The 72089-nt window shown below is 48.9% G+C and overlaps 1 protein-coding gene across 1 annotated transcript; it reads left to right on the forward strand.

Moving 5' to 3' along the window:
• The first annotated feature begins 2889 nt into the window (after positions 1–2889).
• LOC142260420 (uncharacterized) lies at positions 2890–38961 on the forward strand. Its single transcript, XM_075331927.1, has 12 exons — positions 2890–2967; positions 3361–3537; positions 3611–3734; positions 3816–3883; positions 4085–4156; positions 10381–10396; positions 20339–20578; positions 24069–24318; positions 24400–25233; positions 37409–37938; positions 38110–38632; positions 38907–38961. The coding sequence occupies exons 1-12, from the start codon at positions 2890–2892 to the stop codon at positions 38959–38961; spliced, it is 2967 nt and encodes a 988-aa protein (XP_075188042.1).
• The last annotated feature ends 33128 nt before the right edge of the window (positions 38962–72089 follow it).

A 72089-nucleotide genomic window follows, 5' to 3' on the forward strand; every position in this document is an offset into this window, starting at 1 on the left:
GTCTAATACAACACTACAGGATTTAACTCCCCCCTTAAGTACTTATTGTATTTATTAAAAATAACTTTATCATTTATAGGGGCTATTAGAATTGGCGTTATTACTTTCATTAGGGCACATTATCTTATTTTAAAATTAGCACATAACTAAAAAACAATTGCTACAGATTGTCTATGGTTCTTCTTTCCGGATATGAAACAAAAAGGAGTATGCTTGGTCAGTGCTAGTCCACTTAGGGCCACTTCGTGAACCTGGATGATCTGTTCTTGATTAAAAAAACAAAACATGATGAGGCTTCATGTAAACAGTTTGTGGCGCTGACTTGTAAAAAAAACCTTCTGGAATAATGGGTAAAATAGCAGCCGCTTTCAGCTTCGGTTGTTTCAGGACCGTTGGTTTCTGAGATGTGACGTTAACTCGCGTGTCACTGCCAGTGCTCAGCAGACTAGGCCGGGGACACATCAGCCTGATGGGATAGGCTCTTCCAAAACTTTTCCCGAAATGAAAGAGTCCATAGCTAGCATTTTGTATTAAGGAAAATCACTGAATATATTCATATGAGTTAGTAGGAGACAAAAACATTTATAAATTGTTAGGTTACATTAACCAAACCACATTTTTGGGTCTATGAAATGGCTGAATTAAGTATTTTAGATTACTCAATTCGTACCCTCAACAGTCCCCCCTTGACTCACTTCTGCCATTTCCAAATACCAAGGGTACCATGTTCCCTTAGGAAAAGAGGAAGAAAGATCTGTTGGGAAATCGTGCCTGATTGAACGTTGAGGCATGGGTGGAGAGGGGAAAGGGGTTTCTTCACCGGTTTGAGACCAAGGACCCCTAGGCGAGTCCTTACCCTTTGTAGTTGGACTTTCCCATGTCTCAAGGCTCTCTAGAGGGGGCTTTACACGCTACGATATCGTTAATGTTTTATCATCGGGGTCACCCCGTTAGTGACGCACATCCGGCGTCATTAACGATATCGCAGCGTGTGACACTTTTGTGCGACCTAAAACGATCGCATAAGTGGCACAAATTGTTTGCCCTGGAGAGGTCGTCCTAAAACCAAAAATCGGTCACCTCTCATTAGCGATATTGTTCCTTGTTTCTGCGGCAGCACACATTGCTGTGTGTGACACCGCAGGAGCGAGGAACATCTCCTTACCTGCGTCCACCGCCAATGAGGAAGGAAGGAGGTGGGCGGGATGTTTACGTCCCGCTCATCTCCGACCCTCCGCTTCTATTGGACGGCTGCTGTGTGACGTCACTGTGACGCCGCACGAACCGCCCCCTTAGAAAGGAGGCGGATCGCTGGCCATAGCGACGTCGCAGCGCAGGTAAGCCGTGTGACGGGGGGAGCACGATTTTGTGCGCGACGGGCAGCGATATGCCCATGTCGTACAAACGAGGGCCGGTACGCACGATAGCGATATCGTTACAGATATCGCTACCGTGTAAAGCCCCCTTAAGTCCTCTTTTCTAACTGTTTTGACAATCATGGTTTGAGACTGTACAGGTCTTTTTGAAAAGGATAAATATAAGCAGGACGCTCAGTGCAGCTCCGATGGATTGACCCTTCTGCAATGCGGGGCGTGAATCCATGTTGTCCTGCCGTTGAGCTTTATCGAAATTTAGGATTATATTATGGGTCTATGCGATGGCTACATAGACAGACAGATAATTATGCAACTACATCTATATTTGATTATTTACATACACAGATATTCTTACGTTTAAACAAACAAGCTATAGATTAGGCCACCTCCACAATACCACTTACCCTTAATACTCCCAACATTCACATGTAAGAGATGGATCATAGAGACCTATTAGTAGGTATTGACACTACCTCAAGTTTATAAGAATTACCCCTGGTTTGTTGGAGACAAAAAACCTCCAAAAATTACAGCATCACAGAGGTGAAAAGAAAAACCTTTCATAAAATCCCAATAGTAACATCTGCCAAAAAGTCTCCCCCATCAATGTAGATTCATATGGTCGGGTCATTCACATTGGAGCCACAGCGGCAAATCAATATCAGGTGTAGATTACCCTGCAATATAACTAGACCTGACCCTGTGTGCCCCAGACTCCTGCCCTAACCAGGGCAGCACCCCGCACTACACATGGGGGAGAGAGCGACAGACCCCGCACTACACATGGGGGATAGAGAGCGACAGATCCCGCACTACACATGGAGGAGAGAGAACGACAGACCCCGCACTACACATGGAGGAGAGAGAACGACAGACCCCGCACTACACATGGGGGGAGAGAACGACAGACCCCGCACTACACATGGGAAAGAGAGAGCGACAGACCCCACACTACACATGAGGGAGAGAGAGCGACAGACCCTGCACTATACATGGAGGAGAGAGAGCGACAGACCCCACACTACACATGGGGGGAGAGAGAGCGACAGATCCCGCACTTCACATGGGGAAGAGAGAGCGACAGACCCCGCACTACATATGAGGGAGAGAGAGCGACAGACCCCGCACTACACATGGGGAAGAGAGAGCGACAGACCCCGCACTACACATGGGGGAGAGAGAGCGACAGACCCCACACTACACATGGGGGAGAGAGCGACACACGGTTTATGAGTAACTCCTCTAAAAACTGGACAATTTTATGACCAAGAATAAAGTGTTGGAGTCGCCCGATCTCCTGCACAGTCTCCTCAGATTGGATTCAGTTGGCTCCGACAGTAAAAAAAGGGAAGACGACATCTGCACTGTTTTATCTTTTCAAATAATTTCCCCTTATTATCTTCAGTTATTTTTTTTTGTGTTTTTAGTTGATTTTTCTCATAATTATCTCATCCTCTTTACAATAAAAGATCTTTTGTTGTTTTCTTTTGATATTTCCTGATTGACATAAAAGATGAATAAGGACAAAGACCAAATTATGGAGAAGATATTAAACCTGAGCCTGGAGATAATCTTCCATCTTACTGGGGAGGTGAGAGGCTCTGATGTCATCACATTACATCATTATCTATGGGGATAACAGAGGATATGACCGGGTAGGTGAGAGGCTGTGATGTCATCTCATTACATCATTATCTATGGGAATAACAGAGGATATGACCGGGGAGGTGAGAAGCTCTGATGTCATCACATTACATCAGTATCTATGGGAATAACAGAGGATATGACCGGGGAGGTGAGAGGTTCTGATGTCATCACATTACATCATTATCTATGGGAATAACAGAGGATATGACCGAGGAGGTGAGAGGTTCTGATGTCATCATATTACATCATTATCTATGGGAATAACAGAGGATATGACCGGGGAGGTGATGGAATCTGGAAATGTCTGTAGTGATATTATTAATGTCTCCACACTCAGGATTACACATTAGTGAAGACCTCTAGTGATCACTGTCAGGCCCCTGTATCTGAAGGACGTGGAGGAACCCTGAGACCAATCCCGGGGCCTCCACCTCACCCCTGGAAACATGAGGACATCAATGACCAGAAGATCCTAGAACTCACCAACAAGATGCTTGAGCTGCTGACTGGAGAGGTGACACTGCTGAGACATTATACAGGACGGCACTGGAGGATTCTGGGTGATGATGGTATGATTGTGTTGTCAGGTTCCTATAAGGTGTCAGGATGTCACCGTCTATTTCTCCACGGAGGAGTGGGAGTATCTAGAAGGACACAAGGAGCGGTACAAGGAGGTGATGATGGAGGAGCACCAGCCACGCACATCACCAGGTAATAGACAGGACTGAATACACCCGGCCTATAATTATCTGTATGTAATAATGATGTCCGTCCTGTCTGTGTCTCCTGCAGGTCTCTCCAGTACGAGGACGACCCCAGAGAGATGTCCCGCTCCTCCTCCTCCTCCACAGGATCCTCAGGTAGATGGAGATCTCCCCTATGAGGTGTAGACGGCTGTGACCTCCTTGTGTTCAGTCTTGTCTTCTCCTCCAGTATTAGATGTTTTATACTTGTGTAATGAGAGCGGTGGAGACAGCAGGATCACAGCTGACCACAGACCGCACATGTCCGGATCTTATTTCCATTATTTACGGAGACTTTTACAATATTTTGTTTTGCAGCTTTTGGATCCTTATAAAGATCTGAGCAATATTAATTCTCTAGAGAGAAATGTGAGGGGCGATCAGCGGAGTAACGAGGAGATTCCTACAGATCACCGCCACGGTGAGTACAGACCACCCAATAACACACACAAGTCACACATTCCTATTTTCCCCGCTCTTTGCTGTGTCAGTTTCTCCAGCGGTATATTAACCCTTCATGTAAAATACACATGAAATGTGAATGAATCTGTGATCCCGGTGCAGGTGATAACACAGGATGTGCAGTTATGTTATAGAGGAGAAATACAGCTGGACATGAATTCTGCCAATGTGAGCGAGGACGAGTTTTAGCTCTTTCCTATTATCCGCTGTCAGGGCTGATGAGGGGTTTCTCCAGTTTAGGGACTAAGAATCCATTATCTCCCATTACACTCATGTCAGTGTGTGAGAGATACAGAACATGGAGCCATAAAATTAGGGGCCAGTGTGTTTTAAAAAAGAATTTAGTGGGGCATGACCTGGCTATGGAGGAGTGAGGACATGCGGTGTCTGAGCTTCTGCCTTCGGACCAAATATCAGCATATCCACGCAGCCTACAGAGCCAGAAAGCAGACTATGAGAATGGGCAGAATGCAAGGGTGCAACACCGGGTACTTTCAGCACTTTTTCCCCAGGCTTGGACTCCCAGAAGCCTCCAAAGGACTCCTAAAATGGCCTTGGCTCATACCTGTGCACCAGCAGCTGCGGTTACATAGGGGGAGCTTCCTGCACAGCTGACACCGAGCAGCCAGACTCTGCTCAGATGTATGTTATATCCAGGCATGGGGATCCAATTGCCAGCCGGCGGTGCAGAAGGTCTGTGGTTGGTGCAGCATGGACAGGGGCCTTGGACCCCAAGGCCTTTCGGTACAAGGCGGATCCCTCTTCTCCAACGCGGTCAGATGGTCGCACAGTGGCCCTGGATGGCGACTCTCACATGGTCTCAGAGGGCCAGAGCCTACATAATAGGGGGATCCTTTCTGATGGGAGACAGAGCTTGGGGCACGGGACCCCAGATAGTGATGTTCCCGGGAATGCTGGGCCAATAGTGCACTGCGTGGGCCCACAGGGGTACTGGTTAAACTTAATGAGTTGCACACACGCTTAACTGCCATTCCCACCAGGGAGGATATGGAGGCCTATATTGCTGGGTTAGAACTGGCATACTGCACAGAACTGTGTGCCATGAGGGGGGATGTGGAGAGGGTCGATGCCTGGAGTCAGCTGCACGCAGTGAAAATCCAGTGCCTTGAAGACTCCTCCAAGCCCAGTCATATTGGAGCAACATTCCCGCCAATTACAGTACATGGTGGAAGCTATGTGTGGCGCCCCTGGGCTTCAGGCGCCACAGGGTATTACACCACTTTTCTTTTTCGCTCCTAATTGGGAGACCCAGACAGTGGGTGTATAGCTACTGCCTCTTGAGGCCGCACAAAGAACTACACTTAAAAGTGTAAGGCCCCTCCCCTTCTGGCTATACACCCTCCCGTAGGAGTACGGGTTCCTCAGTTTTAGCTTTGTGCGCAGGAGGTCAGACACGCACGCATTGCTCCATTGTTTTTAGTCAGCAGCAGCTGCTGACTATGTCGGATGGAAGAAAAGAGGGTCTATACAGACTCCCAGCATGCTCCCTTCTCACCCCACTGTATGTCGGAGGTGTTTGTAAGGTTGAGGTACCCATTGCGGGTACGGCGGCAGGAGCCCACATGCTGATTCCTTCCCCATCCCTTTTTACAGGGCTCTGGGTGAAGTGGGATTTACCGGTCTCCAGGCACTGAGACCGTGCTCCATCTACAGCCCCTGGAGAAGATGCTGGATGGAGCAGAGTACATCAGGGACATGGCCCTGCTTCCTCAAGGTACTCTGTGTCCCCGTGTATTTGGCGCTCACACCGCAGCATGCTGGGTGTTGTAGTGCGCCGGGGGACATCAGCGCTGCGGCGCTTGTGCCATGGCCTCATTCAGCTTCGCTGAAGCAGGCACACTTATTGGAATCGGTCGCGCCGGCCGCTGGGACTGCGGCGCGGCTGGCACTTGTAGTGCGCCGGGGACTTCAGCGCGGCCTGCGCTTTTACGGCGGCCGCGCTGATAACTAGAGTCCCCGGCTTTTGCGGCCTGCTTCCGTTCGTTCCCGCCCCCAGACCTGCCAGTCAGGAGAGGGGCGGGACGCGGGCCACTTCTAGTAATCGGTCGCGCCGGCCGCTGGGACAGCGGCGCAGCTGGCACTTGTGGTGCGCCGGGGACTTCGGCGCGGCCCGCGCTTTTACGGCGGCCGCGCTGATAACTCGAGTCCCCGGCTTTTGCGGCCTGCTTCCGTTCGTTCCCGCCCCCAGACCTGCCAGTCAGGAGAGGGGCGGGACGCTGGCCAAGGCATCAGCGCTGAGGGCTGGAGTCGTTTTTACATACTCCAGCCCTCACAGTCGGCACAAAGGGGACACTTTCCCGCACTTTTGTTTGGTAACTCCCACGGACCGCCCCTCTCCACAGACGCCGGCAGCCATTCCTACTGAACACGCTGGGCTGCAGAGGGGAGCCGGGGAGACCCAGACAAGGATTTTTGCGCCTCTTACCCGCTATTCAGCGGGCGGTAAGCAGCCCTCAGGGCTCACCCCCCCTTGTGCCAGTAGTAGTCTTAGTATTTTGTTATACAAATACTTGGTATTACATAGCGCTGGTCGCCCTTTGGCTATAGACTCTCTCACATTGCAGAGAGCCAGCAGCATGTCGTCCGTAAAACGCAAGGGTGCCAAAGCACAGACATTATATGCTTCCTGCACCGCATGTGGGACTTTTCTACCGGCAGGCTCCACGGACCCCCATTGTGTGCAGTGCTCGGCCCCTGCGGCGCTTGCACAGTCGGGACCTCTGCTGGACGTGACCCAGGGTGTACCACCTGTGAATGCTGTCCAGGTGACAGGAACTGAGTTTGCAGCTTTTGCTGACAGAATGTCTCTCACTATGTCACAAATTCTTGACACATTGCGAGCTAGGCCTGTACTTCAGGCCACGGACACTGTGCAATCATTGCCCCCTGGTCCCCCTCAGCTCAATTACCTCCAAGCTCCGGGACGGGCATCTACACCTCAGGGTGAAGACTCTGACTCGGACGATGGCCCCGGGCAGCCTAAGCGGGCTCGCTATGACGGGCCTTCACATTCATCTCAATGGTCAGGATCCCAGCGAGATGAATCTATGGGTGATGAGGCGGACGTAACTGATCAGGATTCTGATCCTGGGACCGCTCTCAATCTAGATGCACCAGATGGCGATGCCATAGTTAATGATCTTATATTTAACATCAATAAGATGTTAAATATTTCCCCACCAGCTCCTCTTGTAGAGGAGTCAGCTTCGCAGCACGAGAGAATCCATTTCAGATACCCTAAGCGTACATTAAGCACTTTTCTGGACCACGCTGACTTCAGAGACGCAATCCAGAAACCCCACGCTTATCCTGAAAGGCGTTTTCCTAAACGGCTTAAAGATACACGCTACCCTTTTCCCACTGAAGTGGTCAAGGGTTGGACCCAGTGTCCAAAAGTGGATCCTCCAATTTCCAGGCTTGCAGCTAGATCCTTGGTTGCAGTTGAAGATGGAGCGGCACTTAAAGATGCCACTGACAGGCAGATGGAGCTCTGGCTGAAATCCATCTATGAAGCGATTGGAGCGTCATTAGCGCCTTCTTTTGCGGCCGTATGGGCACTCCAAGCTATCACGGCCGGGCTTGCGCGAGTCGACTCAGTCACACGTGCATTTGCCCCGCAGGTAGCACCATTGACCTCGCAAATGGCGGCATTCGCGTCGTACGCGATTAATGCTGTTCTTGACGCTACAAGCCGCACGGCAGTGGCGTCAGCCAACTCCGTTGTTTTGCGTAGGGCCCTGTGGTTGAGACATTGGAAAGCAGATTCTCATTCCAAGAAGTGCTTAACCAATTTGCCTTTATCTCGTGACCGATTGTTTGGAGAGCGTTTGGATGAAATCATCAAACACTCCAAGGGTAAGGACTCTTCCTTACCGCAACACAGACAAAACAAACCCCAACAGAGGAGGGGTCAGTCTGGTTATCGGTCCTTTCGAGGACCGGGCAGGTCCCAATTCGCCTCGTCAAAAAAGACTCAAAAGGACCAGAGACGCTCAGATTCTTGGAGGTCTCAGTCACGCCCAAAAAGACCAGCCGGAGGAACCGTTGCCAAGACGGCGTCCTCCTGACTTGCGGTCTCCGATTCCCACACCCGCGGTCGGTGGGAGGCTGTCCCACTTTGGCGACATTTGGCTGGCAAGCGTCAAAGACCGTTGGGTGAGAGATATTCTGTCTCACGGGTACAGGATAGAGTTCATTTCTCGTCCGCCAACTCGTTTCTTCAGAACTTCTCCACCACCAGACCGAGCCGATGCTCTGTTGCAGGCGGTGGCCGCTCTAAAGGCGGAAGGGGTGGTGACCTCCGTCCCTCTTCAGGAACAAGGTCACGGTTTTTACTCCAATCTGTTTGTGGTCCCAAAAAAGGACGGATCGTATCGACCCGTCCTGGATCTAAAGTTGCTCAACAGACACGTAAAAGTCAGGAGGTTCCGGATGGAATCCCTACGCTCCGTCATAGCCTCAATGTCTCAAGGAGATTTTCTAGCATCAATAGATATCAAGGATGCGTATCTCCACGTGCCGATTGCACCAGAGCATCAGCGTTTCCTACGCTTCGTCATACACGACGAGCACCTACAGTTCGTAGCGTTACCTTTCGGTCTGGCAACAGCCCCCCGGGTCTTCACCAAAGTCATGGCAGCAGTAGTAGCTGTTCTGCACTCGCAGGGTCACTCGGTCATCCCGTATCTAGACGACCTGCTTATAAAGGCACCCTCTCAAGAGGCATGCCAACACAGTCTGAAGGTGGCGCTAGACACTCTCCAGACTTTCGGGTGGATTATCAACTTTCCAAAGTCTCATCTAACCCCGACCCAATCTCTGACTTATCTTGGCATGGAGTTTCATACTCTATCAGCGATAGTGAGGCTTCCACTGGACAAGCAGTGCTCGCTACGGACTGGAGTGCAATCTCTCTTTCAGAGCCAGTCGCACTCACTGAGGCGCCTCATGCATTTCCTAGGAAAGATGGTAGCAGCAATGGAGGCAGTCCCGTTCGCGCAGTTTCATCTGCGCCCTCTCCAATGGGACATTCTACGCCAATGGGATGGGAAATCGACGTCCCTCGACAGGACTGTCTCCCTCTCTCAGACTGCCAAGGACTCTCTACGTTGGTGGCTTCTCCCCAACTCATTGTCACAGGGAAAGTCGTTCCTTCCCCCGTCCTGGGCAGTGGTCACGACGGATGCGAGCCTTTCAGGGTGGGGAGCGGTGTTTCTCCACCACAGGGCTCAGGGGACGTGGACTCAGGAAGAGTCCACCCTGCAGATCAATGTTCTGGAAATCAGAGCAATCTATCTTGCCCTGCGAGCCTTCCAACAATGGCTGGAAGGCAAGCAGATTCGGATTCAGTCGGACAATTCCACGGCGGTGGCGTACATCAACCACCAAGGGGGAACACGCAGTCGCCAAGCTTTTCAAGAAGTCCAGCGGATTTTGACGTGGGTGGAAAGCAGAGCGTCCACCATATCCGCAGTTCACATCCCAGGCGTGGAAAACTGGGAAGCAGACTTTCTCAGTCGCCAGGGCATGGACGCAGGAGAATGGTCCCTTCACCCGGACGTGTTTCAACAGATCTGTTGGCGCTGGGGGACGCCGGACGTCGATCTGATGGCGTCACGGCACAACAACAAGGTCCCAGTTTTCATGGCACGGTCTCACGATCACCGAGCGCTGGCGGCAGACGCCTTGGTTCAGGATTGGTCGCAATTCCGACTCCCCTATGTGTTCCCACCTCTAGCATTGTTACCCAGAGTTCTCCGGAAAATCAAGTCCGACTGCCATCGAGCCATACTCGTCGCTCCAGATTGGCCAAGAAGGTCGTGGTACCCGGATCTGTGGCATCTCACGGTAGGCCAACCGTGGACACTACCAAACCGTCCAGATTTGCTGTCTCAAGGGCCGTTTTTCCATCTGAATTCTGCGGCCCTGAACCTGACTGTGTGGCCATTGAGTCCTGGATCCTAGCGGCCTCTGGTTTATCTCAGGGAGTTGTTGCCACAATGAGACAGGCTAGAAAACCATCCTCAGCTAAGATCTATCACAGGACGTGGAAGATATTCTTAGCGTGGTGCTTGGCTCAAGGGTTTTCTCCCTGGCCATTTGCATTGCCAATTTTTCTTTCATTCCTGCAGTCTGGGCTGGAAAAAGGTTTGTCCCTTAGCTCGCTTAAGGGTCAAGTCTCCGCACTATCCGTATTCTTTCAGAAGCGCTTGGCACAGCTTTCTAAAGTACGCACGTTTCTCCAAGGAGTTTGTCATATCGTTCCTCCTTACAGACGGCCATTGGAACCCTGGGATTTGAACAAGGTTCTCCTTGCTCTCCAGAAGCCGCCTTTCGAGCCTTTGAAAGAGGTTCCCCTTTCTCGGCTTTCACAAAAGGTAGTTTTTCTTGTGGCGGTCACGTCTCTTCGAAGAGTGTCCGAGCTAGCAGCGTTATCTTGCAAATCTCCCTTCCTGGTGTTTCACCAAGACAAGGTAGTACTGCGTCCAATTCCAGAGTTTTCTCCCAAGGTGGTTTCTTCCTTTCATCTCAATCAGGATATCACTTTGCCATCTTTGTGTCCGCATCCAGTTCACCAATTTGAAAAAGGTTTACATCTGTTGGACCTGGTGAGAGCACTCAGGATTTACATTGCTCGCACGGCGCCTCTACGCCGTTCTGATGCGCTCTTTGTCCTAGTCGCTGGTCAGCATAAGGGATCGCAAGCTTCCAAATCCACCCTGGCGCGGTGGATCAAGGAACCAATTCTTCACACATACCGTTCTGCTGGGCTTCCGATTCCATCTGGACTGAAGGCCCATTCTACCAGAGCCGTTGGTGCGTCCTGGGCATTGCGGCATCAGGCTACGGCTCAGCAAGTGTGCCAGGCGGCTACCTGGTCGAGTCTGCACACGTTTACCAAACACTATCAAGTGCATACCTACGCTTCGGCAGATGCCAGCCTAGGTAGACAGGTCCTTCAGGCGGCGGTGGCCCACCTGTAGGAAGAGGCTGTCTAACAGCCCGTTCATGTGGTATCTTTTTACCCACCCAGGGACTGCTTTTGGACGTCCCACTGTCTGGGTCTCCCAATTAGGAGCGAAAAAGAAGAAGGGAATTTTGTTTACTTACCGTAAATTCCTTTTCTTCTAGCTCCAATTGGGAGACCCAGCACCCGCCCTATTTGTTCTTAGGGTTTCGTTTTTCGGGTGCACATGTTGTTCATGTTGTTTCTTAAGTTCTCCGATCTTGTTATCGGATTGAATTTGTTTTTGAAACTGTTATTGGCTTTCCTCCTTCTTGCTTTGGTACTAAAACTGAGGAACCCGTACTCCTACGGGAGGGTGTATAGCCAGAAGGGGAGGGGCCTTACACTTTTAAGTGTAGTTCTTTGTGCGGCCTCCAGAGGCAGTAGCTATACACCCACTGTCTGGGTCTCCCAATTGGAGCTAGAAGAAAAGGAATTTACGGTAAGTAAACAAAATTCCCTTCTTATGGGGTAATATCTATCCCGGGTCAGGAGGGGGTTAACTGCCGGTGTCTTCACAAAACATACACACAAAACAATAAAGTTGCTTTCCACTGGGGGGTGGACTAGGGCAGACAGGTTAGTTAGCCATCACGAAGCATGGGACTTTCCCAGTCGCAAGGACAACCACTGGGGGCGGGCACCACATGGGGTAGAAATAGGCACAACAAATACACTAAAATAGAACCTTCCTGGGCACAGCTTGGGTAACACCTAGCACTGACAACTGGAGTTTGTGTTTCTCTCTCTTCATGGGCCCGTGGCTTGGAGCAGGAGGCTCGACCCGGGTTACGGATAGCAACTGAGAGACACTTTACTAACAGACTTTCACGGGCACCAGCGGTGACCGCCGACTATCCGGGATCGGCTGGAGCTCATCGTGGCAGTGGACGGCACTCTGGGGCAGCGCCCGAAGAACTTGTGAGTAAAAGACCTGGAACCGCAGCCCCTGCCTCTGCCTCTCATTTACCGACGCCCAGCGTTGCGGTGCCAACGGAGACTACCACCACCCCCGTCCTCCATCATCCTCCCCGGGGTAATCCCGCTCCGCCTGTGGGGAGCGACACCATGTTGGCTGCACCCAACATCTGCCCCGGTGAGAGATCCAGCTGCGGCGGCCGCATACCTGGCCGTGTATCACAGGTGGCATCATGATCATCTAATAGACTTTTCCTGTCACCCCCATCCTGCAACTACCGCCTCCATCCTTCCTACCACCCTTCACCATCCCTTCCTGTATGCCTCGGGGTAACGGGACTGGGCCAAACCACCCCGTGACAGTACAGAGGATCTGCACCCCCGACCCAGCGATGAGTAGGTGAAAAACACCTGCCCCGTGGGGTGCTACATATGGATGATACTGAAAATAGGAGCTGCAGAAAAACTATTAGGGTACGTGTCTTGCCAGAATCTGTTAAATCCAAAGACCTTCCTTGTACACTATAAACCATCTTTAACGAGATCCTGGGCGAACCCTCTAGCAAGATTTTGGAACTAGATAGAGCTCTTAGGGCCCTGGTCCCTAAACCTGTGGAAAATGACTGCCCGAGAGATGTGATATGTAGAGTGCACCGCTATGTTCTGAAGGACCCTATTATGCTCAAGATCCGCAGTGGGGCCTTAGCTTTATTTGAAGATGGACAAATCCAAATTGTGCCTGATCTGTCCTGTTTCACTGTGCAAAGGCGGAAGTCCCTGTAACCACTATTGGACATGCTATGCTCCTACGACATCCTGTACAATTGGGGCTTCCCATTCCGCCTTCAGGTTCGCTACACAGGACGCATGCAAATCCTTTGATCCCCCTCTGACATGCCTTCCTTCTCTGCGGCCCTGGACATCCCCTTGATTGCCATTGAGGACTGGCCAGACTTTACGATGGGACCGAGGGGTGCCGTGCCCTCAAGTAATCGGCAGCGCACTCTCCGCCGGGGTGGAGGGGGGCAAACAGTTTCTCACCTCCCTTGATGGGTCGTGGTCTACTCCACATGGCATTGCTGGACTGCCCCATCACCAGATCCATTTGACGGAATCAAATTCATATCCTACTATTGCATGAGATGCACTTCGAGAATGGCCATCTCTGCTGCTTCAAGGATAGGTACTATACCAAGTGGATACACCGCTATAATCCAGAATCAAAATCAAAAGGGGTATCAATAGGTAGCCACGAGGTTTTAGGTACGAAGGTCGACTAATAGGGGTGGTTTATTTTTTTGAATATAAGTGTCAATTCTTCCCTTTTCACCATTGATAATTGGTATTTGCTTAATAGAGACCCGGTGACAACTTGCTCCTGGTGGTGACCTGAACTTCACTGTTGACCCTAAGGGCTCATTCACATGACTGTTCCGTTTGTCCTGCTCATTTCCTGTTTTTTTGCGGACCTACTGACAGGACCATCTTTTCAATGTCTTTTGTGTAGGATCGGATGGCACATAGGAGCACTTCCGTGTGCATCCGATCCTACAAAAAAACACATCGGATGCCGTATGTCCGTTCCTTTATTATGGAACATGTCCTCTTCTGCAGTGCAAGCAGCTGTGGGGATGATGAGTGTTGTCGTCACGAGGTCAGTAAAGTTCATTACCTGCGGTATCTTCACCTCTCGCGGGCGGCCCAGACTGTGACTAGCGGTGACGTCACGGGCCGCTCGCGAGAGGTGATCTGAGAATGCGGCAGTTATTTAACTCAGTGACCAGCGCTGATATCAGGAGTGCAGCGGTTTCCATCACCGCATTTACTGCACCTAGCTAACCTCCTGAAGTCAGCGCTGGTCATGCCCTGCAGTGTACAATGTACAGGACCTTGTAACTTTTCCTCTAACCGTCCCAGCACCAAGGGACGGCTGTGCAGGAGACTCTGACAAGCAGGGGGAAGTTGCCGAAGATGGTGAAGGTGTAGATAGGTGACCGTACCAGTGTCCTCTCTGATTCCTCAGTGCCATATAACTATTGGGTGTCCAAGCTGTATACGTGCCACAAACTCTCCTTGTATACCTTGGAGGTGCTATGCCGCACTGCCCCCAGCGTCCTGTCTGAGCTGATTTTTAGTGGCGTCGGGGTCATCACAGCAGATAGACACAGCCGCCTGTCACAGGAAAATGCAGACAGGCTGACTTATACAGTTGAACAAGGGATTGATTTACCCACACTTTATCACACCACTAGATGACGCTTAAGTGACCGAAAATGTAAAGTTTTATAAGTTGTATTAACGTACGTCCCTTCCAATCCAAACAGGGGTATATGGGTTTTTTCTCATCCTACTCCTCCTCTTTCTCCACCATGTCTTGATGCTTATGATCCATGTATACCCCGTCCCCTGGGGAAATTTTTGTTTTACATAGGGCATTGGCTCTACCACTCTAGGAGTGTCACTCCTTACCAATAGTAACCAATGACATTACCAATGACGCAGGTTACACTCGTTCATGACTAGCCATGAAAGAGGAGCTTGCTTTCCATTACTTATTTTTAAAGGTGATCACCATTTTGTTGCTGCTCTGCTTTTTTGACCCGGGTTTCTGGCCTGACAGATAACACTGAACATTTTGGAAGGTATTTATAAGAAATCCATCTCAATGCGATGGATCTTTGACATTCGCAACGTTTCCGTGTTTCCAAAATCTAAGTATCTGACACGTGTAAGGGTGCCAGGGGCGGCAATCATGGGCGAGAGGCTGTGTTTTTACCCTGGTACCCTACAGACACAGAGGGGAGAGTTGAGATTTCACCTGGTTGTAACAGTACGTCTCCTCCAGCTTCTCTTCATCAAGGTCACACTGTGTTGTTCCAGGTTATTAAAGGGAACCAAACATCAGGACTTTAGTCTATAAGGTAAAGCCAGTGCAGTACTGGTGCTATCAGGCACAGGCTATACATACCATTAGTGGGCAGCTCGGATGTTTAGGCTTTGAAATCCAAGTTTGTGAAGTTTTAAAATTCATCATCTTTTTGACTGACAGTTGATAATATTGCTGATCTCTGCTGATAATATTCGGGCGGGTTAGGCACATGATTCCCGTTACCACCCCCCCTCCCCACGCGTGTTCCTCCCTCTCTCTGGCTCTATGCAAATTTTTATATTTAGTAACATGGCGTCGGAGTTGGCGCCTGCACATAGTGCTTATCTCCGGCGCCATGTTTCTGAAGCCTGCATTACCTAGTCTTGTGCCTGAGAGGGTGGCGCATGTGCCCTCGCTTCTTCAGATCTCGTTGTAACCGCGGGAGCGTGTGCGGTCACAACAGGACTGGAGAACAGCTGATCTTACTGATTAGCTGCAGCAGACATCTGCGACGATATTAAATACAAAATGGATACAGCCGCACACTAAATGCCATCAATGTAAAAGGGAACTCTGGTACTGCATTACTGCTATATGAAAAAATGAGATTTTTAGTTTATGAATTGGCCAATGCATGTAAGCCCGGAAACCAAACGGCAAGGTAAATCTCAATATTCTGGGTCCCTAACTAAAATGCCACTATCTAGGTTAAAAACATCCATGCCTGGGCAGCTAGACTAAAAATGTCAGCTGGCACCTATACACACTTGTAGGATGTGCAGGTCAGTCTTTTGAAATATTTGCAGTGGGTTTTTTTCTGACTGAGCACTCCGCCCTATAAACCAGGCTGTGTTCACAATCCTTATACCAGGAGTCCTAGCTGCCCAGACATCGAGGTTAGTCCAGATAGTGGCATTTCAAGTTAGATTTTTAGTCTAGCTGCCCAGGCATGGATGTTTTTAACCTAGATAGTGGCATTTTAGTTAGGTTCCCGGAATATTGAGATTTACCTTGCCGTTTGGTTTCCGGGCTTACATGCATTGGCCAATTCATAAACTAAAAATCTCATTTTTTCATATAGCAGTAATGCAGTACCAGAGTTCCCTTATACATTGATGGCATTTAGTGTGCGGCTGTATCCATTTTGTATTTGCTAGGTTTTATCAGCTGGCACCTATACACACTTGTAGGATGTGCAGGTCAGTCTTTTGAAATATCTGCTACGATATTGTCTGGGAGGAGCAGGTGGCGGGGGGGGTATTGGGCGGGAATCATGTGCATAACCTGCCCCGATATTATCAGCAGAGGTGCAACTGACAGTCAAAAAGGTGATGAATTTTTAAACTTGACAACCTTGGATTTCAAAGCCTAAACATCCGAGCTGCCCACTAATGGTGTGTACAGCCTGTGCCTGATAGCGCCAGTACTGCACTGGCTTTACCTTATAGACGAAAATCCTGATGTTTGGTTCCCTTTAAAGAATAAAGACGAGTCCACAACGTTTAAAAACTGCAGATATTTTACTTGTAACACGTTTTGAACACCGTTTCCTTTTGCTTGTGACAGGTTTCAAACAAAGTATTACCATCTTAGGCTGCTTTAACACCTCCATTTTTTTCCATCAGTCACAATGCGTTGTGTGCTGAATGGACTGATGCGTTGCAGATAGTGGTCAAACTGATGTGACGGATTCCTGTGAAATAACGGATCCATTGTAATTTTGTTCTTATAGCCGGGAAAGATTTGTGATTGTAAACCTATATGAACACATCCCAGAGAGGGAGAATTTTCATGACCAGAAGTTCATTTACACTCGATCTGGGCATGCACAGAATAAAAAACACGGATCCGTTGACTGATTCCGTCATTTGACGGATTCCGCCGATCATAGGCTTCTGTTATAACACACGACGGGCGATAACACATCCGTCGGCATCCGTTATTTTGCCGCCGAGAAAAAAACGTTACATTCTGTGTTGCTTTCGCCCGACAGTCAGTCAATAAACGACTGATCTGTCCTGTGGCGGATTCAACACAATGCCATCAGTCACAATCTGTTGTTAATACAAGTCTATGGAGAAAAAAGGGATTCCTGCTAAATATTTTGCAGGATACCGTAATTCCTCAAGGCAACGGATTGCAACTGAAGGAAAAAAACGTAAGTGTGAAAGCAGCCTTAGTACAAACCGGCTCTTCTGTTTTTGGCTGCTGACAAGTTCACACCAGCTACAATGTGGGTGGAGGTGGTTGATGCATCCCTGTCCTCAAGGTATCTAACATACGTATCAATGTGTGTATCTATGATTAGAGGTACCTGCGCGGGTATGTTACTTCTTTGAGATTACTTCTAGAGTCTGTTCCCCAGTGTCAGTTGCCACTGTCCTCACTGTTTACACACGCCGCTCTCTGGTTCCTCAATGGCGCTTAAGCTCCAATCCGGTCCTGGACACCTTTGCTTCCTCCTGTCAGTTACTTTAGCCTTGGCTTACTCTACGCACTATTCTTACGTCTCCAAACCCATGAAATGCTCCACACTATATCTCCTTCACTGTGGACCGGCTTCTCTGGTTAACTCTTTCAGTCCTGTCAGTGTACCTGAAGCCTAAGCTTACCTTTCCAACTAGGGAACCCAGGAATGGTAAGTCAACATCTAATGATGGCTGGTAGCACTGCGCTCATAGACACACACACACGGGGAGCTTACAGGGAAGGTGTCATGCTTTTTATTTTTGGATTAATAGTGATTATGAAATCAAATATTTTTAATACAAAATTAAACTCACTGTTTATTTAGTTTTTATTTAATTCTAATTTTACTGAAGCACTGGGGGCTGCCATCATGGATTTGGTGTTTGTAACGACAGTTACTCACCTCCTTTATGGCAGCTTCCAGGGCATTGACTCTGATAGTCGGACACCGACTCTATACTTAATACAGTGACATCTCCCTGCTATGACCTGTAGATGCGCCCCCTGGCCTGTCCAGATCAGAGCAGAGGGAGGAGAACGGCGCCATCTTTGTGCAGCTCACAGCGTATGCTGTGTGCTTCACTTTCCCCCTGTCACCCGTTCGGCCTGTGTGAGTACCGGCACCCCTCCCCCCGCCGCTGCTGCTACCCTCCGGGTGTGCATGCAGAACATTGCGAGAGTATTGGCACCCCTCCCCCTGCTGCCGCTGCTGCTACCGTCTCCAATGACACCCTGTGTGATGCTGTCTGCTGAGCTGCGTATCTAATCCTCTCCTGTGTGATGTTGTCTGCTGAGTCATGTATCTAATGCTCTCTTGTGTGATACTGTCTACTGAGCTGTGTATCTAATCCTCTCCTGTGTGACACTGTCTGCTGAGCTGTGTATCTAATCCTCTCCTGTGTGATACTGTCTGCTGAGCTGTGTATCTAATCCTATCCTGTGTGATACTGTCTGCTATCCTTGGTGACACTTTAGATATTTGCGGTCACCTGCAAAATGGCTCCGCACTGTGATCCTACACTTCATTTTATCTTATCCTTTTGGAAACCCACAGATTGGGAGGGATAGCTGTGACCTCACACACAGGAGAGCAGATTCTGCCCACTTTACTGCAGTTGTAAAGTGAGATATTTCTACAGTCGGATTTCTGTAGGATTTCAGCAGCTGCTCCCCCCAGTGTTTAACAGTGGAAAATATCAAACTTTTTAATTTTTTCTTAATATTTTTCTCAATTACAAACAAACAATAATATTTAAACAAAACATTAAGGCTGGGGCCAAACGGGGCACTAGTGCGATCCTCGCATGACACTCGGCTCACGCTGGCAGCACAGCAGAGCCGAGTATCATGCTAGTATCCCTGCGACTGAGGTCCGACTGTGCGAGCGGACCTCAGCTGCAGGGGGAGGACGACACTGCAGAGAGGCAAGCCGGAGCTGAGGAGAGGAGGGAGGGATTTATCTCCCTCTCTCCTCCGTAGTCGGCTATTGCGATTCTCGCTCTGCAAACGCGGTACACCGGTGTACCGCAAGTGCAATGTGATTTTTCTCTTGCCCCATACACTTGAATTGGTGCAAGAGAAATAGTCTCGCATTACAATCGCAGCATGCTGCGATTGTTTTCTCGGTCCGATTAGGGCTGAGAAATAAAACGCTCATTTGCGCTGACACACAGGTTAATATTGGTCCCAGTGGAATGCGATGTTTTATCGCACTGTATTGTGTTTGTATTGTGTTTTGTCATGCTTGGTATTAATCCAGTCCCTGATCTATATTAGTGTATTGGATCCCAGTAACATCCAAGTGCTGATTAGTGGGGGAGAGGCCGTTTGGTCTCAGGGTTTTTTATATCAGACGTGCTGGTATTTTTTTTAGGGCTTTTACGGCTACAGACAGTACTCCTTCCTATCCTTTCCTATAAAGATAATTTGGGCCTCACCTTTGCTAATCTGTTTTCTGGCTATGTATTGTTTTTTCTTATATCACTGTAGTTTTTACATGTGGGGGGCTATCTATATCTTTGGGGCTTGCTCCGAGGCAGATTAGTTTTTCTTATATATTTCTATGTAAGGATAAAAAAAAATTTTGTTTAAAAGAACAGAAAGTCCTCAGTGGTTGATACCTTTTAATGGCTAACTGAAAAGATGATAATAATTGCAAGCTTTCGAGACTACTCAGGTCTCTTCATCAGGCATGGTATAACACAAAATCTGAAGAGTCACATATTTATACACAACAGGACTTAGAATAGTGCAGTAAAAAAAAAAAAAAAACAAGTTATATGAAACAGAACTATCACTATGGCAGTAGTGCCATAGTGATAGTTCTGTTTCATATAACTTGTTTTTTTTTTGGGTTTTTTTTTTTTACTGCACTATTCTAAGTCCTGTTGTGTAAAAAATATGTGACTCTTCAGATTTTGTGTTATACCATGCCTGATGAAGAGACCTGAGTAGTCTCGAAAGCTTGCAATTATTATCATCTTTTCAGTTAGCCATTAAAAGGTATCAACCACTGAGGACTTTCTGTTCTTTTAAACAAAAATTTTTTTTATCTCTACTGGCTAACACGGTACAAAGATATATTTTACTTGTATCTGTAAGGATATTTAGTTCTCCGGCTGTGTCAAGACAACTAGGTCATCGTAGACTCGTCCCACGGCTACTTCTAGTTGTGTGTCAGGATTAGGTGTGCAGTCCATTAAGGTTCCAGCCACTCTAGTTACTTTTTGGGATTCCGCATTTTTTTTTATCCTCCTCGGTCCCTGAATCATAACACCCGTCCCTGAAAATTTTTCTCCATGGATTCCTGATTATGTTCCCCAATCAGGAATCCAGTTCAAGACTGCCAACCTCAGGGAAATAGACTTTTTCAAAGTCTTTTTCTCTGAGTCAATTGTCAGTCTTATGGTGGAGCAAACTAACCTGTATGCCCAGCAATTTTTGGCCGAAAACCCTAATTCATCATATTCTATTTGGAGTCCTGATGACTCGGTAGAAATGATGAAATATTGGGGACTGGTCCTTCAAATGGACATTGTGAAGAAACCAGAAATTCGCGAATACTGGAGTACTGATATTTTATATGAAACTCCAATATTTGACATAGTCATGACCCACAAACTGTTTGAAGCCATTCATACGTTTCTCCATTTTAGGGACAATGCTCCTTCACTTCCGAGCCCGGCCGTGCGCCCAAACAATTGATTTCCCCCACATATGAGGTATCTGTATACTCAGGAGAAATTGCACGATAAATTTCATGGTGCAATTTTATCTGATACCCTTTTAAAAAAAAAAACTACTTGGATGAAGTAACAATTTTTTGGTAACATTTTTTTTTATTTTCAAGGCTCAACGTTCTAAACTTCTGTGAAGCCCCCAGGGGTTCAAAGTGCCCACTAAACATTTACATAAATTACATGAGGGGTCTAGTTTCCAAAATGGGGTCACTTGTGGGGGAGCTCCATTGTTTAGGCACATCAAGGGGTCTCCAAACGCAACATGGCTTCCGCTAACGATTCCAGACAATTTTGAGTTTGAAAAGTCAAATGGCGCTTCTTCTCTTCCGAGCCCGGCCGAGCACCCAAACAATTGATTTCCCCCACATATGAGGTATCTGTGTACTCAGGAGAAATTGCACAAAACATTTTATGGGCATTTTTCTTGATACCCTTGTGAAACTGCTAAATTTTATGGCTAAAGTAACATTTTTGTGTAAAAAAAGTAAAATTTAATTTTTTTTTTCCACATTGCTTTGGATCCTGTGAAGCTCCTAAAGAGTTAATAAACTTCTTGGATATGGTTTTGAGCAGTGTGAGGGGTGCAGTTTTTAGAATGGGGTCACTTTTGGGTATTTTCTGTCACCTAGGCCTCTCAAAGTCACTCCAAATGTGATGTGATCCCTAAAAAAATTTTTTGTAAATTTTGTTGCAAAAATTAGAAATTGCTGATCACCCCTTCTAACTTCCTAATGAAAAAAAAAAATTGCGCTGGTGTAAAATAGGCATGTGGGAAATGTTATTTAGGAACTATGTTGTGTGACATATCTCTCAGATTTATGGGCATAAAATTTAAAAATTTGAAAATTGCAAAATTTTCGCCAAATTTTCAAAAATAAACGCAAAAAAAATCGTAAGTACAGTATGTCACGAAAAAGCAATCTCAGAATTGCCGGGATCCGTTGAAGCAATTCAGAGTTCTAACCTCATAAAGGGATACTGGTCAGAATTGCGCAAAATGGTGAGGTCAGTAAGGTCAAAATAGGCTGGGTGGTGAAAGTGTTAACAGTTGTTCTAGAGATGTGTCTGCTGCTAGAACTCTGTGTGGCATTGACCTGGTCTCTAATCTGAGCTGCTGTTTACCTGCGATTTCTGAGGCTGGTGGCTCTGATAAACTTATCCTCCGCAGCAGAGGTGACTCTTGGTCTTCCTTTCCTGGGGCAGTCCCCATGTGAGCCAGTTTCTTTGTAGTGTTTTATGGTTTTTGCCACTGCACTTGGGTACACTTTCAAAGTTTTCCCAATTTTTCAGACTGACTTCATTTCTTCAGGAGTGGTAAATGACAACGAGGTTGTCGTGGAAGGGGAAATAGGTGGGGTGTTGTAGGTGTACATGTGGGAAGTTCCATTAGCCAAAGGTCTAGTGAGCAAACACCGGCTCATCCTATCCCAAGAGCAACGAGAACAACTGTTACTAGGCAGCCTACTCCACTAGATTTCTTTGACAGCCACACATTGCTTCAACTTTGAAATGAGGCTGATAGAGAACAGGTGCTGGAATGGATGGCAAGTGCTGCATTAATTGGCATCTCCTCCTCTTCCTGCACCTCAACATCACACACAGTTCATTCCTCCAAGGTGCCACTCCAATTACAATTGTTTGCGCTCATGTCACAAATCGCCAAACGGCAAAGTGACTGGGGAAAACCACACATGCAAGAGGCCTGCACCTGCCACGCAAACATGCTTTTAAATGTCAAGTCTCCACGATAGGTCTCAAAGTTGTCTCTTGTCTGCATGGTTATGGGAGCACTAGCCCTACATCTGTCTCTCATCCACTTCTATATTTCTTCTGTCAATAGTGTAGGAAGCTAATGGCTATGCCAAAATAGTGGTACTGCACTGTAAAACGTATTTCTGCTGTTTTGGAAGGATTTCGCCCCAAATTCCCCCCCCCTTCCCCCAAGGTGTTTTCTCTGCTTTATGTTTGGCCTCCCTTTGAATTCAGTGGGGTTCAGAAAGGTTTGATAAAGGTTCAGTTTTGCCGGTTAGGCTCGGCGAAACGAACCCTGAAAGGTTCACTCATCTCTTATATGTGCTGTTGTAGGGCAAAAAATAGTTGCACTGGGGAGTAAGTCCCAAAGGACAGCCACTGCCATATGGTTACGGCAAGCCTCAGTGTCCAGTAGCCTAAATGGCTACATTTCCAGTGCAAGCAGTCTGTAAATATGCCCGTTTAGTGTTTGGTCCCACATGCAAAGCTTCTTCTTTAATTGGGAACATGAAGCATTTGAGGAGGCACCAAAGCAGGATGGTTATGCTGATTATGGCTTCATCATCACCATCTTGGTTGTTTCCTCAATTTTTTATAAAAAGTCACAGATTTCAGACATCCATGTTCATGAGTCAGTTTTTATGCATGGGGGCTGACCGGAATACCTCATGTTGGACTTGGTATTATAAAGTGCGATGGAATATATTTGGCGTTATGTAAATAAAAATTAAGCTGTATCTGGTATTCAACTAATGCCTTCTGTTGGTCAGAAAGTCTTGGCAAGTACATGTGCAATGTGGCGTTCCAGCGTGGTCACGTCACACAGCTGTCGCTAAGCTGCCACTTGCAACCGCTGCTGAAGCCCTGCCAGACAAGTGGTAGCTGGAGTGGATTGGTGGAAATGGGCGCACACACAGCGTACTTTCACAAGTAGCTCTGGCAAATTGGGCTCGTTTTTCATAAACTGCTGAACCACGAAGTTGAGCACGTGGTCCAGGCATGGTGCATTGTACATGTGCGAGCTTCTTAAGCTTCAGAGCCACCACCAGGTTATCACACACGAGCATGGCTGGTTGTTGGTTCGGAGGGCAAGAGACACAGATTTGTTGCGTCTATTAGACCTTTCAACTCTGCTGCAGTGTGCGATTTATCATCTAAAGACAGTCATTTAAACAGAGCCTGTTGCTTCACCGAGGCAGTATTTCCAGCCTGGGACTGATGGGGAAGGTAAATCAGACCAGGATGAAAGGAACTAGAGGAAGGACCCTCCAAACTTTCTGGTAGAGGGCCACCTGTGGGCTTTGCCAAATGTATGAAAGAGGGCCTTTCAAAATGTATGAGTGAGGGCCCTCCAACCATTATGGTGAAGGATCGCATGTTGGATCTGTAGATATGGTGGGAAAAGGAGCAGCTGGAGAACACTCCCCCCACCACATCCCCCCCAAAAAAAAGATCCACAGATGCCATCTTGTGCACAGTGTGTCTGGAGTTAGTGTAGGGAAAGCTTGTGTTGTTGGTCATTGAAGGGGCAAATTTCACAAAATCTGTTTTTTATTATTTTCACAGAAGTTAGTGGCATTATACAGAATACATATGAAGAGCAAGTAATTGTCCCAGATCTACCCTCAGTCCTTCACAGGCAGGATCCGTCATCTGCTGCTTCTAAACAAAGTCTTGATTCACTGCAGAATGTTCAGCAAAATAAAAGCCACAGAAGGGGTGTTAAACAACAAAGAGCTCAGACAGGGGAGAAGCCGTATTCATGTAATCAATGTAGAAAGTGTTTTACCCACAAGTCAGCTCTAATTTCACACAAAATAATTCACAAAGGAAAAACAGTTTCATACCAAGAATGTGGAAAATGTTTTAGTTTGAAATCATAGCTTGAAGTTCATCTAAAAACTCACATTGAGGAGAAGTCATTTTCTTGTTCAGAATGTGGGAAATGTTTTAGCTGGAAATCAGAGCTTAATGTGCATATGAAAATTCACACGGGGGAGAAGCTATTTTCATGTTCAGAATGTAGGAAATCTTTTATTCTGAAATCATCTCTTGATTTTCATATGAAATCTCACACTGGGGAAAAGCCATTTTCATGTTCAGAATGTGGGAAATGTTTTATTCTGAAATCACAGCTGAATCGGCATGTGAAAACTCATACAGGGGAGAAGCCATTTTCATGTTCAGAATGTGGGAAATGTTTTATTCAGAAATCATCTCTTTATTGCCATATGAAATCTCACACTGGAGAAAAGCCATTTTTATGTTCAGAATGTGGGAAATGTTTTATTCGGAAATACCATCTTAATGTGCATCTAAAATCTCACACAGGGGAGAAGCTATTTTCTTGTTCAGAATGTGGGAAATGTTATCGTTGGAAATCACAGCTTTATGACCATATAAAAACTCACACCGGGGAGAAGCCATTTTTATGTTCAGATTGTGGTAAATGTTTTATTCGGAAATCACAGCTTAATGTGCATCTAAAATCTCACACAGGGGAGAAGCCATTTTCATGTTCAGAATGTGGGAAATGTTTTATTCTGAAATCACAGCTGGATCAGCATATAAAAACTCATACAGGGGAGAAGCCATTTTCTTGTTCAGATTGTGGGAAATGTTTTATTCTGAAATCACAGCTGGATCAGCATATAAAAACTCATACAGGGGAGAAGCCATTTTCTTGTTCAGATTGTGGGAAATGTTTTATTCAGAAATCACAGCTGGATCGACATATTAAAACTCACACAGGGGTGTTTTATTCAGAAATCAGAGCTTAATGTGCATCTAAAATCTCTCCCAGGGGAGAAGCCATTTTCATGTTCAGAATGTGGGAAATGCTTTGCTCACAGATTCACTTTTGTTAGACACATGAAAATTCACACAAGGTAAAAGACATGTTTGTTTAAAATGTGGGAAATGTTATAGCAGTAAATCAACTCTTGCCTTGTGGAGGTGGCCAAAGCTATAAATTATTTGTTCAAACGTAATAAGAATATCTGTGTATGTAAATAATCAAAATATAGATGTAGTTGCATAATTATTTGTGTGCCTATATAGCATCTGCACAGACCTGTAATATGATTCTAAGCTGTATAGTCATGAAGGGGTTACCAAGGATGAGTGAACAGATGTACAGACAATGAAAGTCTTTATAATGATGAGCAAAAGTCTTATCAGTAGTTTTACACAGAATGTATAACGAACAGAGATGTATTTTACAGCATACTGGGAAAGATTGGGGAGTGGAATACTCTCTAAACTTCCTGTTCTAGTCCCAAGGTCAATAATGCATTCTGTATAATTGAATCTATCCAATACATGAGTTTAGTTGGTGACGCTGGCTCAAAGAGAACATGTCTTGTGTTATCATTGTCTGATTCATTAACAGCAGCTCTGATATATAGCTAATACGGCACTGGCCTCTGAATATCCTAAACGAAGATACCATTAGCTATCTTCAACTAAATTTCTCCCTTGACAGCCTTAGATCAGTAGATGGCATGCTTCCAAATTGTGGTAATGCATTTGTCCCATCGGCCGTGATCTGCCTGGTACACATTCGCAGTTCTCTTGCGGTCTCCTCTATCCGTGCGCTGCATCTCTATGCACTGGGCCTCTGTGATCTTGTGATTTCCACGTGACCCCAAGCCCATGTGGTGCGGCGGTTGGGCGGTCCTGCTTCCAAGGACACTCATGCGTCAATCTCTGGCAGGTCATGCACTAATTGGACACTGGACCTTTTTATATGAACGTTCATGCACACGATGTCACTCCCTGACGAAGGCTCACGCTGAAATGGCTGTCGGGTGGGCGCTCTTCTCTATCAATACCGGCAACACTTTTTTGCAGTGCAGGATTACGCGGTCTGGTTTGCTCTCTGTATCAAACTTGGTAAGCGGATCTCTGTTTACTATCTTAGGCTGCTTTCACACTACGTTTTTTTAACATGCCTCATGAACATTTTTTTGCTGCAAAAGCGGATCCTGTTTTTGCAAAGAAAAACGCATGCAAACACGTGTGAAGTTTATGGGCGGGCATTGGAGTCATGTGATCGGGAGTGAGGGGAACTGAATGTGATAAACTTGAAATTCAGACACAGCTGGGGGCAAGAGAAAGAGGAGAGACAGGGAGGAGAGAGAGAAGAGAGAGAGGGAGGCGAGAGAATAGAGGAGAGAGGAAAAGAGAGAGAAGAGGAGAGAGGAAAAGAGAAGAACGAGAGGAGAGAGAGAGACTGAGAGTGGAAGAAGAGAGGAGAGAGACTGTGATCATGCCAGGCTGGTTTCTGGCCAAACAGGATCCTGTTTATCAGCATACCACCGTTCACATGCATGCGTTTGCATGCTTTTAGTCAGGATCCAGCGACCCCCATCCTGCTCATATTATACCCCCATCCTGCTCATAATATACCCCCATCCTGCTCATATACTCCTATCCTGCTCATATGCCCCCATCCTGCTGCTATGCCCCCATCCTGCTCATATGACCCAATCCTGCTCATATACCCGCATCCTGCTCATAATATACCCCCATCCTGCTCATAATATACCCCCATCCTGCTCATATACTCCAATCCTGCTCATATGCCCCCATCCTGCTCATATGACCCCATCCTGCTCATATGCCCCCATCCTGCTCGTATGCACCAATCCTGCTCATATGCCCCCATCCTGCTCATATGACCCCATCCTGCTATGACCCCATCCTGCTCATATGACCCCATCCTGCTGATATGCCCCCATCCTGCTCATATGCCCCCATCCTGCTCATATGCCCCCATCCTGCTCATATGCCCCCATCCTGCTCATATGACCCCATCCTGCTCATATGACCCCATCCTGCTCATATACCCCCATCCTGCTCATATGACCCCATCCTGCTCATATGACCCCATCCTGCTCATAGTATACCCCCATCCTGGTGTATGGACACATCCTGTGGCACATAAAAAAAATAAACGTTCATACTCACCTTACCTCACTCCCTGCAGCGTCGCTCGTCCTCTTTTCTGTGTCAGCGGCAGCGCCGCTGAGTGGAGCCGTCCCCGTTACCCTGCTGCATCGCGATCATCTCCTGTGTCTGTGCCGGCGGCTGCGTGTGGACACGTGCGCACAGCGATGACGTCATCGTTGTGCGCGGCGCTAGTCTCCACCCAGCCACCGGCACAGACACAGGAGATGATCGCGATTCAGCAGGGTAGCAGGGACTGCTCCACTCAGCGGCGCTGCCGCTGACAGAGACGGGAGCACGAGCGATGCTGCAGGGGAACGGTGAGTACTGTACACTGATTCACTGCTCCCTGCGCTGATGATGATGCGCGGGGAGCAGTGAATACAGCCGCACATGATCACTCCAGGCCGTAGTTGCCAGGGGTGATCATGCGGGCCAGCTGTTTATCCCCCGCCCACCTGTCAGTGCCTGGTTCAGCGCTGAAGGATGATGGGCGTGCATATTAAATGAGCGGGTCCACGTGGTCACGCAGGCTGCTACAGCCTGCTCGTGCCCCCGATGACCCGCTCCACCACAGCACCCACATTCCCCGCAGCCACCATCAGACCATAAGACGCACCCCCCACTCTCCCCCAACATTTGGGGGGGAAAAAGTGCGTCTTATGGTCCGAAAAATACGGTAGTTGCTTTTAATCAGTGCCATTAAATACTCTGTTAGCACATTGCAATTTACATTCCCAGATCCTTTGATGCAAATCTACCATAGGTGGTCATTTTTGTACACATTTCAGTCTGTAATCCTTGGGCTATTTATATTACTTCCAATATACTTAGCATTTGCAATTTTTTATATAATCTGTGCCTGCCTGGATTACCATTTTCCGGTATTGTAATTTATACCTTTATTAATATCTATGTATACTTTAACAGTTAGCAATTACACTTGCTGTGGGAATTGTGTGCCTTTTCCTGACATGTGTGGTCACATTTTTCACCCCCACTGTATCACCTTCTGTAACTTAATAAACAATTTTTTGCATTAATGTGATGTCTGATCGCTTTTACATTTTTTTGTCATTAGCTGACGTCAGACATACTGGCTGATGTCAGTTGACGTCTCCTAGAAATTCCAATGCTGTGGGCTGAGAGAGGCAGATGAAACCGGTGGGGTCTAGTGCAGGACTGACAGAGGAAGCCACCTGAAAATGGTGCTGTGTTGGGTGAGTACCAGGGGAAAAGCCTAGCAGTGTGAGGGATCCTGAGTGAGGGTCAGAGGCATGGCGGTGGAATGTACACTGCCTCTCTGATATATGGAACACCAACCAACTGTGCCAATAGACAGACATACCTCCCTTCTTCATCTATTTTGACTGACTGACATACAAAAGGTACATTTCAGTGTACTAGCAGGCTGACCCCTCTAGCATAGTTTGAGTTAGTAGAGAGAACGTGATTACCAAAATTTGTGAATAAGAATAAAAATGGTAATAAAATATAACTTTTAATGAGTGTTATTAAAATGACTCAAGGTCCAACAATGATCATCACCTAGTGATCACTAGTACCACAAGAAAATATATATTAGCACCCTGAGAAAAACAAAATGCAGTTTACAGGAGATAGGGGACTTCAATCAAACAACTAGTACCCCTCTCTTCCTTCTCATAGGTCTTCAACCTATACACTCACTCGCAAATTGATGTCATATGTATAATACGATCAAATATTGCACACACATAAAGTGCCTTTGTGCATTGAACCACACAAAGTGCCATTGTGCAATAAGTAAACATATGACTAAAGTGTAATATGCAGATGTAAACAGGACTGAGTACAACCAGGGAATAAATAGAAGACTTTTTTTGTTGTACTGAATGTGCAGCCTAAAGAAAAATCAAAGTGCTATAAATTACAATTATTGGTGGCAGTGGGGTACGAGCTTACCAACCAGCCCCACTGCTGACCAAATATATTGGTATTACCTCTAGAAAGATGAGAGGGGGCTAGGGTTATGGGGTACTCGGTCCCGGGAGGTGTATAGGGGAATTCTCACTTGGTGGCCGTTGCCCTGGATGCTTTTTAAAAGGGGGGAATATTTACATGGGAATTTGAAGAAAAGTTTATACGTGACGCCACTTGCGGTTTGCGGCTATGTGGATGGAGCCGCCGCTGCACAGTTCTTGCTACAGGGGCTGATGTTGGTGGCAGCCTAGATGTTAGGCCCTCTGCAAGCAGGGCAAGGCCCCAGAGGGTAGGTGATGCAGATGGGTGTAGAAAGAAGTTAGGGCACACAAGGGGTTGCAGTGTAACTGGTTCCTTTACTCACAGTAAGATGGAAACTGGTCACCCGAGGAAGGCTGGTTTTGTTTGCTGGTCCCCTTAGTCCTAATCCCGGTTTAGTGACCTGGTGGTTTCTTTCCCCTGCACCTGTCTTTGGTTGGTAGGTCTCCATGGCTTTGAGCGCTGGGGGTCCCCTCCTGGTAGTCTCTTAACTGAAGTCCGTATGACGGTAGCGTGAACCCTGTGGAGATGGAGTCTCTGGTCCTATTCCTCCATTCTCCCATTGCTACTGTGTCCCGAACTTCAAGGTCAGTGAGGTTCTTGATGGTCCCCTCACTGTGCAGATTTTATCAGGTCTGCCTGGAGCGTTTGCCTGACCTAGGATTGTGTACCCCGTTGGTGCTGTGGTTCCGGGAGTACTCCACTGTACTCCACCGGCAACCAACCGCCTGGGCCCTAAGGTCACTGTCACACTCCTGTCAGTGCTTCCACTTGCTCCCTCCGTCGCCAACTCACTATCTGTCTCTTCTCTGACTGTCCGTTGTCTGCCCCTCCCACCTGGTCACCTAGTGGACTGGATTGGCTCCACCTCTAAGCGGCCATCCTTAGGTCCAACTCTTGTCTGGTACCAGTTTATGGGGAATTTGGGGAAAAACAGGGATTAACTGGAATGTTTTGTTACTGGCACTGGTCTTCTGGATCCCTGGGGGTAGGCCCTGCATCCTGGTGGGGATGCAGAACCTTGTAGCTCCCTGATGGCTTCAGGGGCACTACATTCCCCCTTTGTTAATTCCAGTTTGTCCTCGGGCTGCAAAGTGATACAGGTTAACACTTTTATTTTGCATATTAAACATCAACGTTCTTCCCACGCAACGGAGGTTTTGGCTTTAACAGTGCAACTGGAGTACCCCTTTCCCTTCACCCACCATCCAAAGGTCCTGGTCCCAAAACTCTCTAGGAGGCAGGTTACCGTTTTCTCTAGTGATCAGGTCTCGGCCGCCTCTGCCGCAGACCTTTCCTGCATCCATCCTCTCCTTGGTGGCGGTATCAATTAGGGTCCACTGGTAAGGTTGTACTCTGATGCTACACAACTGGTGCAACTATTTACAGGGTAAAGTTTTTGACTGCTGCTAGTCCTGCAGTCTGGGTCCATTTTTATCAATTATGCAAAACCGGTTAATGCAACATTTTTAAACTTTTATTTTCTATATTTAAACTGGAACAATCAACAAAAGCAACATTTTGGGTAGCTTAGCAGGTTATAGCTACCAGGGTACTGGAAAGGGGCCATCTGGATCAATTGGCCTCCTGGTATCAGCACTCACAGTCTGGGTACACTGGTCCCGTGCATCTCTACTGCCTCCTGGTGGCAGCTGGGGAACTGGTGCTGTAGTAGGAGCGGGGGCTGGTTTCTCTGCAACGACCTCCACATCAAACTATGTACCAGACCCACTCCCCATGATGATGGGTGTATTTAACTTTGTCTCCTACGTGCAGGTCTCGATCGGGGTGTACTTTGGGCAGATGGGGTCTCACATCCCGGTGGGAGATGAAAACTCCTTCTTTCAAGACAGATTCCGCAATGAAACCCCATTTCCTTTTTAAGTTAAAGCGTTCCACCACCCCATGGTACAGCAGCCCCCGTACTCGGCAGCTGATAGAGAACAGGTGCTGGAATGGATGGCAAGCGCTGCATTAATTGGCATCTCCTCCTCTTCCTGCACCTCAACATCACACACAGTTCATTCCTCCAAGGTGCCACTCCAATTATAATTGTTTGCGCTCCCGTCACAAATCGCCAAACGGCAAAGTGACTGGGGAAAACCACACATGCAAGAGTCTCAAGAGCTGTTCACACATTCTATCCCATGGGCATCACAGGTCCGCTCTAAAGATTCCTAGACTGAAGAGGAGGAAAGTATATGCACCGATGCCCAAAATCTTTGTGAGTTGGATCCTGGCCCAGACAATTTAGGGTCCCAGCAGAATCCCAACCCTCGTCAACTGATGTTAACTCCTGGGGGTAGAGGTGATGATGATGAGACTTAGATACCTGAGGCGCACGCTTACTGTCCTGTGATGTCAAGTCAGGAAGAGAAGGAGTGGGACAAGCTAGAGCCTGATGATGTTGTAGATCCCACTTGGTGTGAACCCAGAGGCATGCAACTGAGTAGCTCAACAGATAAGAAGGAGGAGGAAACCGAGAAGGTTACGTTGGCAATTCCCAAATGGAGTCTTCATTCATATGTGTATGCAAGGGCAGCAATGCTGCCAAACTAGGGTGGAAATGAGTCACTCCAAGTTTGAGAATGTCGTTACAGTCTACATGAAAAAGATACCCTTTCTTTCCACCTCACGCAAAGAGAAATTTGTCTGGAAGGACAGTCTTCTGGGAGCAAAAGGCCTACACCTGTCTGTCATGCATCTCTTGATTTTTAACATTTAAATGCCAAGCCACATCCTGTGTCTTGCATGGACCATACCTTCCTGCTGTGCAAAGACACTATAGTGAAATGGGGGGGAGCAATTGATGTCACTTTACTGCTGTCTGTTTTGAAATGTTTTTAAACATTATATTTGTTGACTTTTAAAATGTAAATGCCAGGCAACATCCTGTGAGTAAGCCAATGCAGTTAGGCAGTGCTTACATTAGTATGTCTCAGAGAATGCAGCGACTCAGCTGCAGAGTTGTGCAACACTATCCAGGCCGAGTTTGATAAACTGCTGTCTTCACTGAACCTGGAGCCAGGGAAGGTCATGTGCAATTACGGTGCAAACCACCTAGTTGGCTACATTACGCCTGGGCGACATCACATATGTCCTGCATGGATTAACATGGTTATAAAAATATTTCTATGGTACTATAAATGTCCTGGATCAGCTGCTGTAGTAGGCATGGCCACTGTCCGTTCACATTTTAAAATTGAAATCACGGGCCACAGCCTGTGTATTGCATGGACCGTACCTCCCTGTTCTTTTAAGGCCCTATGGCGAGAGGGCAATTGATGCTGCTGTTTGCCTGGAAGCATTTTGAATGTCAAGATTACAATATGGGTCTCCAAGTTTTCTTTTGGGTAGTGCTAGTCTTCTGGGAGCAAGGGGCCTGCACCTGCAACGCAAACATGCTTTTAAATGTCAAGTCTCCATGATGGGTCTCAAAGTTGTCTCTTGTCTGTATGGTTATGGGAGCACTAGCCCTACATCTGTCTCTCAACCACTTCTATATTGTCAGGGCCGGGAGGACTGGTGGGCCCAGGAGGTGGATCTACTGGACCATGCACCCCACCGGAGGGCAGGGTACACGGCAGCCGGAGCACTGGCGTGGCAGGGACAGGTATAACCAGGTCACCAGGGTCACGGAGTTCTTTAGGACAATACAGGAAACAGGCACAGGTACCAGGTAGCAAAGACAAACAGTACTCCAGGTAACAGGACACAGCACAAGGGGACCTGAGCACCTAGCTCATAAGACTAAGCTTCAAGACACGTTGATCAGGCGCCGCCCACATGGAAAGGCCAGTCTTATATACCCAGCACAGCCTCATGTCATTTCCTGCTGCAGGTGTGCTGGGCCTATAAGACTAGGAGAGTGGGCGCGGCCTGGTCCTATACAGAACCATGTGACTAAGACTCAGAGTCAGACTCATAAGACCAGGAGCAGGACACAGGAGAGCACGAGCGGGAGCGGCAGCCATGACCGGTGGACACGTGGACTGGATCAGTGGTTAAAGAGCAGTGCAATGACGGTGAGGCCGGATCAGTGGGTACGGAGCGGTGCCGGGATGGTGCGACCGGATCAGCGGGTAAGGAGCGGTGCTGAGGCATCGGGAGCGTGACAGTACCCCCCCTCTATGCCCCCCCTCCGTGCACAGTACCCCAGGGGCACCCCGGATCGAGTCACCGGACCAGGAACCAAGGCAAAGGCGGGGAAGGACCGCTGACCCCGTGCCGCCTTCTTGGCCGCACGACGCTTAGCCGACGATCTAGCAGTAGTGGCAACGGGGGCAACAGGAAGCGGAGGACAGGCAGAAGTAGGACCGGGGTCGTGGACGACCGGATCGGGCGTCTCGGACCGGGTACAGGACATTGTCTCATCCTCAGTAGCCGGGGACATCGAAGTCTCAATAGCCAGGGACGGTGGAGCGACGCTAGACTGCGTCGTTTCTTCATCAGGGCCCGGTGGCACCAAGGACTCAGGCGACAGGAGTTGTGGTACGACGCTGGACTGCGTCGTCTCCTCTTCTTGTTCTGGTGGCACCACAGGTACAAGAGACGGGAGTTGTGGTACGACGCTGGACTGCGTCGTCACTTCTTCCTCCTGTTGTGACATGACAGGCCCAGGTGACAGGGACCGAGGAACAGGCTGTAGACAGGTATCCTGGCACAACGGACTCCAACGAGTGATTGCGCCAGAGCGCCAACTGATGTCAGGATCATGGAGTTGTAGCCAGGGCAGACCCAGCAGAAGCGCGGGAGCCATTCTCGGGATGACATAGAAAGTAATAGTCTCCGTGTGCAGAGTACCAACACAGAGTCTCACGGGTTCGGTTGTATATATGACGGGTTCGTATAACGGTTTTCCGTCCACGGAGGCGAACCAGAGGGGTTTGGCAAGCGGGGTCACAGGTATCTGGTATCGGGACACTGTAGATTGGTGAATGAAATTACCCGCTGCCCCCGAATCAATGTGAGCCTCTGCCGTGAACCGGGTCTTCTCAGTCGTTATCTGGACAGTCTGAGTAACCGGGACTGAGGGGATTCCGGTACCAAGGGTGGCGGTTCCCACCATCCCTTGGACTCGGGGTCTTCCTGGTCTCTCAGGGCATGAGCGGAGCAGATGTGAACCGCTTCCACAATAGAAACACAGGCCCTGGGCGAGTCGCTCTGCATGGCGTTGCTCAGCTTGGCTCAGTTGGTCAATTTGCATTGGTTCAGGAGTAGAATCGCAGAACGGCAGTGGCGGGGGAACGGTAGACCTCTGCGGAACGGAGATGTGATGGATTGGTCGCTTCTCCCGAGATACTTCCTTGGTTCGCGCTTGGAAACGGAGGTCAATCCGGGTGGCTAGGGATATCAGAGCGTCCAAAGTACGGGGAACGTCACGACCGGCTAATTCGTCCTTAATGCGGCCCGACAGGCCCTCCCAAAAGGCTGCCGTCAATGCCTCATTGTTCCAGCCTAGCTCGGAGGCAAGCGTGCGGAACTGGATGGTGTACTGGCCCACCGTCAGGGTTCCTTGGCGTAGCCGGAGGAGCGAGGAGGTAACCACGGTGGTGCGTCCCGGTTCATCAAAGGTATCACGGAAGGCCTGCAGGAATTCCAGGAGGTCGGTGGTCACTGGGTCCTCATTCTCCCACAAAGGATTCATCCAGGCCAATGCTTCGCCTTCCAGATGGGACATTAGAAAGGCCACCTTAGCTTGGTCTGAAACAAACAAATGGGGAAGCAACTTGAAATGCAGGGAGCACTGGTTCAAGAAGCCTCTGCAGGTCTTGGGATCCCCCGCATAGCGAGGCGGAGCAGCGAGGTGGAGTTGCGAAGCCGAGGGGACAATAGGGTCGGACTTAGACGCTGTCTGCTGCGTCGACGGAGACGAGGCGGCGGTCTGTAACGTGTACAACCGGTGGTCCACAGACGTCAGGAACTTCAGTATGCGGTGTAAGGTGTCACGCTGTTGCACCAGTTCCTGGCGTAGTTCAGCCAGCTCAGACGCTTGTGCTCCAGCAGGATCCATGGCCTGATCAATCTGTCAGGGCCGGGAGGACTGGTGGGCCCAGGAGGTGGATCCACTGGACCATGCACCCCACCGGAGGGCAGGGTACACGGCAGCCGGAGCACTGGCGTGGCAGGGACAGGTATAACCAGGTCACCAGGGTCACGGAGTTCTTTAGGACAATACAGGAAACAGGCACAGGTACCAGGTAGCAAAGACAAACAGTACTCCAGGTAACAGGACACAGCACAAGGGGACCTGAGCACCTAGCTCATAAGACTAAGCTTCAAGACACGTTGATCAGGCGCCGCCCAAATGGAAAGGCCAGTCTTATATACCCAGCACAGCCTCATGTCATTTCCTGCTGCAGGTGTGCTGGGCCTATAAGACTAGGAGAGTGGGCGCGGCCTGGTCCTATACAGAACCATGTGACTAAGACTCAGAGTCAGACTCATAAGACCAGGAGCAGGACACAGGAGAGCACGAGCGGGAGCGGCAGCCATGACCAGTGGACACGTGGACTGGATCAGTGGTTAAAGAGCAGTGCAATGACGGTGAGGCCGGATCAGTGGGTACGGAGCGGTGCCGGGATGGTGCGACCGGATCAGCGGGTAAGGGGCGGTGCTGAGGCATCGGGAGCGTGACATATATTTCTTCTGTCAATAGTGTAGGAAGCAAATGGCTATGCCAAAACAGTGGTACTGCACTGTAAAACGCATTTCTGCTGTTTTGGAAGGATATTGGAAGGATTGGCTTCATCATCACCATCTTCGTTGTTTCTTCAATATTTTGTAAAAAGTCACAGATTTCGGACATCCATGTTCATGAGTCAGTTTTTTTTGCATGGGGGCTGACCGGAATACCTCACGTTAGAGCTGGTATTATAAAGTGCGATGGAATATATTTAAAAATTAAGCTGTTTCTGGTATTCAACTAATTCCTTCTATTGGTCAGAAAGTCTTGGCAAGTACATGTGCAATGTGGAGTTCCAGTGTGGTCACGTCACACAGCTGTCGCTAAGCTGCCACTTGCAACCATTGCTGAAGCCCTGCCAGACAAGTAGTAGCTGGAGTGGATTGGTGGAAATGGGCGCACACACAGCGTATCTTCACAAGTAGCTCTGGCAAATTGGGCTCGTTTTTCATAAACTGCTGAACCACGAAGTTGAACACGTGGTCCAGGCATGGTGCATGGTACATGTGCGAGCTTCCTAAGCTTCAGAGCCACCACCAGGTTACAGGCACGTTATCCCACACAAGCACGGCTGGTTGTTGGTTCGGAGGGCAAGAGACACAGATCTGTTGTGTCTATTAGACCTCTCAACAACTCTTCTGCAGTGTGTGATTTATCATCTAAAGACAGTCATTTAAGCAGAGCCTGTTGCTGCTTCACCGAGGCAGTATTTCCAGCCTGGGACTGATTGGGAGGGTAAATCAGACCAGGATGAAAGGAACTAGAGGAAGGACCCTCCAAAATTTCTGGTAGAGGGCCACCTGTGGGCTTTCCCAAATGTATGAAAGAGAGCCTTTCAAAATGTATGAGTGTGGGCCCTCCAACCATTATGGTTAAGGATCGCATGTTGAATCTGTAGAAAAAGGAGAAGCTGGAGAACACCCCCCCCCCCAAAAAAGATCCACAGATGCCATCTTGTACGCAGTGTGTCTGGAGTTAGGGAAAGTGTAGGGAAAGCTTGTGTTGTTGGTCATTGAAGGGGCAAATTGCAGACAGCTCAGACAGGGGAGAAGCCGTATTCATGTAATCAATGTAGAAAGTGTTTTACCCAAAAGTCAGCTCTAATTTCCCACAAAATAATTCACAAAGGAAAACCATTTTCATGCCCAGAATGTGGAAAATGTTTTAGTTTGAAATCACAGCTTGATGTTCATCTAAAAACTCACATTGAGAAGTCATTTTCTTGTTCAGAATGTGGGAAATGTTTTAGCTGGAAATCAGAGCTTAATGTGCATATGAAAATTCACACGGGGGAGAAGCCATTTTCATGTTCAGAATGTGGGAAATGTTTTATTCTGAAATCACAGCTGAATCGGCATATGAAAACTCATACAGGGGAGAAGCCATTTTCATGTTCAGAATGTGGGAAATGTTTTATTCGGAAATCACATCTTAATGTGCATCTAAAATCTCACACAGGGGAGAAGCTATTTTTATGTTCAGAATGTGGGAAATGTTTTATTCGGAAATCACATCTTGATAGGCATATAAACACTCACACAGGGGAGAAGCCATTTTCTTGTTCAGAATGTGGGAAATGTTTTACTCAGAAATCGAAGCTGAATCGGCATATAAAAACTCATACAGGGGAGAAGCCATTTTCTTGTTCAGAATGTGGGAAATGTTATCGTTGGAAATCACAGCTTTATGACCATATAAAAACTCACACCGGGGAGAAGCCATTTTTATGTTCAGATTGTGGGAAATGTTTTATTCGGAAATCACAGCTTAATGTGCATCTAAAATCTCACACAGGGCAGAAGCCATTTTCATGTTCAGAATGTGGAAAATGTTTTTTTCTGTAATCACAGCTTGATCAGCAAATAAAATCTCACACAGGGAAGAAGCTATTTTTATGTTCAGAATGTGGGAAATGTTATCGTTGGAAATCACAGCTTTATGACCATATAAAAACTCACACCGGGGAGAAGCCATTTTTATGTTTGGATTGTGGGAAATGTTTTATTCGGAAATCAGATCTTGATAGGCATATAAACACTCACACAGGGGAGAAGCCATTTTCTTGTTCAGATTGTGGGAAATGTTTAATTCAGAAATCATCTCTTGATTTCCATATGAAATCTCACACTGGGGAAAAGCCATTTTCATGTTCAGAATGTGGGGAATGTTTTATTCGGAAATCACAGCTTAATGTGCATCTAAAATCTCACACAGGGGAGAAGCCATTTTCATGTTCAGAATGTGGGGAATGTTTTATTCGGAAAGCACAGCTTGATCAGCATATAAAATCTCACACAGGGGAGAAGCCATTTTCATGTTCAGAATGTGGGAAATGTTTTTTTCGGAAATCACAGCTTGATCAGCATATAAAATCTCACACAGGGGAGAAGCCATTTTCATGTTCAGAATGTGGGAAATGTTTTATTCTGAAATCACAGCTGGATCAGCATATAAAAACCTCATACAGGGGAGAAGACATATTCTTGTTCAGATTGTGGGAAATGTTTTATTCTGAAATCACAGCTGGATCAGCATATAAAAACTCATACAGGGGAGAAGCCATTTTCTTGTTCAGATTGTGAAAAATGTTTTATTCTGAAATCACAGCTGGATCGACATATTAAAACTCACACCGGGGAGAAGCCATTTTCATATTCAGATTGTGGGAAATGTTTTTTTCAGAAATCAGAGCTTAATGTGCATCTAAAATCTCTCCCAGGGGAGAAGCCATTTTCATGTTCAGAATGTGGGAAATGCTTTCCTCACAGATTCACTTTTGTTAGACATGAAAATTCACACAAGGTAAAAGACATGTTTGTTTAAAATGTGGGAAATGTTATAGCAGTAAATCAACTCTTGCCTTGTGGAGGTGGCCTAAGCTATAAATTGTTTGTTCAAACATAGTAAGAATATCTGTGTATGTAAATAATCAAAATATAGATGTAGGTGTATAATTATTTGTGTGTCTATATAGCAATTGCACAGACCTATAATATGATTCTAAGCTGTATAGTCATGAAGGGGTTACCAAGGATGAGTGAACAGATGTACAGACAATGAAAGTCTTCATAATGATGAGCAAAAGTCTTATCAGTAGTTTTACACAGAAAGAATGTATAACGAACAGAGATGTATTTTACAGCATACTGGGAAAGATTGGGGAGTGGAATACTCTCTAAACTTCCTGTTCTAGTCCCAAGGTCAATAATGCATTCTGTATAATTGAATCTATCCAATACATGAGTTTAGTTGGTGACGCTGGCTCAAGAAGAACATGTCTTGTGTTATCATTGTCTGATTCATTAACATCAGCTCTGATATATAGCTAATATGGCACCGGCCTCTGAATATCCTAAACGAAGATACCATTAGCTATCTTCAACTAAATTTCTACCTTGACAGCCTTAGATCAGTAGATGGCATGCTTCCAAATTGTGGTAATCCATTTGTCTCATCGGCCGTGACCTGCCTCGTACACATGCACAGTTCTCTTGCGGTCTCCTCCATCCGTGCGCTGCATCTCTATGCACTGGGGCTCTGTGATCTTGTGATTTCCACGTGACCCCAAGCCCTATGTGGTGCAGCTGTTGGGCGGGCCTGCTTCCAGGGACACTCATGCGTCAATCTGTGGCGGGTCATGCACTGATTGGACACTGGACCTTTTTATACTAATGTTCATGCACATGATGTCACTCCCTGACGAAGGCTCATGCCGAAATGGCTGTCGGGTGGGCGCTGTTCTCTATCAATACCAGCAACACTTTTTTGTAGTGCAGGATTACGCAGTCTGGTTTGCTCTCTGTATCAAACTTGGTAAGCGGATCTCTGTTTACTATCTTAGGCTGCTTTCACACTACGTTTTTTTAACATGCCTCATGAACATTTTTTTTCTGCAAAAGCAGATCCTGTTTTTGCAAAGAAAAACGCATGCAAACGCATGTGTTATTTTACTGGATCCTGTCACTTGAAGTTTATGGGCGGGCATTGGAGTCATGTGATCGGGAGTGAGGGGGAACTGAACGGGATAGACTTGAAATTCAGACACAGCTGGGGGAAAGAGAGGAGAATCAGAGAAGAGAGACAGAGAGGAGAGAGAGGGAGGCGAGAGAATAGAGGAGAGAGAGGAAAAGAGAGGAGAGAGAAGAGAGCAGAAGCGAGAAGAGAGGAGGGAGAAGAGAGGAGAGAGAGAGACTGTGATCATGCCAGGCTGGTTTCTGGCCAAACAGGATCCTGTTTACCAGCATGCCAGTGTTCACATGCATGCGTTTGCATGCGGTTTAGTCAGGATCCAGCGACTTGCAGTATTTGGACGCAGCTCAAAAACGCTACAAGTAGCGGTTTTGAAAAAAAAAATTAAAAAACTGCAAGTCACTGGATCCTGACTAAACTGCACGCAAACGTATGTGAACGCATGGTGACGCGAGTCCATTGCAAATGCATTGAAATGAAAACGCATTTGCACTGGATCCGTTTTTGCATTAAAAAAACGTTCAGGACGCATGTTAAAAAATTGTAGTGTTAAAGCAGCCTGAGATGATAGTATGTTCTATCCCCTGTATAATCTATTTACATATGATCCCTTCTGTATGATTTGGAATAATATGACATTTATCACACCAAGGGCTCTGGTTACTAATATGGAATATATAGTTGCTTTTAATCAGTGCCATTAAATACTCTGTTAGCGCATTGCAATTTACATTCCCAGATCCTTTGATGTAAATTTACCATAGGTGGTCATTTTTGTACACATTTCAGTCTGTAATCCTTGAGCTATTTATATTACTTCCGATATACTTAGCATTTGCAATTTTTTATATAATCTGTGCCTGCCTGGATTACCATTTTCCGGTATTGTAATTTATACCTTTATTAATATCTATGTATGCTTTAACATTTAGCAATTACACTTGCTGTGGGAATTGTGTGCTCTTTTCCTGACCTGTGTGGTCACATTTTCCACCCCCACTGTATCACCTTCTATAACTTAATAAACAATTTTTTGCATTAATGTGATGTCTGATCGCTTTTACATTTTTTTGTCATTAGCTGACGTCAGACGTACTGATGTCAGTTGACGTCTCCTAGAAATTCCAATGCTGGGGGCTGAGAGAGGCAGATGAAACCGGTGGGGTCTAGTGCAGGACTGACAGAGGAAGCCACCTGAAAATGGTGCTGTGTTGGGCGAGTACCAGGGGAAAAGCCTAGCAGTGTGAGGGATCCTGAGTGAGGGTCAGAGGCAAGGCGAGACAGAGAAGGGGTGAAGGAACCATTTCGGTACACCCCAGAAGAAACAACTCGGATACGGAGTCCGAGTCTGCACGGGTTTAGTCAGTCCCAGCAGAAAAGTCCGGAAGGCGAGGGGGACTTCAGTCTCCCAGCACAGAAACACTTGTAGCACAGCCATCAATTGAGCCAGGAACCGCAGCAGAGATAGTGGTGTGCAGGAGAACAGTTCATTACCCCTGCTATACAAGTGAGAGACACAGGAGAGGTCAGGACCAGGCTTAACACAGCCCAGGACTTAAAGGGGTGGTTCACCCATTTTTTTTATTTTCTGTATGAGTTCTACTTACCTTTCTAGGCGTTTTCTCCATTGTCTTCTGTTTCCAGTTCTGGCACTGAGCGGCGCTATCCTGCACGCTCAGTGCCGGTCACATGACCCCCTGGAGCTGTGGCCGCCAGCATCCTCTGACGTCCCGGCATTTCCAGGCTCTCAAACTGGACGGGTACGTCAGAGGAGGCTGGCACCACTCAGATTGAGTGACAGGGCTGTGGGCGGTGACTACCGCACATCACAGCCCAGTATCGAGGGGAGGATCCGGAGGACGTCAGTGTGGAGCCGGCGTCCTGCAGATGGTGAGGCACGGGGCGCCCGTGTGCAGTACGGGGGGGGGGGGGTCTTCAGCTGAATCCCCCCCTGCACGTAAGTATGTGCTCACACTCTCCACCCGCCCGCTCTGCTGCGATGTCAGGAGAGCGGCCGTTGTCGGGCAGTGTGATCATCTGCTCCTCCCAGCAGCAAGACACTGACAGGCATGTCACCGCTGTGCTCTGCCATCTGTCCTGCTGCATGGGACCAACTGTCTGAACTCTGTCACCTGCACCACAAGTCACAGAGTGGAGATAGTTGGTGACAGAGCACCTCTGCCCCCCCCGTTCTTTCCCCACTCTGTTCTCTCCCCCCACTCTTCTCCCCCTCCCCTCTTCCCCCTCTTCTCTGCCCCCCTCTTATCCCTCTCTCCTCTCCCCTCTCTTTTCCCGCGCTCTCTTTTCCTCCCCCCTCACTCTCTTTTTCTCCTCCCCACGCTCTCTTTTCCTCCCCCCGCGCTCTCTTTTCCTCCCCCCCGCGCTCTCTTTTCCTCCCCCCCGCGCTCTCTTTTCCTCCCCCCGCGCTCTCTTTTCCTCCCCCCTCTCTCTTCTCCCCCCCTCTCTCTCTTCTCCCCCCCCTCTCTCTCTCTTCTCCCTCCCCTCTCTCTCTCTTCTCCCCCCTCTCTCTCTCTTCTCCCCCCCTCTCTCTTCTCCCCCCCTCTCTCTCTCTTCTGCCCCCCCTCTCTCTCTCTTCTGCCCCCCCCTCTCTCTTCTCCCCCCCTCTCTCTTCTCCCCCCCTCTCTCTCCCCCCCTCTCTCCCTCCCACTCTCTCCCCCCCTCTCTCTCGTCTCCCCCCCTCTCTCTCCCCCCCTCTCTCCCTCCCACTCTCTCCCCCCTCTCTCTCGTCTCCCCCCCTCTCTCTCCCCCCCTCTCTCCCTCCCACTCTCTCCCCCCTCTCTCTCGTCTCCCCCCTCTCTCTTCTCCCCCCCTCTCTCTCTTCTCCCCCCCTCTCTCTCTTCTCCCCCCCTCTCTCTCTTCTCCCCCCCCTCTCTCCCCCCCCTCTCTCTTCTCCCCCCTCTCTCTCTTCTCCCCCCCTCTCTCTCTTCTCCCCCCCTCTCTCTCTTCCCCCCCCCTCTCTCTTCTCCCCCCCCTCTTTCTTCTCCCCCCCTCTCTCTTCTCCCCCCCGCTCTCTTTTCCTCCCCCCGCTCGCTCTCTTTTCCTCCCCCCGCTTGCTCTCTTTTCCTCCCCCCCCGCTCGCTCTTTTTCCTCGCTCTCTCCTGGCATGGTCAGTACAGAAATCTCTCCATCGTGGAGGGGTGAGAGGGAGTAATAAACATGGAGTCCCTACTGTGTCTGTGTATTTATTTCTAATAAAGTATTTTTCTCTGTGTAATGTCTTTTTTTTTTTAAACCCTTTGTTGGAGATTCTTAATGGCCAGGTTAAACTTGGCCTGACATTAAAAATCTCGGGCTTTATACCAGCTGGTGAAACATAGCTGGTATTAACCCCTTATTACCCAGCATGCCACCTGCCACCAGGGCCACTGGAAGAGTTGGATACAGCGCCTGAAGATGGCGCTTCTATGAAAGTGCCATTTTCTGGGGCAGCTGTGGACTGCAATTCGCAGTGGGGGGCCCAGAAAGTTTGGGCACCCTGCACTGTGGATTCCAATCCCCAGCTGCCTAGTTGTACCTGGCTGGACTAAAAAATTTGGCGAAGCCCACATAATTTTTTTTTTTTTAATTATTTCATGAAATTCATGAAAAAAAAGGGCTTCCCTATATTTTTGGTTCCCAGCCGGGTACAACTAGGCAGCTGGGGGTTGGGGGCAGCCCGTAGCTGCCTGCTGTACCTGGCTAGCATACAAAAATATGGCGAAGCCCACGTCATTTTCTTAAAAACGTTTTCAGGGAAAAACCTTTATAAAAAAAAAAATGCTTCCCTGCATTTCTATTGCCAGTGAAAGGAACACCAAGCAGCGGGGGCTAGCAGCCAGTAGCTGCTTTGGTTACCCTTAGCAATAAAAAATGCAGCGGGAGCCCACAAACAATGTGATTTTTTTGTTTTTTTATTTTTAATGAATTTTTTAAAAAAAAAATCGGCATGGGCTTCGCCCATCGAGCACCAGAGCATTTTACTTCTGATTCATCCCAAGTAATCAGATGACTCCAGTGTCGGCCGATTACTTGTTCTCTGTCCCCCTGCATCCATCGCAGCGTGTACGGGCTGTGAGGTCAGCGGAGTGGAGACAGTGACATGCTCTGCTCTGACACATAGTGTGTTGCATGTCACTATCTTTCTCCACTCTGGTACTTGTTGTGCAGGTGACCGGATGCTACATGTCAACTAACTGTCTCCACTATGGGACTTGTTGTGCAGGTGAGAGTGTATACAGTTGGTACTATGCAGCAGAAATCACAGAGTGGGGCAGTTAGTGACATGTATCATCCGGTCACCTGCACAACAAGTCCCAGAGTGGAGACAGTGACATGCTCTGCTCTGACACATAGTGTGCTGCATGTCACTATCTTTCACCACTCTGGGACTTGTTGTGCAGGTGACCGGATGATACATGTCACTAACTGCCCCACTCTGAGACTTGTTCAGGTGAGAGTGTATACAGTTGGAACAATGCAGCAGAAGTCACAGAGTGGAGCAAGTTAGTGACATGTATCATCCGGTCACCTGCACAACAAGTCCCAGAGTGGATACAGTGACATGCAGCACACTATGTGTCAGAGCAGAGCATGTCACCAACTTGCTCTGCTCTGTCACCTGCGGTGCTGCATGTCACGTTTTTGCCGCGATTTGGTGCGTTTTTTGCTGCGTTTTTGCTCACTGCGTTTTTAATCAGTGCACAATGCCATTAAAGATTGTTGATGAAAAAAAAAAAAAAGGTCTGATGTCATTTCCTTATTCAAAATGTTCATTGTATGCAGGAGAGCAGATAGCAGCTGCAGAACTACAAGGCTCAGCATCCTCCATTCACTAGTGTATGCAGGAGAGCAGACAGCAGCTGCAGAACTACAAGGCTCAGCATCCTCCATCCAGGACTGTATGCAGTTTTTTACCCAAAAAGAAAAAAAAAATGACATGGGCTTTGCTATATTTTTGTATGCTAGCCGGGTACAGCAGGCAGGTACGGGCTGCCCCCAACCCCCAGCTGCCTATTTGTACCCGGCTGGGAACCAAAAATATAGAGAAGCCCTTTTTTTTTTAATTATTTCATGAATTTCATGAAATAATTTAAAAAAAAGAAATGACGTAAGCTTCGCCTAATTTTGGTGTCCAGCCGGGTACAACTAGGCAGCTGGGGATTGGAATCCACAGTGAAGGGTGCCCAAGCTTTCTGGGCACCCCCACTGCGAATTGCAGTCCACAGCCACCCCAGAAAATGGCGCTTTCATAGAAGCGCCATCTTCTGGCGCTGTATCCAACTCTTCCAGCTGCCCTGATGCCGGGTGGCTAGCTGGGTAATAATGGAGTTAGGGCTAGCTGTATATTATCAGCTAGCCCTAAGCCCGAAATTCATGGTGTCACGCCAATATTAGACATGGCCACCATGAATTTCTAGTAATGATAAAAAAAAAAAAACACAACAACCAGAAAAATATTTTTATTAGAAATAAAACACAACACAATTAGTGACTCCATCTTTATTGAAATAAACCCCCCTCCGCAGTAATCCTGGGTCAAGGGTCCCGCACCGTCCAATCCGGATCCAATATCATCTGATCGGTGTGCTGGAAGGCAAAGCGATCAGATGATGTGTCAGGTGAATCACATGACACATCAGCTGATTGTATAAAAGCCGATTATACAATCAGCTGATGCATCAGTAGAAAAAAAAATAAATAAATACATACTCACTTATGTGCTGATTACCGGCAGCTCCTGCAGGGGAGTCTGATCCTGGCCCATCACTGCAGGAGCTGCCGGTAATCAGCTGATGAAGTCCCCTGACGGCAGGATCAGCTGATAGCCAGCCGGGCGCGAAAAAGCCGGCGACACCACGAGAATCGATCAGCTGATGCGTCAGGTGACTGCATCAGGTGATCCACCGCCAGGTCCTGCAAGCTTCGTACGTGCTCCGGGGAGACTGCACACAGCCAGAGCGGCGGGACCGAGACAGGGGCTGGAAGCAGGCATGGCACCGGGACCCTGCAGACAGGTGAGTATGACATACACACACACATACACACTCACACACACACTGTATATATACACACACACACTGTATATACGCACACACACTGTATATACGCACACACACTGTATATACGGACACACACTGTATATACGCACACACACTGTATATACGCACACACACTGTATATACACACACACTGTATATATGCACACACACTGTATATACGCACACACTGTATATACACACACACTGTATATACGCATACACATACACTGTATATACGCATACACACTGTATATACGCACACACACTGTATATACACACACACTGTATATACACACACACACTGTATATACACACACACTGTATACACACACACTGTATATACACACACACACTGTATATATGCACACACTGTATATACGCATACACATACACTGTATATACGCACACACACACTTTCTTCCCCTGGCTGTGTAGAGCTGCTGCTGTCTCTGTGTGATTTCTCTGAGTGCACATCCACTGGGAAGAGGCAGGGAGGAGGGTTTGGTCGGAGAGCAGAGTGGGTGTATTAGACACAATGGGTGTGTTAGATAAGCTAGACACCGCCTTAGAGCCACAAAGAATTCTGGGACTTGTAGGAACTGAACACAGGAAGTCAGAGGAGAGATTAACCCCATCAGAGCTGGAGCCAGCAATGAGCATGTGCTACTAGTGCACAATATAAGGTAATTTTGCTGAGAGAGCATAATAGATGTGTTGAGGGGCACATATTAGCAAGATTTATCAGAAAAAAAAAAATCAGTTTTGGTAACTGGACAACTTCTTTAAACAGACACACAGCAATAAGGAGGCCTCAAAACTCACAGATGTGGAAATCCCAACTGCCACCTGACCATGTGGACTGTACCCTGGACTTATCCCTGCTAACATCAGTAAAGCTGCAGAAGGAAAGACCCGGTGTGTGTGTGTTGTGTGTGACAGTTATTGCTATCCAAGGTCCTGCTCTCACTACAGACTGTGTTTGCCTGAACATGGGGAGCCACATCTCAGCGGCCTTGAAGAGACCGATATCAAGACTTGTGTGGTAAGCTGTCTCCCTGTGTGTGAAATCTCGATATTTTCCAAAGGCCTGAGGGACATCGCTCCACCTACGGGGAGCGTTACAAACTAGCTCCTTTATCATCACCCCGGAGGTCTGCAAGCAGCGTTGGTAACATTACCGAGAGCCGTAGGTGGCGTCGCAAGACACTATTATTTTATTTATTTTTACTTACGCAGCCACCTGTGACAATCCCCCGAAAACTAAAAGCCCGAGACATGGTACCCCACGGCCCTGGGTCCGGCAGCTCCACCGGGCAAAAGAGAGGGAGGACGCCTCCGCTGGAGCCTGGGAACGGGAGCGTATGGTAATACTGCAGTGGGAGCTGGCAGGTGAGAGAGAGGGCACCCACGCTGGCCTGGCAGTGGGGACGTGCGGGGATACCGCGTTGGGGCCAGGACCGGGCGCCTCCACTCTCTGTCGCAGTCTATCCATATCTTCATCAATTGTATTATTAAAATCCCCAAGGAGCAGGAGTGGCAAAGCAGGAGCCTGCGCTGGAAACTTAAGAGCTTCCTGCAGAACTTTTCTTGAGTATGGCGGTGGAATGTACACTGCCTCTCTGATATATGGAACGCCAACCAACTGTGCCAATAGACAGACATACCTCCCTTCTTCAGCTATTTTGACTGACTGCCATACAAAAAGTACATTTCAGTGTACTAGCAGGCTGACCCCTCTAGCATAGTTTGAGTTAGTAGAGAGAACGTGATTACCAAAATTTGTGAATAAGAATAACAATGGTAATAAAATATAACTTTTAATGAGTTTTATTAAAATGACTCAAGGTCCAACAAAGATCATCACCTAGTGATCACTAGTACCACAAGAAAATATATATTAGCACCCTGGGAAAAACAAAATGCAGTTTACGGGAGATAGGGGACTTCAATCAAACAACTAGTACCCCTCTCTTCCTTCTCATAGGTCTTCAACCTATACACTCACTCAAATTGATGTCATATGTATAATACGATCAAAAATTGCACACAGATAAAGTGCCTTTGTGCATTGAACCACACAAAGTGCCATTGTGCAATAAGTAAACATATGACTAAAGTGTAATATGCACATGTAAACAGGACTGAGTACAACCAGGGATTAAACAGAAGACTTTTTTTGTTGTACTGAATGTGCAGCCTAAAGAAAAATCCAAGTGCTATAAATTACAATTATTGGTGGCAGTGATGTACGTGCTTACCAACCAGCCCCACTGCTGACCAAATTAGAAAGAACTTAGGGCACACAAGGGGTTGCAGTGTAACTGGTTCCTTTACTCACAGTAAGATGGAAACTGGTCACCCGAGGAAGGGTCCCCTTAGTCCTAATGCCGTTTTAGTGACCTGGTGGTTTCTTTCCCCTGCACCTGTCTTTGGTTGGTAGGTCCCCGTGGCTTGGAGCGGCTGGGGGTCCCCTCCTGGTAGTCTCTTAACGGAAGTCCGTATGACGGTAGCATGAACCCTGTGGAGGAGTCTCTGGTCCTACTCCGTTCTCCTGTTGCTACTGTGTCCCGAACTTCAAGGTCAGTGAGGTCCTTGATGGTCCCCTCACTGTGCAGATTTTATCAGGTCTGCTTGGAGCGTTTGCCTGACCTAGGATTGTGTACCCCGTTGGTGCTGTGGTTCTGGGAGTACTCCACTGTACTCCACCGGCAACCAACCGCCTGGGCCCTAAGGTCACAGTCACACTCCTGTCAGTGCTTCCACTTGCTCCCTCCGTCGCCAACTCAGTATCTGTCTCTTCTCTGACTGTCCGTTGTCTGCCCCCCCCACCTGGTCACCTAGTGGACTGGATCGGCTCCACCTCTAAGCGGCCATCCTTAGGTCCAACCCTAGTCTGGTACCAGTTTATGGGGAATTTGGGGAAAAACAGGGATTAACTGGAATGTTTTGTTGTCACTGGCACTGGTCTTCTGGATCCCTGGGGGTAGGCCCTACATCCTGGTGGGGATGCAGTGGCTTGTAGCTCCCTGATGGCTTCAGGGGCACTACATTCCACCTTGGTTAATTCCAGCACGTCCTCGGGCTGCAAAGTGATACAGGTTAACACTTTTATTTTGCATATTAAACATCAACGTTCTTCCCACGCAAGGGAGGTTCTGGCTTTAACAGTGCAACTGGAGTACCCCTTTCTCTTCACCCACCACCCAAAGGTCCTGGTCCCAAAACTCTCTAGGAGGCAGGTTACAGTTTTCTCTGGTGATCAGGTCTCGGCTGCCTCTGCCGCAGACCTTTCCTGCATCCATCCTCTTCTTGGTGGCGGTGTCAATTAGGGTCCACTGGTAAGGTTGTACTCTGATGCTACACAACTGGTGCAACTATTTACAGGGTAAAGTTTTTGACTGCTGCTAGTCCTGCAGTATGGGTCTATTTTTATCAATTATGCAAAACCGGTTAATGCAACATTTTTAAACTTTTATTTTCTATATTTAACCCCTTCACCCCCGGCCACTAAAACACCCTAATGACCGGGCCATTTTTTGCAATTCTGACCAGTGTCACTTTGACAGGTTATAACTCTGGAACGCTTCAACAGATCCTGGCGATTCTGAGATTGTTTTTTCGTGACATATTGTACTTCATGTCAGTGGTAAATTTAGGCCGATATTTTTTGCTTTTATTTGTGAAAAATTAGGAAATAGTCCGAAAATTTGGAAAATTTCGCAATTTTCAAACTTTGAACATTTATGGCCATAAATCTGAGAGATATGTCACACAAAATAGTTACTAAATAACATTTCCCACTTGTCAACTTTACACCAGCGCAATTTTCGAAAGAAATTTTTTTTTCGTTAGGAAGTTAGAAGGGGTCAAAGTTCATCAGCAATTTCTAATTTTTCCAACAAAATTTACAAAATATTTTTTTTAGGGACCACATCACATTTGAAGTGCCTTTGAGAGGCCGAGGTGACAGAAAATACCCAAAAGTGACCCCATTCTAAAAACTGCACCCCTCACACTGCTCAAAACCACATCCAAGAAGTTTATTAACCCTTTAGGTGCGTCACAGGAACCAAAGCAATGTGGAAGGAAAAAATGAAAATTTTACTTTTTAACACAAAAATGTTACTTTAGCCATAAAATTTTCATTTTTACAAGGGAGAAAAGAGAAAGTGCACCCTACAATTTATTATGCATTTTCTCCTGAGTACGCTGATACCCCATATGGGGTAAAAATCAATTGTTTGGGTGCACGGCAGAGGTCGAAAGGCAAGGAGCGCCATTTGAATTTTTGAACACAAAATTAGCTGCACTCATTAGCGGACGCCATGTCGGGTTTGAAGACCCCCTGAGGTGCCTAAACAATGGAGCTCCCCCACAAGTGACCCCATTTTGGAAACTAGAGCCCTCAAATATTTTTTCTAGATGTTTGATGAGCACTTTGAACACCTGGGGGCTTCACAGAAGTTTATAACGTTGAGCCGTGAAAAGAAAAAAAATTTTTTTTACCACAAAACTGTTGCTTCAACTAGGTAGCTTTTTTTTCACAAGGGTATCGGGAAAAAATGCAACATAAAATGTATTGTCCATTTTCTCCTGAGTACGCAGATACCTCATATGTGGTGGAAATCAAATGTTTGGACACACGGCAGTGCTCGGAAGGCAAGGAGCGCCATTTGAATTTTTGAACGCAAAATTAGCTGCACTAATTAGCGGACACCATGTCGGGTTTGAAGACCCCCTGAGGTGCCTAAACAATGGAGCTCCCCCAAGAGTGACCCCATTTTGGAAACTAGAGCCCTCAAATATTTTTTCTAGATGTTTGATGAGCACTTTGAACACCTGGGGGCTTCACAGAAGTTTATAACGTTGAGCCGTGAAAAGAAAAAAAAATTTTTTTACCACAAAACTGTTGCTTCAACTAGGTAGCTTTTTTTTTCACAAGGGTATCGGGAAAAAATGCAACATAAAATGTATTGTCCATTTTCTCCTGAGTACGCAGATACCTCATATGTGGTGGAAATCAAATGTTTGGACACACGGCAGTGCTCGGAAGGCAAGGAGCGCCATTTGAATGCAAAATTAGCTGCACTCATTAGCGGACGCCATGTCAGGTTTGAAGACCCCCTGAGGTGCCTAAACAATGGAGCTCCCCCACAAGTGACCCCATTTTGGAAATTAGAGCCCTCAAATATTTTTTCTAGATGTTTGATGAGCACTTTGAACACCTGGGGGCTTCACAGAAGTTTATAACGTTGAGCCGTGAAAAGAAAAAAACATTTTTTTACCACAAAACTGTTGCTTCAACTAGGTAGCTTTTTTTTTCACAAGGGTATCGGGAAAAAATGCAACATAAAATGTATTGTCCATTTTCTCCTGAGTACGCAGATACCTCATATGTGGTGGAAAGTAATTGTTGGGCGCATGGCGGGGCTCAGAAGAGAAGGGCACCATTTGACAGCAAAATTGATTGGAATCATTAGCGGACGCCATGTCACGTTTTTAGACCCCCCCCCCATGGTGCCTAAACAGTGGAGCTCCCCCACAAATTACCCCATTTTGGAACTAGACCCCTCAAGGAATTTATCTAGATGTTTAGTGAGCCCCTTGTACCCCCAGGGGCTCCACTGAAAGTTGATAACGTTGAACCGTGAAAACTATTTTTTTTTTTTTTAAAAAAAAATTTTTAAATTTTTGCAGCAACAAGGTAGTTTTTTTTTTTCTCTTTTAACAACGGTATCAGGAAAAAATGCACCATAAAACGTATTGTTCAATTTTTCCCGGGTACGCAGATACCTCACGTGGTGGAAATCAATTGTTTGGGCGCATGGCGGGGCTCAGAAGACAAGGAACGCCATTTGACTTTTCAAACGCACAGACGCAGTGCACTGATCGGCCGCTGCAGGAGGCACGGTCGGATGAGATACAAAAAGCGCTGGGGATACGAAAAAAAAAAAAAAAGTCACGCCAAAAATTGAGCAGGGATGTTGATCCGCGCTCAGCGGGACGCACGGACAGATGCGATACTTTTTTTTCCGTATCCCCGACGCTTTTTGTATTGCATCAGTCCGTGCGTCCCGCCGAGCGCTGATCAGGGATGCACATAACGGATCGGCATCCCTGCTCAATTTTTGGCGTGACTTTTTTTTCCGTATCCCCGATGCTTTTTGTCACGCCAAAAATTGAGCAGGGATGCCGATCCGTTATGTGCATCCCTGATCAGCGCTCGGCGGGACGCACGGACGCATGAGGTGTAAGAATTGACAGGGGATAGAGGAAAAAAAGAAAAAAAAAAAAAGTTATACTCACAGTACCCAGAGGATTTGCAGGAGGAACAGCTTTGCAGCAGCCAGCAGGCAAGAAGTTGGACAGCTCAGCAGAAGACCCAGGAAGAAGGACCCAGCGATGGAGGCAGATGTGATCGGCCGGTGAAGACAGGTAAGAGGACGTCGGGGGGACAGCAGAGGGGGAGGGGGAGAGCAGAGGGGGAGAGGGACAGCAGAGGGGGACAGCAGAGGGGGAGGGGGAGAGCAGAGGAGGGGGATACCGGAGGAGCTGCAGAATAGAGATCACGGGGGAGGCCGGCAGACTGGGATGTCTGGGGGCAGACCGGGATGTCGGGGGGCAGATCGGGAATGCTGGGGGCAGATCGGGAATGCTGGGGGCAGATCGGGAATGCTGGGGGCAGATCGGGAATGCTGGGGGCAGATCGGGAATGCTGGGGGCAGATCGGGATGTCTGGGGGCAGACCGGGATGTCTGGGGGCAGACCGGGATGTCTGGGGGGGCAGATCGGGATGTCGGAGGACAGATCGGGATGTGGGGGGGCAGATCGGGATGGCGGGGGGGCAGATCGGGATGGCGGGGGGGCAGATCGCAGGGGGGCACGGGCAGGGGCCATTACGGGAGCGCGCAGGAGCAAATCACAAGAGCGCGCAGGGGCTGCAAGAGAGCAGGGGAGGAGGGATACCGGAGGAGCTGCAGAATAGAGATGGCGGGGGGCAGATCGGGATGTCGGGGGGGGCAGATCGGGATGTCAGGGGGGGGGGGGGGCAGATCGCAGGGGGGCACGCGCAGGGGCTGCAAGGTGAGCACAATACTCACCGCTCCTGCTCCTGCTACGTGACGTGACAGCAGCGGCAGCAGTGGCGTGGTACCACTAGTACCAGCCAGTGCTGCACGCTGCAGACATGTTGGGGGAGGGTCCCCAGACCAGCACAGGCCTGGGGAGGGCGGCCACCGGCAGATCAGACCGCCCCACTGCACACTGATTGGAGCGATTGCGCGTCATTGCACGATCGCTCCAATCAGTGCTGCAGGGGGGGGGCCACGGTGTCTGCTTGCTTCCAGCCAATGATCGGAGCTGCTGCAGCTCCGGTCCTAGCTGGATTTTACAAGATCACGCTATTTTTGGCATTTTTTTTGCCGAAAACAGCGTGATCAATGTGATTGGCGGTTCCGATTTGAACAGCCAATCACATCGATCGCCTATGGGGGGTGGCGATGCCACCCCCCTGGGGTCAAGCAAAGGTCCCCTGCTGTAAGAAACAGCAGGGGACATCATTTGAAAGCCGTTGCTATGGCCACGGCAATCAAATGAAGTTTAGGCCGTAAAATTACGTCCCTGGTCGTTAAGTCACGTTAAAATAGGACGTAATTTTACGGCCCGCGGTCGTGAAGGGGTTAAACTGGAACAATCAACAAAAGCAACATTTTGGGTAGCTTAGCAGGTTATAGCTACCAGGGTACTGGAAAGGGGCCATCTGGATCAATTGGCCTCCTGGGATCAGCACTCACAGTCTGGGTACATTGATCCCGAGCATCTCTACTGCCTCCTGGTGACAGCTGGGGAACTGGTGCTGTAGTAGGAGCGGGGGCTGGTTTCTCCTCAACGACCTCCACATCAAACTACGTACCAGACCCGCTCCCCATGGTGACGGGTGTATGTAACTTTGTCTCCTACGTGCAGGTCTCGATCGGGGTGTCCTTTGGGGAGATGGGGTCTCACATCCTGGTGGGAGATGAAGACTCCTTCTTTCAAGCCGGGTTCCGCAATGAAACCCCATTCCCTTTTTAGGTTAAAGCGTTCCACCACCCCATGGTACAGCAGCCCCCGTACTCGGCAGCTGGCACGCCGCAGGTGCTGCTTCTCCTTAAGGTCCCTGGCCTCCGGCTGTACCCGCCGCTCCTGCTCTCAGGCTAGCTTGGTGATGATGGCCTGCCAAGCCCCGCGGGTGTCCTCCTCAAGACGGGCCCGCTCCCAGATGACGACCGCTGCTCTCCCACTACCTGGTTCAGCAAATCAAAAAGGTCAGTGGAGCCTCTGTTAGGAGTCTCAACACAGAAGCCAGCCAGATATCCCTCCGGGAAGGGCCCAGCCAAGGGGTGACTCTTTTTAGGAGACCACCATAACCACCATATTAAGTGGCCCTTTTAGTCAACATCCAACTTTTTGACAAGTTTAAAGATATGACAAGGGAAATACCAAGGCCAGGTATCCATCCACAGACAGCTGTTTCGGGGTATTGCCCCTCATCAGTGTGGAGTAGGATTCTGGCCGATTGGGAGCAATGCCTAGTAGACCAACAAGACAAAACAATCACTGATCTCGGGAAGACCAGCCAGAGAAAACACTGCTGGCAGCCATAAATCAACCAGATAGGGACAAGATGTGTGACCAATCTTATCATATTATAAGGACTGCACCCAATATACATGAGCACACACAAAGAGGAACAGGGGTAACGCAGTCATAGGTCAAGTCAATAATCAATATACCAACCTTTGCAAAATTATCAAAAATATTTATTCACTTTAGTGCATAGCAAAGGAAGTAGTATAAAATACATTTTTAAGAGAAATAGTAAACATTGATCAGGCTAAGGCAGAATCACAGATGATAACAGATCACCAGACCATATGGGAAGTGCAATATATCCATATCCTCATGGTTGGAGGACCTAACAGAGTTATTAGGAGGACCAATATAACCTATTAATGCCTTTACACAAATCATATGCAACGTTCGAGGCATAGGAACACTGTCTAAAGTGACAGGTATAATCACACTTGGTCACTCATCACTCCGAAGTCCCGGCTACCTATGGGTGAGTGCTTTGAGGGGATTGTTTTCAGCCTATGTGTACCCCTCCTCTGGGCTGGCTTCCTCCCTTACATTGGGTGTTTTTTTGGCCCTTCGGAGTGGACCACGTCACGGCCCCCCGAAGAAGTTATCGAAACGTGCGCGTCGGGGCACGTTTTTCTCGGTCCCGGCTACCTATGGGTGAGTGCTTTGAGGGGATTGTTTTCAGCCTATGTGTACCCCTCCTCTGGGCTGGCTTCCTCCCTTACATTGGGTGTTTTTTTGGCCCTTCGGAGTGATGAGTGACCAAGTGTGATTATACCTGCGGCTGGGTCTGATCTGGCTGGGGAAGTCTGTACCACTTGATTCTTCTCCTCTGGAGAAGGTGATGTGACCGGTTCAGGTCTCACTGGAGCTGGCGGTGATGCGGCATGGTCAAGGGTGAACTCCAGCATACTGCTTGGTGCGGCCTGGACAGGCGGCTCCCGACTCTCATGGGCCTGCATGTTCGACACGAACCCCATAATTTCTGCTTGCCACTCCTCGATGCGCTGAAGTTGCTGTGCTTGCATGGTCCAGGGCAGCCGTTGGACCTCTGCCTCCAGCCTCTCCGCCGTCCAGGCCCCTGGGTGACCTGGTGCACTTGCACGATCCTCCGGTGCAGACATAGTGTTACTGGTAACAGTCCTGGAGGCATTATGGAGCAGGGCCTCCGGGCTCCCTGCTTCCGGTTCAGTTTCACATTCTGGACACTCCCAGGGACCAGGACTTTCGCTTTGCGCCTTTTTCACTGCTGTGGCGCAGTCACTTTTTATACCAAAAATGGCGGCGGTTTCACTAATAGTAAAACACAGTCCATAAAACACAGTCTATAAGGCACACATCACCTGGTATAACCGGGTCCAGTTTGATCCTGTTTGTGACGCCAGGAAAAAGCTGTGATGCCCAGGGTTATGGGGTACTCGGTCCCGGGAGGTGTATAGCTGGGGAAATGTCACTTGGTGGCCGTTGCCTGGTTCCGTGCCCTGGGTGCTTTTTAAAAGGGGCTAATATTTACATGGGAATTATGAAAGAAAGTTTATACCTGACGCCACTGGCGGTTTGCGGCTATGTGGATGGAACCGCCGCTGCACAGTTCTTGCTACTGGGGCTGATGTTGGTGGCAGCCTAGATGTTAGACCCTCTCCAAGCAGGCCCAGGCCACAGAGGGTAGGTGATGCAGATGGGTGTAGAAAGAAGGTAGGCCACACAAAAGGTTGCAGTGTAACTGGTTCCTTTACTCACAGTAAGATGGAAACTGGTCACCCAAGGAAGGCAGGTTTTGACCGCTGGTCACCTTAGTGCCAGTGCTTGGAGCGGCTGGGGGACCCCTATTTGTAGTCTCTTAACGGAAGTCCGTATGACGGTAGCGTGAACCCTGTGGGGATGGAGTCTCTGGTCCTATTCCCCGGTTCTTTCATTGCTACTGTGTCCCGAACTTCAAGGTCAGTGAGGTCCTTGATGGTCCCCTCACTGTGCAGATTTTATCAGGTCTGCCTGGAGTGTTTGCCTGACCTAGGATTCTGTACACCGTTGGTACTGTTGTTCCGGGAGTACTCCACTGTACTCCACCAGCAACCAAACGCCTGGGCCCTCAGGTCACTGTCACACTCCTGTCAGCGCTTCCACTTGCTCCCTCCGTCGCCAACTCACTCTCCGTCTCCTCTCTGACTGTCCACTGTCTGCCCCTCCCACCTGGTCGTCTAGTGGACTGGATCGGCTCCACCTCTAAGCGGCCATCCTTAGGTCCAACACTAGTCTGGTACCAGTTTATGGGGAATTTGGGGAAAAACAGGTATTAACTGGAATGTTTTGTTGTTACCGGCACTGGTCTTCTGGGTCCCTGGGGGTAGGCCCTGCATTCTGGTGGGGATGCAGTACCTTATAGCTCCCTGATGGCTTCAGGGGCGCTACAAGTAAACATATGACTAAAGTAATATGCAAATGTAAACAGGACTGAGTACAACCAGGGAATAAATAGAAGACTTTTTTTGTTGTACTGTATGTGCAGCCTAGAGAAAAATCAGAGTGGTATAAATTACAATTATTGGTGGCAGTGGGATACGAGCTTACCATCCAACCCCACTGCTGACCAAATATACTGGTATTACCTCTAGAAAGATGAGGGGGGCCACAATACGCCACACATTACCCCAAGTAATATCAAGTGATGCTCAATGCTCTCCTTCCCGACGCGTTTCCTCAAGACAGATTCATCAGGGAAGTTGGAGGCAATGATGTAAGAGGCATTATGAGCTCCTGACCAGAAATCGAGTGGTACACCAAGAGGGAATAGACAGACTTAAATAAACTGCTCAACCCACCAAGTAACTAGGTAATACCGTAATTCTCCCAAAACATACCGGTACAATGATACATTCTCTCACTAATAGAGGACGTATTATACTTGATTTTACAGTTATTACCTGTGCTCAGGACTACAGGACTTCCGGTTCCTATATGTGTGGAACGAACGCCAAGGCACATGTTGTGCGCCACACACAAAAAGATTGCACGGAATTTCGAGCTGGGTCCTCAACCACGTGATACCGCGGTCTGACAGGCAACGGTATTTCCGGGCATGATGTGCACCATGACAGATCTCGCGTTAAGCGAGAAAACACTGCCGCCTACGTGGTACCGAACCGATCATGTGACCGTTACGTCACAGTCTGTAATCACGTGGGGAATCCTACATCATATGACCCGAGCCAGATAAAGAAATAATAGCAATACGATACTCTGCATGTTTTAATAAACTGTCAAGTTGTTTTACAATTTATTGGGACAATTTTAATATATATCTGGAATAGGCTAGAGGGAAGTTGGCAAACAACATGGTCGTACCCTCGGTTAACCCCTTCACAACCCTTGACGGATCTATCCGTCATGGAGCATGTGACGTTAAGACCCACCCCCTGCCGCAGGCAGGTTTCGGCGATCCGCGCACATATCAGCTGTTTTCAACAGCTGACATGTGCGCCTGCATGTTACGAGTGGAATCGCTTCCACTCGCAACATTTAACCCCTTACATCTCGCTGCCAAAGTCTGGCAGCGAGATGTATATGCGCGCGGCCATGATTTTCACTTACCGCCGCCCCCACCGAAGTCACGTGCGTGATCATGTGACTTTCGGTGGTTGCCATGATAGCACAGGGTCATGTGATGACGCCTGTAGCTATGACGAGTCACTTTCAGTTTCACTCGGCCCGGAGCAAAATGAATCAGGAAGTGATCATATCTGCTGTTTACAGCTGTTTAGCTGTGATCAGTAGATAGTGCAGAGCGATCGGATTGCTGATCGCTATAGCCCCCTAGGGGGACTAGTAAAATAAAAAAAAAAAGTAAAAAGAAAGCTTTAAAAATTTTAAAAAAAAACAAAAACTGAAAGTTCAAATCACCCCCCTTTCACCCCATTGAAAATTAATTAAAAGGTTAAAAAATGAATAAATATACACACATTTGGTATCGCCGCGTTCAGAAATGCCTGATCTATCAAAATATAAAATCAATTAATCTGATTGGTAAACGGCGTAGTGGCAAAAAAATTCCAAATGCCAAAATTACGTTTTTTGGTCGCCGCAAGTTTTATGCAAAATGCAATAACAGGTGATCAAAATGTAGCATCTGCGCAAAAATGGTACCATTTGAAACGTCAGCTCGAGACGCAAAAAATAAGTTGTCAATGAGCCATAGATCCCAAAAAAAAGAGAACGCTACGTGTTTCATAAAATGGCGCAAAATGTACTCCACTTTTATTGGACAAGCTTGTGAATTTTTTTTTAACCCCTTAGATACAAGTAAACCTATACATGTTTGGTGTCTACAAACTCGAACCGACCACAGGCATCATACCCACACATCAGTTTTACCATATAGTGAACACAGTTAATAAAACATCCCAAAAACTATTGTGCAATCACACTTTTTTTGCAGTTCGTCCACACTTGGAATTTGTTTGCTGTTTTCCAGTACACTATGTGGTAAAACTTATGGTTTTATTTAAAAGTACAACTCATTCCGCAAAAAACAAGCCCTCATATGGCAAGATTGACGGAAAAATAAAAAAGTTACGGCTGTCGGAAGAAGGGGAGCAAGAAAAAAAGCAGAAGGTGCCCGGGGGCTGAAGGGGTTAAACCTGTGGAGGAACTTAATGTGATATACTATTATAGATGTAAACTAGTAAGGTGTTTTAAATGACGGATTGACCGTCAAACCGACTGTTTTATTTATTAGAAACGGGATATAAATGGGTATTTATGGCGGATTCTTACAAGGAACGGACAACAAACAAGGTGTGCACAGGGGCAGACATTATCAACGATTATTACATGGGAGACGCACAGAGATCCTAACTCCTGAATATTGAGTGAGGAGAAACAGAACATATCCTCACAAATGGACAATGAGCCTATAACGTGAGAGTTTCATTTAAACCCAAAGGTGCCTGTGGTTTTTAAGGTGTAAATCAGTAAGGCCCGTTTCACACGTCAGTGAAAAACACTGACGTTCTTCACTGACGTGTAAAATACGCACATGTCCCTCCGTGTTCCGTGATTCACGGCACACGTGGGTTGTCCATGTGCAATCCGTGATCCGTGATCACCTGCCTTCACTACTGCTTTCCATGGTGCTGAAGTCTCCAGCTCTGCAGCGTCCGAACACCGCTCTCAGCAGCTACTTCCTGGTCGGCTGTTTCTGCTCTCATGAATATTCATGAGCCAGGCAGGGGCTGCCGAGAGCAGAGGCTGCACAGAGAATCACAGGCAAGGTAAGTTGAAAATATTTAATATTTAATATGTCCATGATTTTCTTGTACGTGTGTCACTGATCACACACGGATCACACCTTAGTGTGGTCCGTGGGTCATCAGTGATGCCATAAAAAAACTGACTTGTCTCCGTGCAGAATCATGGCTACGCGTGTACGCTGCACGGAGACAAGTTCAGTGAAAAATCACTGATGTGTGAGCAGACCCATTGATTATAATGGGTTTGCGTATGTCAGTGATTCTGGTACGTACAAAAAAAAGCACATACGTACCAGACTCACTGAAGTGTGAAGCGAGCCTAAGGGATAGCCGATAGGGAGTGTCATGGATAGCAGCAGTTACCATGCTTATAGATGGTTCCGCCCCTAACAACAAATTCCTGGCACCCTTATGGGCCCTTTAAATCAAATTTGCAGAGGGAGCATTGGATTTGGTGATTTTTTTTTAATTTCTCATTATACCCATATGTCTGTGATTGGCTTCCATGCAACATAAGTGGACGACCCATGTGGATGTGAGGTTATCCCCGGAAGAAGGCGTATACCGAAACCTGCATGTGTGCCACCCCGGTGTTAGTCGGGCTGCTCAGATCTGGGATCGTAGCTCGAGGGGTTTTCCGGACCCGGCTTGGTGGACACTTTGATCTTTTAAAAGGGGTTATTTACAGGGAATAAGATCATGACGCCACCTGTGGTTTGCGGTAATAGGAGTACCGCCACTGCTGTAAGGAGTACCGGGGCAGATGGAGTTGAGCAGCCAGATGTTAGTCCTTCCACAGGTAGGGAAGGCCCCGGGGCTCAGGAAGGGGGCGGATGGTTGGTGCAGGTTGGATGGGAAGGCAGGATGCAGGGAGGCAGGATACTCACTGTGGTAGTCGTGGTGCTGGATGAAGTTTATAAAGTAGATACACACACTGTGGTAAACCAAAGTCTCTGTGTTCCTCTGCCACTGCGGGGAGCCCGTCCAGGTGTCTGCTCCCACCGGTATCACTTGGTAATCCGGAGCCTGCCTCCGTGCACAACTTAGTTGTTCTGTGTGACCCCTTGGCTTGGAGCTGTTAGGGTCCCCCTCCCTATGTGTAGTGGAGCTTTGCTCTTGATGGCTGGCACTTGGGATCTCAGTGGGTTGCTTTTCTGGAAAACCCTATCCCCCTCCTTGTGCTGATGCCTTCAATCTCTGAGCTCTTGGGGAAGTTCATAAAGATACTCTGCCTCCCAGGTTAATTATCAGGACGTTGAACCATTTCCTGATCTAGGGTCCTGTACCCCGTCGTGCTCTGTACCGGTCCAGTTATTGGACTTTTTAGTGCCGTCTGTCCTTCAAGACTATGTCCGTCGCACACCTTTCCAATGTCCCTGCGACCGCTCCCTGACTCCTCTGGTCCCGGACCACTGTCTGCGACCCAACCTTTGTCTCTCCCCCAGGAGCTACTGTAACGCCCGGGCGCCGCCAGGTGGTCACAGAGGTACATTGCACCCCACATAACACCTTCCCACAGAAGTGATCCACCAGCCACAAAATCCTAGCCACCCCCCCCTAGGGTAAGAAAGACACACCAGTGGGCAGGACCAGTCGGATTGGGAGTGCCCACCTAGGGGTCTTGAGGATCCGGGGGCGGGAACAAGTCAGATCAGTTTTGAGTTTGAAGTTGGAGGTCAAGTGGAGAGGAGTGACAGTGACAGACTGTCAAGAGGAAAGCTGAACCTAGTGAAGAGTAGACAGGGTAATGGCCCTGGACTATTGGCTAGGTGGCAAGCAGTGGACCATGTCCAAAGAAGACGGGATTACGGTAGCGGGAGATCCAGAGTGGACCGGGACAGGGTTGGAGCCCGCCGGTACCGACAGCAGAGATCCGGTCTGGAAACCGCGCACAGGCGGGGTACCTGGACCCTAGTTAGAAGACAGTTTCAAGCCCCTTCTCTAATTCACCAGGCCGGGAGCAGGTTTCAAGCCTAGCTCCAGAAGTTAAGCCCAGATAGAGCGAACCGGCAGCCCACCGCGGGGGATAGGGTATCTGAAGTCACCCATTGAAATCCCAAGGCTCAGTGTTCGCGGGCAACGGCTCCTCAGGTACACAAGACACAGGGAGCGGATTTCTCCCGTTCCACACGGGTTAACACTAGAAGTCCCAGAGAGGGGTCATTTGACATTTTTACCATTGGAACCCTATGGAGCTCGAAATTCCTGGGACTTCTAGTGTTAAATCAACACAAGAAAATTGCAGAGTGCCGGAGGAAGGGACATCGGTACACCAGCCCGGGTGTGGGACCTGAGTACACCCGGATGCGGCAGCAGGCCACTGACACCTTGGTTTACCAACGGACTTGTGTGCAATTATTCCACAGTGAGTACACCAACACTCCCCGGTCCGGCCCGGCGCGCCACGTCCGGTCTACATCACTCCCTGTGTTCTAAACACTGAGCCCCGGGCATCCATCCCTACCCACGGAGGGGTTAACATCCAGCTGCTATCTCAACGTCCCCGGGTGCTCCCCAACCGCAGCGGTAGTGCTACATCTCACCACACACCGTGGGTGGCGTCACGAAGTAGTTACAGCAATCCCCGTACAAATACGTCCCCTTTTTATTTGAGTGTCCGCGCGACCCCCGGGTCCGGAAATCCCTCGAGCCACTGCGGATCCGGATCCGGCACACTACTGCTCCTCAGTTCCTCACTCTTTGAGGGCTCTTACTGCGCTGACTAAAGGGTGCTTTAGACGCTGTGACATCGCTAGCAATCTTATTAGCAATATAACACACCAGATCACACATGCGATCTACCGAGATCGCACATGAGACTGGCGCTTAAAAATGACCTATGTGCGATCTGGCGTGTTACATCGCTAACGAGATCGCTAGCAATGTCGCAGCCTGTAAAGCACCCTCAATTCCCTCCCACCAGTCTGCCTGACCACTAGGTGGGTTGCCCTTTTTCAGCTAGACCAACCCAGGAACCTGGAACCATGGGGGGCAGGTCCTGCACCATAGAAAGAAAGGATGCAGTACCTTGTGGCACCTTGATATAGTCAGGGGCGCCACATTCCCCCTTGGTTAAACGTAGCTCGTCCGCGAGCGACAGGGCACATAGAGGTTTATATATTTTTTTCTGTAAAAGGAATAACAAGTTAATTATGAAATACTCTTCCCACACAGGGGAGGCAATACACTTCAACATTACAACTCACAGAGTCTAACTGTAGAACACTTGGGAACACTACCGGTTGTAGCGGTAGTCGGTGGCTCAACCTACTCTGCTGCAGCCCCTTCCTGCGACAGTCCATTCCCTTTGTCCCTTTTCCCTTCAACCCGCCACCCAAAACACCTGAACCCCTGGTGCCACCTCTAATCACGGTGTCGCACCACTTCGAGTTCCTTGTTGGTCGTCAGTGACAGGATTGAAGTCCTGATGGTTCAGGAGATGACTCTGGAAAGCACACTAGGTGCAATTATTTACAAAAGCTCAAGTTTGTACTGGCTGCTGCCAGTCCTGCAGTCGTGGTCCATTTTTAATACTAAAGGGGGTAAAAAAAAGGGCCAAGCACCGGGTGCAAACATTATAAACTTTCAAATCAGGTGACTCATTCGGGCGATTAGCATTTTCAACATTTCCAAATAATCATAATTTTCAACCATTTAATTCAGCATAGACACAACATTATAACTAGATAGCCAGGTTCCGCCACCATTACACTAGCAGGCAATCTGGGGCAGTTGTGGAGGCTGGCACTATCTTCCCCACCACCATGGTGTACCTGTTAACCTCTAGGGCGTACCAGCCCCGCTCTCCACAATGCCGGTAATACGAAACCAAGTCACCTGGTTTCAGGTTTCGATCAGGATGTCCCTTTGGGAGGTGCTCTGTGACATCCCTCTTTGAGACAAACACCCCAGCAGAAAGGCCCGGCTCCGCAATAAACCCCCACCCCTTGATGGGGTTGAAGCACTCCACTTGGCCAAGGTAGCCTTCCTCAGATGCTCCTTTTCACGATTAGTGCGGGCGACAACCTCCATCCAGCGCTGCTCTCTAGCAGTCACCTCTGCTAGCAGCTGCTGCTGGTGTCTTGCCCAATAGAGAGCACTGACCTTGGTTCCACCTCCTCCAGGGAAACCGGCTGCAATCGGATTCCTGCGACTCCGGCAGCTACCGGGAGGCTGCACGGTGGTGGAACCGGCATGTCGGCAGGTTCCTCCTCTGCAGCGGTGAATAAATGAAGCGGCAGTTCCGCAGCCGGGGTAACAGTGGCTGGGTGTTCTGTACCGAGGTATGGGCCCGGTGATGCAGCAGGGTCTGGTCTGGCCATGGATGGTCCTGGAGGTGTTGCGGCCTGGTCTGGGCTGGCCGATGGTAAGGCCGGAGGCGTTGCGGCCTGCTCGACTTCCGCGGGGGCTGGAGGTTCCCATCTGGAGGCTCATCTCGACCCTCCAGGTGTCCAGCATGAATAGGAACTGCGTCCGCATCCTCCTGCAGAGCTGCTCCGTCTCCTCCTCGATCCAGGTAGCCGTCCCAGGAACAGCACGTTCCGGTGACCAGTCCCTTGGTGCCGACATCTCTCTGCCAGGTTCTAGGAACTTATGTGCAGAATCCTGGCGTCCCTGTGCCCACTTCCGCTCTCACATCCTGTCACTCCCCAGGGGGCGGGACTTTGTTTCGCACCCTTTTGTGGGGATGATGGCACAGTTGTTCATTTTAGGCGCCAAAATGGTGGCAAAAAAGGCAGCAAGGAAAGTTAACAGCACAGTTCAGATTTGGACGGATTTGCAAGGCGCACGTCACCCCGATTAATGGGTCCAGTCTTATCCTGTTCATGACACCAGATAAGATTTCAAGGTGTGGTGCTTGGATCCGGGATCGTAGCTCGAGGGATTTTCCGGACCCGGCTTGGTGGACACTTTTATCTTCTAAAAGGGGTTATTTACAGGGGATAAGTTTGTGACGCCACCTGTGGGTTGCAATAATTGGAGTACCGCCGCTGCTGTAAGGAGTACCGGGACAGATGGAGTTGAGCAGCCAGAGGTTAGTCCTTCTGTACCGCCCCGCGCTCGGCCGCAGCCGAGCCGCTCGGAACCGGGCTCGTTTGGTGGGTGGCCCGAGCGCCTCCGGACCCGGGGGTCACGTCGCTCTACAAGAGGTTGCTAGTGACGTCGATGGGGGTGGTTAGGTAGGTGTATGGCCAGAGCCGTGTTTTGAGTTCTTGACGCCACCCACGGGACGTGGTGAAGGTGTAGACACCACCGCTGCAGTTACGGGGGCACCCGGGGGAGATGGTCGTGCACCAAGATGTTAGCCCCTCCGTGGGCAGGGATGGTGGCCCCGGGACCCGTTTGGGGAAAGTGGTGGCTGTGCGGTGCAGGGTGGTGCGCGGCTGGATGGCACTGTTGTACTCACGATTATTGATACACGCAAGTCTCTGGTAAACCAAGTTGATGGCGGTCGGTGCCCGCAGCCGGCTGCGTCTTGTCCCCCACCCGGGTTGGTGATCCTGATCTTTTTCCTGCACCTCTTTATGTTCGTGTTGACTGCCTATGCCTCAGCAATGGGAGTCCGCTCCCCGGCTATATATGTGTCGGAGGAGTCCATTTGCCCGCAGGCGCTGGCCCGTGGGATCTCTCTGCCTGTGCGGTGGCTTTCTATCCCCCTCGGTGGGCTGTTGTCGTCTTTTGGGTTTTGGGACGGGAAAGGACCTAAGGTCCAGACCTCAATCAATTAATTCGATGTGGTCCAGTGGCTTCTGGACCTCGTTCTGGGTCTGAGTACCCCCCTGGTGCTCCGGTTTCCAGTCGGTTACCCGGTTCGGTACCGGCGGGCCACTACCCTGTCCCGGTCCCTTACGGTTCCACCTGGCCGTCTTCCCGGCTCCTGCAGGCCAAGCCATCGTCAAGGTGTGCGGGCTACGACCCTCACACCTGTCAGACTGTGGCAGACCACAGGCCTGCTGCGCTCTCCTTCACTCCTGTCACAACCTGACTTGTCACAACTGACACTATGCTCCCCATGGGGCAACTGGACACTGTTTTCCTGCCTCAGGCCCTCTGGACTCCTCGGTGGGCGTGGCCAACCACCTGGCTCCGCCCCCTGGTGTGACCATTGAGCCCTGAGGGAGGTGACTAGGTTTTGTGTGGTTGGCTGCTGTAACATTTTTAGTCGGACGGGTGTAATGCAAGGGCCTACCCGTCACCACCTGGCTAGTCCAGGGCGTCACGATCCCCCTTGGTTTAATACAGACCGTCCGCAGGCTGTCCGACCACCACCGTTTATTTTTTTTTCTAACTGTAAAAGATAAAAAGGGAAAACAGGTACAAGTATAATAACATTATTTACATTTTTAAAGTATATGAGACATTTTTTCCCTTGCGGGAGGCATTTTGCTTAAACCGTTGCAAACATGTAAAACATTTTTATTAACCGGGAACGGGACAGGACCAGGTCCTTTCAGTCACTCATTCAAACAAACCTAGACCTTGATGCTGCCTCTAAGAAACAGGCAGCACCCCTTTTCCCCAGTCCAGGAAACAGGAACGGGTCCGGGTATTGCCTACTCGGGCCGGGTATAAAGTTCCATACCCGGCAGTCTCTCAGAGGCCCCACGTACAGGGGACCCCTGACCCGGAGGATTGTCACCGGTTGCATTGGTGACAGGTCCTCGGCCATCACATTCCCGCAGACCCTTCCTCCAGTCTGCCTCTCCGGAGGCTGTGGGACCGAAAGGGTGGTCCGGGACTTATTTACAAACCCAATAGATTTTGGTTGGCCTGCAAGTTCTCGGCCTTGTTCATGGGTTAAACGGGGCAAATCAACAAAGTCCCAACAGGGACGGGCAGTGTGGTCCCAATGGGGACTTCCAACATGGCAGCCGGGATCCGCTGCCTTTAACACTGGTGCTCTGCTTCGTACTCCTCCTCCAGCACCACATCAGGACTGTATGGCGGAGGAGGGGACTGGGTGTGCCTCCAGGCACTGCGACTCACCCTTCTTTTCACACTAAGGGCGAACCAGCCCCTCTCCCTGCAATGCCGGGTGTAGGTGATGAGCTCACCGGGCTTCAGGTCACGATCCGGGTGACCCAATGGAAGATGAGGGTTAACGTCCCGCTGGGAGACAAAGATTTCGGCCTCCAGGCCTGGTTCAAAGATGAACCCCCATCCACGCCAGGGGTCAAACTGCCGGACCTGGCCCTCGTAGGTCGGGCCCCGTACTCTGTAGGTGGCACTCCGGAGGTTTTCTTTTTCCTGGATGGTAGAGGCCAGCACCTCGGCCTTCTGTCTTTCCCGGGCCTCTATTTTTCGGCCCAGCTGGCTCTGCTGCCGCTCCCAATATGGAGCGTCTACCTGCTCCCATTGCGCGGGGGTTGGGCCCAGCTGGTGCTCCCCTGTGCTGGCTACGACCGGCACTCTCTGTATTGGGGAACCCCGCTGTGTCGCGGTCTGCTGTGCTGCCTTGCAGTGACAACCCTGTGCTGCCTCAGCCGAGGCCTGGGATCTAGGAGCGGCCAGCGATATCTCCTGGGCCTTCTTCCGATCAGCATCCACCACTTTCTTGGCCGGGCGGACAGCCGAGGCCTGGGCCTCTTGGGGCGCGGTCACTTCCGAGACCGGCGGGTCCACTCTGGTAACGGGCACCTTCCACGGGAACGGGAGCGGTGCGGGCCGAACAAGTGGCCGCCGCGGGCTGCCTCCACAGGTGGATCCTCACGGGCGTCTGGGACGGGTTCCGCAGCCAATGTCGGGGGCAGCGGACCGAGCGGAGGAGCGGCGGTAGCTGATGCGGGCTGTGAGGGAGACAGCATGGAAGGCAGGGGCAGACCGGGTCCCTCAGCCACAGCGGCCGGTCCCTCGGGGACATAGGGGCGTGGGTCGCTCTCCTGTGCTACAAAAATTGCCTCCACTTCACGTACCCGCACTGCCGCAGCAATCTCCTCCATCTTGGCCACCCACCACTCCATGAGGAAGCGCACCTGGGCCTGAAGCCGACAGCACATCTGCGAGGTCCGGTTTTCTACCCACGCCGCCGCTCCAGGCGCGGGCTCCAGGTTCTCGGGCTTGCTGGATGGGGTGGACATGGTGCACTCTCGGGGTCCAGGAACCAAACGGGTGGCAGAGTTCTGGAGTCCCTGCCCTTTATCAGCTTGGTCACATGGCACGGCAGCTTCACCGGGCCCCCTTGGTCTTTTCGCGGCCTTCCCTTTTCCAGCCGGACAGCGGACAGCTTCACTTTGCGACCGCTCACTTTCTCTGCAATGCCGCATTCTCTGGGGGCTGGGCTTACGCTTTTGCACCCTTTCTGCGGGGAAGAAGACTCTGGTGGGAATCTTCGCACCAAAAGATGGCGGCCTCTCCAAATTTCGCAACGGATCACCGCTGACTTCAACTTCAAGGCGCACTTCACTGGTAAGTGAATGGATTCAATCCTGTTCGTGACGCCAGAAGAGTCGACGTGCACCGCCCCGCGCTCGGCCGAGCTGCTCGGATCCGAGCTCGTTTGGTGGGTGGCTCGAGCGCCTCCGGACCCGGGGGTCACGTCGCTCTGCAAGGGGTTGCTGGAGACCTTGATGGGGGTGGTTAGGTACGTGTACGTCCGGAGCCGTGTTTTGAGTTCGTGATGCCACCCACAGGACGTGGTGAAGGTGTAGACACCACCGCTGCAGTTACGGGGGTATCCGGGGGAGATGGTCGTGCAGTAAGATGTTAACCCCTCCGTTGGCAGGGATGGTGGCCCCGGGACCCGTTTGGGGAAAGTGGTGGCTGTGCGGTGCAGGGTGGTGCGTGGCCGAATGGCACTGTTGTACTCACGATTATTGATACATGATAGTCTCTGGTAAACCAAGTTGATGGCGGTCGGTGCCCGCAGCCGGCTGCGTCTTGTCCCCCACCCGGGTTGGTGGTCCTGGTCTTTCTCCTGAACCTCTTTATGTTCATGTTGACTGCTTATGCCTCAGCAATGGGAGTCCGCTCCCCGGCTATATATGTGTCGGAGGAGTCCATTTGCCCGCAGGCGCTGGCCCGTGGGATCTCTCTGCCTGGAGTGGCTTTTTATCCCCCTCGGTGGGCTGTTGCCGTCTTTCGGGTCTTGGGACGGGAAAGGACCTAAGGTCCAGACCTCAATCAGTGAATTCGACATGGTCCAGTGTCTTCTGGACCTCGTTCTGGGTCTGAGTACCCCCCTGGTGCTCTGGTTTCCAGTCGGTTACCCGGTTCGGTACCGGCGGGCCACTACCCTGTCCCGGTCCCTTACGGTTCTACCTGGCCGTCTTCCCGGCTCCTGCAGGCCACCGCCTGCCTCCTAGCCAAGGTGTGCGGGCTACGACCCTCACACCTGTCAGACTGTGGCAGACCTGTCACCACAGGCCTGCTGCGCTCTCCTTCACTCCTGTCACAACCTGACTTGTCACAACTGACACTATGCTCCCCACGGGGGAACTGGACACTGTTTTCCTGCCTCAGGCCCTCTGGACTCCTCGGTGGGCGTGGCCAACCACCTGGCTCCGCCCCCTGGTGTGACCATTGAGCCCTGAGGGAGGTGACTAGGTTTTGTGTGGTTGGCTGCTGTTACCTTTTTAGGGGGACGGGTGTAATGCAAGGGTCTACCTGTGACCACCTGGCTAGTCCAGGGCGTCACATTTCCACAGGTAGGGAAGGCCCCAGGGCTCAGGAAGGGGGTGGATGGCTGGTGCAGGTTGGATGGGAAGGCAGGATGCAGGGAGGCAGGGTACTCACTGTGGTAGTCGTGGTGCTGGATGACGTTTATAAAGTAGACACACACACTGTGGCAAACCAAAGTCTCTGTGTACCTCTGCCACTGCGGGGAGCCCGTCCAGGTATCCGCTCCCACCGGTATCACTTGTTAATCCGGAGCCTGCCTCCATGCACAATTTAGTTGTTCTGTATGGCCCCTTGGCTTGTAGCTGTTAGGGTTCCACTCCCTATGTGTAGTGGAGCTTTGCTCTTGATAGCTGGCACTTGGGATCTCAGTGGGTTGCTTTTCTGGAAAACCCTATCCCCCTCATTGTGCTGATGCCTTCAATCTCTGAGCTCTTGGGGAAGTTAATAAAGATACTCTTCCTCCCAGGTTAACCCCTTAACGACCGCGGACAGTAAAATTACGTCCTAGCGGTCATAACGTTACTGTTCGCGGTCTGCCGGTGGCAGCATGCTGCGATCGGCGCACATCTCAGCTGATTTTCACAGCTGAGATGTGTGCCTGCTAGGCACGAGCAGAATCGTTATCTGCTCGTGCCGTTTAACCCCTTATATGGCGCTGTCAATATGTGACAGCGCCATTATAAGCGCGATCGCGGTAAACAGATACCGGAAGTCACGTGACGCGATCACGTGACTTCCGATAGTTGTCATGGTAGCACAGGGTCATGTGATTACTCCTGTACTACACATGACTTGCTTTCACTTTCGCTGTGCCCGCTGCACAGTGAAAAAGACAGTGAGCGTATCTGCTGTTTACAGCTAGGTAGCTGTGATCAGCAGATAGTGCAGAGCGATCGGACAGCTGATCGCAATAGCCCCCTAGGGGGACTAGTGAAATTAAAAAAAAAAGTTTTAAAAAATTAAAAAAAAAAAGCAAAAAAACCTAAAAGTTCAAATTACCCCCCATTCGCCCCATTGAAAATCAAAGGGTTAAAAAAATAAAAAATATACACACATTTGGTATCGCCGCGTTCAGAAACGCCCGATCTATCAAAATATAAAATCAATTAATCTGATCAGTATACGGCGTAGCGGCAAAAAAATTCCAAACGCCAAAATGACTTTTTTTGTCGCCACAACTTTTGCGCAAAATGCAATAAGAGGCGATCAAAACGTAGCATCTGCGCAAAAATGGTACCGTTAAAAATGTCAGCTCGAGACGCAAAAAATAAGCCATCACTGAGCCATAGATCCCGAAAAATGAGAACGCTACGAGTCACGGAATATGGCGTAAAACATGCGCCACTTTTTTCGGACAAACGTCCGATTTTTTTTTTTATCCCCTTATATAAAAGTAAACCTATACATGTTTGGTGTCTACGAACTCGCACTGACCTGAGGCATCACACCCACACATCAGTTTTACCATATAGTGAACACAGTGAATAAAATATCTCAAAAACCATAGTGCTATCGCACTTTTTTTGCAATTTTTCTGCATTTGGAATTTTTTTGCCGTATGGTAAAACTGATGGTTTCATTTAAAAGTACAGCTTGTTCCGCAAAAAATGAGCCCTCACGTAACCATATTGACTGAAAAATAAAAAAAAGTTACGTCTCTCAGAAAAAGAATGGCGAAAAAAAAAACGGAAAGCGAAAAATCGGCCGGTCGTGAAGGGGTTAAAAAAAACTTTCTAGTGCCGACCGTCCTCCAAGACTGTGTCCGTCGCATCCCTTTCCAATGTCCCTGCGACTAGTCCCTGACTCCTCTGGTCCCGGACTACCGTCTGCGATCCAACCTTGGTCTCTCCTCCGGGAGCTACTACTCCCCAGCTCCTGACTCTTTGAGGGATCTCACTGCTCTGACTAAGTCCCTCCCACCAGTCTGCCTGACCCCTAGGTGGGTGGCGCTTTTCCAGCTAGACCAACCCACTGGTGTGTCTGACAGGTCATGATGTGAGGTGTGGTTGGGAGTTGTGGTACTGATGGTAGTGATACCGGTTTTCAGGAACCTGGAACCATGGGGAGTAAGGTCCTGCACCATAGAAAGAGAGGATGCAGTTCCCTGTGGCACCCTGATATAGTCAGGGGTGCCACACATGTATATAGGGAGTGTGCTTGGTGCGTCTATCTATACGAGGTATATACTGATGTAATATTTGTATAGTATGTTTGTAAGGACTCCTGTGATGTTGCGCTCCATTGGTGATGGTGTGGTCCATTTTTGAATTCATATATATACACTGATATGTTGTTGTGTTATAGCGGTTCCACGCTATCACCACTGGTGAGTTTAAACAATATAAGTCCTTCTAGTGTTTGTCACATTATGTTGCAGCATTTCCCTCTGTAGAACTTTAGCGCCACCTGCTGATCGTTTGTTGTTAGTCTTTTTATAGAGTTTTTCAATAAAGAAACC

This window comes from Anomaloglossus baeobatrachus, chromosome 1 (assembly GCF_048569485.1).
Source record: "Anomaloglossus baeobatrachus isolate aAnoBae1 chromosome 1, aAnoBae1.hap1, whole genome shotgun sequence".
In the NCBI taxonomy this organism is placed as follows: domain Eukaryota; kingdom Metazoa; phylum Chordata; class Amphibia; order Anura; family Aromobatidae; genus Anomaloglossus; species Anomaloglossus baeobatrachus.

Coding starts and splice junctions, on each gene's coding strand:
- LOC142260420 (XM_075331927.1), top strand. CDS start 2,890: ATGAATAAGGACAAAGACCAAATTATGGAGAAGATATTAAACCTGAGC. Junction 20,579..24,068: donor AGAAATTCGCGAATACTGGA/GTACTGATATTT, acceptor TTATTTTCACAG/AAGTTAGTGGCATTATACAG. Junction 37,939..38,109: donor AAAATCTCACACAGGGCAGA/AGCCATTTTCAT, acceptor CCGGGGAGAAGC/CATTTTTATGTTTGGATTGT.